Source organism: Chaetodon trifascialis, chromosome 12 (genome assembly GCF_039877785.1).
Source record: "Chaetodon trifascialis isolate fChaTrf1 chromosome 12, fChaTrf1.hap1, whole genome shotgun sequence".
In the NCBI taxonomy this organism is placed as follows: domain Eukaryota; kingdom Metazoa; phylum Chordata; class Actinopteri; order Chaetodontiformes; family Chaetodontidae; genus Chaetodon; species Chaetodon trifascialis.
In genome coordinates this window covers 19,273,419-19,338,222 of record NC_092067.1, presented here as the reverse complement: position 1 = coordinate 19,338,222, position 64,804 = coordinate 19,273,419, and the positions used below count along the sequence as shown (strand labels likewise).

At 41.1% G+C, this 64,804-nt stretch overlaps 2 protein-coding genes and 3 non-coding genes across 5 annotated transcripts; 2 read left to right on the top strand and 3 right to left on the bottom strand.

The window, feature by feature from the left end:
- The first annotated feature begins 11,141 nt into the window (after nt 1-11,141).
- LOC139340193 (alsin-like) lies at nt 11,142-34,908 on the top strand. The gene is made up of 41 exons (XM_070975897.1): nt 11,142-11,297; nt 11,941-12,118; nt 12,662-12,822; nt 13,003-13,227; nt 13,498-13,688; nt 13,861-13,893; nt 13,993-14,184; nt 14,379-14,500; nt 14,611-14,828; nt 15,106-15,193; nt 15,506-15,687; nt 17,421-17,589; nt 18,267-18,363; nt 18,524-18,601; nt 18,913-19,134; nt 19,531-19,702; nt 19,892-20,087; nt 20,352-20,417; nt 20,593-20,752; nt 21,515-21,646; nt 22,101-22,229; nt 22,585-22,608; nt 24,538-24,608; nt 25,081-25,147; nt 25,292-25,470; nt 26,214-26,279; nt 26,478-26,576; nt 26,884-27,048; nt 27,183-27,294; nt 27,897-27,974; nt 28,135-28,271; nt 28,457-28,612; nt 28,742-28,856; nt 29,521-29,678; nt 29,877-29,975; nt 30,220-30,399; nt 30,608-30,653; nt 30,798-30,859; nt 31,077-31,226; nt 31,364-31,460; nt 31,749-34,908. Exons 2-41 carry the CDS (start codon nt 12,099-12,101, stop codon nt 31,785-31,787), a joined length of 4,953 nt encoding a protein of 1,650 aa, XP_070831998.1. The 5' UTR covers nt 11,142-11,297; nt 11,941-12,098; the 3' UTR covers nt 31,788-34,908.
- Nucleotides 34,909-36,139: 1,231 nt separating this feature from the next.
- On the bottom strand, nt 36,140-36,211 carry trnaa-cgc (transfer RNA alanine (anticodon CGC)). The gene has a single exon. It is a non-coding gene; the product is annotated as a tRNA-Ala (tRNA).
- A 266-nt stretch (nt 36,212-36,477) lies between these two features.
- trnaa-ugc (transfer RNA alanine (anticodon UGC)) lies at nt 36,478-36,549 on the bottom strand. Its single transcript has one exon. It is a non-coding gene; the product is annotated as a tRNA-Ala (tRNA).
- A 380-nt stretch (nt 36,550-36,929) lies between these two features.
- Nucleotides 36,930-37,001, bottom strand: trnaa-cgc (transfer RNA alanine (anticodon CGC)). The gene has a single exon. It is a non-coding gene; the product is annotated as a tRNA-Ala (tRNA).
- A 23,172-nt stretch (nt 37,002-60,173) lies between these two features.
- Nucleotides 60,174-64,327, top strand: serp2 (stress-associated endoplasmic reticulum protein family member 2). Its single transcript, XM_070976228.1, has 3 exons — nt 60,174-60,356; nt 63,189-63,261; nt 63,799-64,327. Exons 1-3 carry the CDS (start codon nt 60,273-60,275, stop codon nt 63,837-63,839), a joined length of 198 nt encoding a protein of 65 aa, XP_070832329.1. The 5' UTR covers nt 60,174-60,272; the 3' UTR covers nt 63,840-64,327.
- The last annotated feature ends 477 nt before the right edge of the window (nt 64,328-64,804 follow it).

Genomic DNA, 64,804 nt, shown 5'->3' with positions numbered 1-64,804 from the left:
CTTTGATCTCTCTCGCTCACACGCACGCACGCACGCACACACTCCTCGTTTCTCCCCGTGGTGTAAAACACAGCAGTTAGTGGCCACACCAGGTCAAATGGACGCACTTCATCGTGTTTAACTGTGGCTGTTTGTTTGTGTGTGTATTTATGTAGATAGTGTCTGCAGTGGTCAAGCAGATGTGGGCAGTCCAGCAGGTTTCCAGACAGTCAGTCACTGTTTGGACTGCGGTCTGCTGCAGCTGGACATCTGCTGGAGAGGAAAAAAAAAAAAGTTTTACACAAACAACAAGTAGATTTACAGTAGACCAAGGTGAAATAAACAAAACAAGAAAGATTTTGATGGTTTTAGACTGTGCTTGCTCAGTTTAAGGATGGCCAGAAGCATGACCGCCATGCAAGGTATAGAGCTAACATGTGAAACCCAATACTGAACAACTATTTAGATGCGGAGCAGAGGTGGAAAAACACAAGCCGTTTTGTTTGGTCTGAGGAGCTTTTCAAATTTGAGGACGTCTTACAGGACATGTTGGCTGACCAAGTCGGTCTAACCAGCATTAAGTGTTTTTGAGTGGTGAGCTTAAAACGTTCAGTGCACCGTGTCAAGTTATGTCCACGCTTTAATCCACGTGTATCTGCTTGTAAGTTGTGTGTGTAAGTTGCATGAATTAATCATTTTTATTTATTCACTAGAGTTTTTGTAGTTGTATTTGCATTTTAAAAAACACAGAGAAAACATTCAGGATGTGGTTTGTACTATTTTGTGGTTTCAAGTAAATCCAATGCAGCCCGGCTATGTTTGCATGAAACAACAATTAAACTCCACCATCCGTTATCCATCCGTCCATCCATCCATCCATCCATCCATCCATCCATCCATTGATAATATAGATTTTACACGATTACCCTCAATGTTTTCAGACTTATGTGCTAAAAATCAACATTATACCATGGAAATCAGATTGTGAGCGGGTGTCCTGGAGATTAAGGGGTTCATCAAAGCATTCTTCATAATAATCATGATGCCTGGGTTCATTTCAGGTGAAGTTGTGTTTTTCTTGTGTATTAACAAGTGTGGATTCATTTGAAAAGTATGCAGGGGTGGTGCACATACTTCACTGAAAAGTCAACAAACATCTTAAGGAGTTTTTTGGACATGGTCCTCTCTATGTCACTGTGAAAACCACTGAGACTTATACAGTTACTCCTCAGCTATTTACTGCTTTATTAGAATTGTCTGCTGCACACAGTCTTGCCAAATGTAAGAGTGTGAGAATGGACATTTTGAAAGCTGACTTTGACGTTTAAGTCTAGTTATGTGAGATTAAAGGAGCTGTGATAAATATTTTTATATTAACAGTGATTCACATGGCTAATTGTATGTGAAAGCTGTTGCTCGCAGTGACGAACACACAGAGAAGTTGCATTTCCAAGTCTGCATGTCCTCTCTGCTTGACATAGCTGTATAGAACTGTACTTTCAGCTCATTGTTTAGCCGCAGCTTCTCTGTTTTGGTTCACCCGCCGCTCTCATGGTGCCATTTCCAGCCGCAGCAGACTGCCGTTTTCAGTAAAAAAGCTCTGATGAAGACGCTGCATGCTACCTGCCCTGCACCACAAAGCAGACAGACCAAGTCAGCAAGTAGCTGGTGAACACAGTGGATCATTTAGCAGGTAAAGAGCAAATATGTCCCCCTAGGAAATGATAGAGAACAAAATAGCGAACAGATATAACAGTGGACACAAATGTAACTCCAAATTAATGCTAATGGTAAGTCCAACATGTTCACTATCAGTTTAAAAGGTGACGGCATGTCAATAGTGTGTTCAGAGCCAAAAAAAAATTATTGAAGGTTTAATCCCGAAATAAATGTGCTGTCATTCCCCAACAAAAACCTCAAGGATGATAGAAAGAGGTTTGTTATCAAGGTGAGACTGGCACCCACAGAGCAGGTAGTCATGGCAACAACAATGGAGCAAAGCAGAAATAGACCAGACAACTGAAGCTAACGTGCTGAAACATTAGCGGGAAAAGGCGTTTGATTGGCTGAGGAGGATTATGGGATGTCAGCTACCTCAGACTGAGGATGCATGGCAACACATCACGATGAGTGACTGGTGTTGAACAGGGCAGCTTTAAAATCCATCTGCTGAAGGTGTGCGTGCATGTGTGTGTGTGTGTGGGGGGGGTGGGGGGGGGGTGGGGGGGTGTAGATAGATTGAGATAGATATAGCATTAGCATTATAGAAGTTTGTGTGGGACTCTCGTCTCAATGGGGGGAGGGTAGATCGACCTTAAGAAGTCAGCAGAGAGAGAGAGAGAGAGAGAGAGAGAGAGGAATGCAGGCAGCTGGTTTGTGTCTGTCCATGCAACACAGAGAGCCTACAGTACTGGACTAGTCACACATAGACACGCACACACACACACACACAGTGATGAAAGAACGGTTTATTTGGACCAAACGAGTGCGTGTTCGGCCCCGAGGCAGGCAGCAGGAAGCTCACTGAGTGACATCTCATCTACTCGCACAAAAACGCCATATGAGAGTGTGTGGCCAGAAAAATCCACGCTGTAAATTACAAAACGTTGGATAGAATAGCATTAATAAAACTACAGCCAAAGTTAGCACTGAGTGGGTGTAGGTCAGCCTCACTGTATTTATGCTCCTGTCACACATCAGTGGGCTGCTCAGCTTTCTGAGATCACCTCGCTGTTACTGCACACTACTGGCTGGGAACACCCACATATAGCGCAGTCAAAAAGTATTAGGACGGTGACAGTGTTCTTCATTGTTTGGGTTCTGTTCTCCAGAACTTTGCATTTGAAGCAAGACTTGAAGGTTTAAATGAGCTGGGATTCTTTTTTTTTTTTCCTCAAACATCTGTCCATTCTATAATTACTTGTTACTTATCAGCCAACATGTTTGACAGTATGGATGTGTTTGTGATACACTAATATTGACTGCATGCTACCAGACAATAAACACAACAGTATTGAAGGAATTATATCAAAACATATAAATAGCAAGAGTCTACAGCCAAGCCAGCTGCACTGTGAGGCTGTGCTTTGAGCTAAATGCTAATGTCATTGTGCTAATATACTCACAATGACAATGCTAACATGTGGATGCTAAGCAGATATTATGTTTACTATATATCATATTCACCATCTCAGTTTAGCATATTGCTATTTATTAGCATTAGCTACAAAATAATCATCAGTAGAACATGTTATATTAATATTAATTCACATGGTGTGTTGACATAATGGCACATGGTGAATGAGTAGCAGCGGCACAGAAGTGCTCAAAGTCAGTTAGTATTAAGTGAGTTCAGTTCAGGTCGTAAATGTTGTGTTCCTTTAAGATCTGAGGGTAGAAAACTGTCCTCCAGCCTGTAGGTTCATGCTCTGATATGGTCTGCCGGATGGCAGCAGGGTAAACAGTTTGTGCACTGGGTTGCAATAGACCTTGATGTTCATTTGAGCCTTCAACACAGACGACATGGGTGGTAATTGTCCTGAATGGCAGGAAGCTCCCTGCCAATGGTCTGCTCTGCTGTTGTTACCACCACATCTCTAGGGAATCTTGCGGTTGTGGACACAGAGATGCAACCAGTCAGAATGCTCTCAGTGGTGCGTCTGTAAAAGTCCATGCCAAACTTCTTCAGTTTCCTAGAACGTGGGCAGTTGAAACCACCATTTCAATGTGTACAGTCCAGGGAAGGTCAACCAGAAATGTGCACACCAAAAAACTTGAAACAATGGGCACGTGGTTGCCTCCCACAGCTTCATGTTGTCCAGTATTATCTCTTTGGTCTTGTTGATGTTGAGGTTGTTGTCATAACACCAACTCACTGGGACTTTGACTTCCTGCCTATATGCTGACTCATTGCCGTCACTGCTGAGGTCGAGGACGTTTGTGCCAGTTTGGATTCAAGCAGGTAGCGGGCAGCCCAAGGGGACACCAGTTCTTTGGGTCAACGAGGAGGGGTTGTTGTTGCCAACCCTCAGGTCAAGCACCCAGCTGCAGAGAGAGGCGTCCAGTCCCAGGTCCATGTCAGTAGAACTTAATCTAGTGGATCGCACTCTACTAGATTAAGGTGGACTTTACCATTAATGGGTGTTTTTTGGCTAAAGGGTGACCACACATTTATTTTGGCATAGTGTCATCAATGCACTTTGTGATGAGTTTCTAAACTGTGGTCTCAACAGTCCTGGAGAGTGACAACTGTGTCTGCTCGCTCAGCACTGAACAGTTATGTCGAACAGTTTTGTCCTGTTTGAGTCTTTGTTTGCATGTTTGGAGCAGAAGAATGGAGATATGATCTGCTTTCCCAAAAGGTGAGGTCGGGGGAGTTTGTACAGCAGTAGTCCAATCTGCATTCACCTCTGGTGGGCACGTGAGCATGCTGTTAATATTTTGGCTGAACCCTTTTAATGTTGGCCCTGTTGAAACTGAAAGCTGCCTCGGCATGGGCGCCCTCCAAACGCTTGATAATATCATACAGTTCATCCATGGCGTGGAATGTAAACTGTAGTTAGAATAACAGAGCTGAACTCTCACGTCTTACATTTCAGCTTATGAACGATTAAAGTAGGACCTTATTTCATTTTCATTCTAATTTTCTTTTTCATTATGGATTAATCTGCTCGTTGCTCTGATTATTTTCTTGATGTAATCGATTAATTGCCTGTTTCGTGAAAATTCAGTGAGAAATGCCACAGAGCTCAAAGTGACACCTTCACAGTCTTTGTTTTGTCGGCTGGAACCATTAAATGTTTTTGGATGAAAAATGATTTAAAGGATTATAAAACTAGTTGCCAATTTTCTGTTGTCGGCAGATTGATTAACCCACTAATCATTTCAGCTGTACGGTAATTTATCATAGAGCATGATTTTATGAGCTCTTTGTATGATTTGTGCAAAAATCTCAATTTTTAAAGGATTACTCACTGAAACAGTCAAATAATTGTTGTGAAGTAAAAAAAGAAATCTGAAATGTAGAGGAGAAAGAAAACACTCAAGTCCAAATACACAGTACCTGACTAGATGTTTAAACTACTTTGTTTTATGCAAAGAGCTGTAAACTAATGGAAATTCATGATTGGTGCCTGTTGTGTGATTGCTAACGAAAGGAGTGTCTCTCAATCGCAACCTGGGGCTCCTGACCCCTAGAGAGGGTCCAAAGCTTCACAGGGTTCATGAGGGGATTCCTTCATTTTAAGGGCTGTAAGAAACATTTTTTTCAAATCGACAGTAGGCCTTTATCTCAGCATTTCATTCATTTGTGTGAAGAAAACAGTTTAGATTATTATCTAAGACATAAAGTTAAAAGAAACTCTTCCAGGATAAGAGCACAGTGAAGACAGAGAATTGTATAAAATAAATAAAAATATCAGGAAAACTCATCTGTTTCACTGGAAATAATCTGCCAAGAATGAATCCAAATTGCTCATTTTACACAAACTCCCAGCAGTCACTATCGTTCACTATCAGGGTTAATTGTGCACTTTATCAGCTGTTCTGTACTGTTACCGTTATGCTTTGAATATAATATGAAATATCCATCAAACATGTCACTTAGACTGGAGTCGCTAGTTTACTCCGTGATAGTAAAGGGTCCCTTAAGGAAAACACTGCTGCACACGAGCCTCAGACACTGCGTTTAACAGATTTTCTTGACAACACACAATAGTCCTTCATCTCCCCTCCCCCACAACACACACACACCCACACCAGTCTTGGAGGTGATGTGCTAATTGATGCAAAGTAATAGAGGAGCTGAAGCCACAATGGCTGCCCGCCAAGTTTTCAACAGAGCTTTTCTTTGCTTGTGTGTCTTATGTTCAGTAAAGCTTGCTCCTCCTAAAGGTGTGTTTTTGATTGAGACTTGATGGATTGATTGGAAGAAACAAAACAGAGGAGAGGAGGAAGAGAAAGATAAAGAATAGGAGCAGAGGAAGGGAAAAGGGGAACATGGGGAAGGAAGAGGATTTTGGGGGGGTGGAGGTTTCCTGCAGCTTTGAGGTCAAACGCACAGCTGTGGTCATCACCTTTCACTGCAGGGGACACACACACACTCTACTGTGATCATCACTCTCTGTGGGAGTTTGACCTGAGCCAGATGGCCACCGCTGTCTCATTTTATGACTCTCTTTTTCTGTCATGTCCGCACTAAGCCGGTGTTTTTCGCACCTAAAAGCTTTTTTTTTTTTTTTTTTTTTCGAATACGCTCAATGTGATGAACCTCTAAGCTGCTGCTGTAAAAACTAATGACAGGCTATGAAAACTAGGACACGGAAAAATTATAAAAGAGTTTTATTGATTTAAATCAAAGCAATATGAAACCCAAATACACCCAAAACTATGGATGAAGCTCTTTCCAGTTGATGCAGTATGATGTGCTTTTTTCCATCTGAAATAATTAAATAAGTGAATAAATATCATCTCTTTTACATCTTTAATAAGTACCTCCACATGCTGCCTGACTTCACGGGTGTAGTTTTCTTATGCATAATCACAACATTGTGCTTGTGTACACAGTGTTATATACTGTGTGTCCTGTATATATCTATGCAGGACATACATTTAATGGTTTTATGCTCAAAATGGATTCTTTATGAGATCATGGGAATATTTTTCATGTGATCTTGTATTGTACACAGGTGGCTGTACACTATTTATGATGATGACAATGATTCTTCTTCTTCTTAGTATTATTATTATAATTAATGTTGTTATTGTATAACTCTTTTAAATGAAGCTTGATTGAGTGTTTTATCTAAAAAGATAAAATAAGACATAACTTATATCGAATATAAATTACAAAAAAAAACAACTATCTATATGTACATTCAAATCTAGTGCAGTACATTTAGTTTTATTAATCAAAATCCACAAATAAGCATATTTAAGCAGTTTTAATGTGTTTCAGATCAGGAAAGCAGCAAATGAATCTGGTCCACATATTTAATGCATGTACATGTTGTTTCCCAGAAGGTCAAACTTCCTCCATTCAAGGAAGAATGCTTGTGTGTGTGTGTGTGTGTGTGTGTGTGTGTGTGTGTGTGTGTGTGTGTGTGTGTGTGTGTGTGTGTGTATAAAGATTGTGCCAAATTACCCTGCGCCTAAAATGTTTTTATCAGGCTCCAGACATGTGTTTTCAATGTTCTTTAAATACGCTGCCTACACACACACACACACACACACACACACACACACACACACACACACACACACACACACAGGACTTCCAGTGCCAGATAGTTAAAATTAGACCCCTCCCTTGTTGTCTCTGAGACAAAGTTTAATTTTTCTTCCTTTGGCATCAGACTGCATAAATGAATAAAAAAAACTGATAAACTGATGAAAACTGATGTAAAGATGACTGTGGGTGTTTATCAAATACCAAGAACATCACGTCGGATCTTACGCACATTACACAAGTTAACTTTGGAAGATTCACCTGTTGAGATCACACCAGTGGTCCACTGATAAAATATGTTGCATCCATTGGAAGTGATCTGGGCTGGATTGTATCCTGGAGGCGGCTGCACTGTTTCCTCCAACAGAAGATGGAACAATATTAGATCATTTCTAATATTAACAAGGTAGAATCATGAGAAACCTTTTGATGAAGCCACATTCTTCAAAGGAAAACATTGACAGTGAACGTGCAGAACTGTTGTCACTGAATGTAAAACTGGATTTGTAGAAACAAACAAACATCAACAGCAAGTGGAGTGAATCTGTATTACAGAAGTGGATGAAGCAGCTGCATACATTACAAGCTCTGAGGCAGGGTTAAAGAGTGCTCTGTGTGTGTGTGTGTGTGTGTGTGTGTGTGTGTGTGTGTGTGTGTGTGTGTGTGTGTGTGTGTGTGTGTGTGTGTGTGTTACCTACTTCTCAACACTCACGGCATTGTGGCCAATCAAACCGCTCTCTCAGGCTTGATGTGTCTCTGTGGCCTGGCTGCAACCCTGTACGGGTTTACATACACACACACACACACACACACACACACACACACACACACACACACACACACACACTGCCTCTGCAGTCTTGTAAATCCAGGTTGTGTTGTTTCCAGCAGCAGCAGAAGTTTATGAGGGTTTGGATGGGAGAATACTTGCTGCTCAGGTCACGACATGAGGTTATCCTGTGTGTGTGTGTGTGTGTGTGTGTGTGTGTGTGTGTGTGTGTGTGTGCAAGGGTGGGTGGGGTACAGGAAGATTGGAAGTGGTATTTTTTTTTTTGAAAATAGAAAATACTCTCAATTCTATAATGTCTGATTCTGCATGAGCTGCAATCATCGTGGCGTTTGTGAGTCTAACTTGCCATCAAAAGCTTTTTGCGGCCCAAATTTTTATTCAAACAACTGCACCAGATTTATTTCCCCGTTTAAAGCCGTTTACTACGAATTCTATTCATCTTACGTTACTTTTAACCCTGCTCCAAGCCCTGCCATGTGTCTTAAATTTCTCCTCATTAGCTGTAGGTTCTTCTCTTTGTCTGCAAAGACTTAGCTTTTAAAAATGCAGACTGTGACAGTCATCGCCACGTTATTGCCGCGCAGTAATACGGCTGAAAGCACACAAGCTAATTTTAAAAGTCTGGGTTCAAGCTCTGGTGAGAAGTCTGATTGAGCGTAACCTTTTTAATGTAAGAAGGTCCCCAGTTCGAATTACCATGTTTGATTATTGCTTGTTTCTTTTTTGAGTTTCCTGACACCAAAGCTCAGGAACAAGGCCCTCAGATCTTGGGAGCAAACACCTATGTTGTTGTTGTTGTTGTTGTTCTTAAAGCGTCTTTTTGTTGTTTCCTGCATCACTGAACCTCCAGACAAACACACACATTAGGCTGCTTTTAGATTTTTTTAAACTCATGAGGCTTATGACTTGAAAAGAGAGCATGAACAACAATGGCATCAACAGTGTATCTCTTAAGAAGACAGAGCTGAACCTCACGGCGCTGAGATGTTTCTCTGACAAATGAATATTAGATTAGCGAGAAAAGGAGCACACGCTGCATGTAAGACCCCAGAAGCTAACGCCAGCAGCTGTGATCCTTTGATATGTTGTGCTCAGCTCCAAGAAGGCAACAATATTAGACTCTCTTTCTCTGGATTCCCCACCCTGGTTCCCTTTTTTTCATTTTTCCCCTGCTTTACTGCAGGCAGTAAAAGTCGGAGCCAAAACCTGCTGGACACTTTTATATAGAAAACACTAAAACGGCAAACAAGAGCTGATCACGAACATGGGTGAAAGGAAGGGTAAGTCAAGGAAAAGGGGGAAAGGATGAAGCAGTGGAGGACACATAGACACAGTGTATATATCTATACATGTTTATTTGTAATGTAAGAGCATGATGAGACACGTGGCTCCATTTGAACCAAAAAATATAATTGGTATTAACAACGAAAAATCAGGTCTTCTCCCGTATGTTGTCTATCCTAGGACACAGTATACAAGCTTACATTGTACGCTGTACATTTCAAACCCTGGTGACTGAAAATGTGTCTTATTTGTCTTATAGTGTTTTTGTACTCAACATCTAAGAGTCAGTCTGAGCCTGAGCGAGGCTCTGAGGAGAGAGACCTCTGCTGTTCCAACAGCAGAGCTGGAAGAAGTACTTGACTTAAGTAAATGTACCAATAATGTAAACATACTCCATTACAAATAAAAGGTTGGGACGGCTAAAAACTCAGAGACATCTGAAACATAACGTAGACACAAAATGATGATGAAAGAGGTCACAAGCCAAAAAGTTTGGGAACCATTGGTTTCATCTTCAACAAGCGATTTTCAAGGTTTAACGAGTAAATACAGCCACAGTTAAATAAATATAGTGCAGTGGAAACTGCAATATTTCCCTCTAGAGGAGTACATGTGTAAGATGGAAAGACTTACAAGTACCCTGCACTCACACACATACATCTTGTCTTTAAGGATAACAGCCAAGTCGGCTCATGAGCAGACCAACTTTTACAGTTTTCTTCTTGATGTAATTTACGCTGTAACATAAAATGAAACTCAGCGTCCGAGGAGAGGCCAAAACAGGCCAAGATAAAATGGCCTGAGCTGCTCTGAGAGGCTGTGTGGATTATTTTTAGCTGTAATCTCATGTCATTGTGTTTTACTGATTATTTGTGGGCTACAGTTTTGAAGACTTTAATTACTTCTCTTCAAATATGTTTTACACCTCTGCAAGTAGCAAGCGGTTAGTGTCCCACTCAGTGTCCAAGAAGAGGACATGACAGGGCAAGATAAGATGGCCTGAGCTGCTGTTTTCATACCGGTTCAAGATAATGTGTAACTCACGCCCCCTCCCTGTGCATTAATCTCCTGTCCTCATTCATTTGACTGTGCTGATGATTTAAAGCAGAATTAAACTTACAGAAAGACAAAATTTGACTTGGTGTTTTACTTACCAGAAATTGCCACTACCATATATATATATTATGACTTAATATTTAGTTTTTATTTCCATTTGAGAGAAGCGTTACAATTTTGCTGCAGCAAAAGTGAAACAGTATGGCAGGTGGAGGAAGCATTAATGTATGTTAACAGCAGTGGTGAAATGTAGATATTTATTGTATTGTACTTAAGTATAATTTTGATTTGCTTGTACTTTACTTGGGTAATTTCTTTTTTCTTTTTCTTTGCTGATTGCTGTACTTTCACTTCTTTACATTTCACAGGGAAAAATTGTACTTTTCTCCTTCACAGAAGTTGTTCAATAGCGTTTAGTTACTAGATACTTTACAACTGAAAATTATGAATGTAAAGCATTAGGACAAAATTGTAAATACGGATGGTTTAATCTATAATAATATAGCATATTTTATTCATTATTATTTTTTCTTTTCTTTTCTTTTCTTTTCTTTTCTTTTCTTTTCTTTTCTTTTCTTTTCTTTTCTTTTCTTTTCTTTTTTGTTACTGTGGTTAACTTTGAACGCAGGAGTTTGCTGTCCTTGAGGAAGACACTCTGGCAGCCAGATTCCAGCGCTGGAAACAGAGACAGAGTGAGACCTCACTTTTACACTATCGCCTTTGCCATAGCAGCAACAGGTGTGGCACCGCCGTCGTGTTTGTCCCTGCCCGGCTGCCATCGGAGAGCTGGCTCCCTGAAAACAACACAGAACTGTCAGAGACAACTTCTGCTTTCTCTGCGTTGTGCTGATTTGAATTTAAAAAATGTCGTAACACAGTGTTTCTGCCGTGACAGCTACACACAGATATCCGGACCCATTCACAAATCCCCGCGGCGGTCTCTCGAGTTCAAACTGGCCGTTGGTAAGTTTAGTTAGCTTCTTTAGCGGTTGTAACGTTAGCACGGAGCTAGCCAAATTCAGTTTTAACGCTTTAGCCTCACTTATATTGTCAATACACGACCTTCGTGCTTTATTTCAAGGGGAAGTAAAATCCGTTACATGGGAAAATGTATATTTGGCAGGGCAGTTGCAGTTGTCTCTATTTTCACTCGGTGACGTTCACTCGTGAGACGTTTGCTGTTTAGCGTAATAAACTAATCTCTGTGTGTTTAAACGGATTTAACGTTTAAGTGATTATGGCCTCTGGTAAGTAATGATTGCCTGAGGTTTTTTATATAGTGTCAAGCACAGAATTTAACTGGGTACATCTTTTTTTCCAGGACTGTACTTATAGTTGAACTTGAGTATTACAATTTAATTTTACGTTTCTTTACTTCTGCTCCACTACGTCGTGGAAGCACATAATGTTCATTTTACTCCTTTACATAAAAAGCTGTTTTTGAGCCGGAGTTCAAATTATTATGTCAAACTAGGACAATAATATCACAATAAGCACACGTTTCCAGTACACATGTTATGCATGCTATGATATGGTAAACTGAGGCAAATGAATACACATAAATGTTAGTCAAGTAAAACATTTATTTTATTTTTGTGACAAACAGGTATTTTATAGACAACAAGCACTCGAAGCCAGATGAATCAAAGGTGTCAAAACAGGACAGAGGATCGTCTTTGTTCCTGTGAAGTGATTTATTTTTGGGAGTGAACATAAGACAATAAAGATGCCTTCACTGTCCTGTGGAATGGAGAGTCTGAAGTGATGGAGAACAGAGAGAAGAGGTAACAACTTGTTTTGAGTTTTGAGTTGTCCGTGTCCTGCTTATATCTAACCAGTAACCAGTGGTGGAAAGATGTTGAAAAGCAAAGCAAGATGCCACTGAAGTGCTGTTTCCTTTAGATGTGAGATTAGATTGACCACTGATGTCTCTCAACACTCTGTCAAAACTAATTATTTGTGTATAACAGCATTATTTCAGTTCAGTTGACAAACTAATTAAGTTAGTTATTCTTTGCTAATGTGCTTCACTTTCAGTAGGTTAAACTAAAGTGTGCACTGCTGCTGTTCAGTCTTTTGCAGATGTTGTACTCTCCCCTTGAAACCTAACCGCATGTCAGGGCCTGCAAGTGCTGAACAAGCAATTATTGGTTGATGGATGAACGACCTGGAATTTAATCCAACTTTCAGAGAACTCGCGTTTGTGTCACTAAACCACAACTAGCCTCACGATGAAAGCATGGCCTGGTTCAAATTTTGTTACTGGTGTTTCAATTCAATGCCCAATTCAAGCCATAATGGTGATATAATTATATGTGTTATTGCAGGCCTGCAGATGAGCAGGCCCCAACACATCCTGAGCGAGGGCTGCTCCACATCTGGCAGTCAGGGGGCTCCTCTGCACAGCTCCATCCAGAGAGAGTGTTGCTGTCCAGGCCTGTTCTGCAGACTGCCCTGGGAGAACACCATGGACTACTGCTGACACAGGGTGAGTCTGGTAAAATAAGGTTATTCTCTACCAATAGGATTGTTCAACTAATTAAATGATAATTGAATATCTTGGTATTACTACTATGGTATGAAAATGCTAAACGAAACAGTCATGAGTCATAGTTAGTTTAAGTTTCATGCGAAAACGTGCTGTTACTCAGCTATCGTCGTCTTACAGGTGGTCTGGTGTATTCATTCGGGGAGCTGTTTTGGAGGAATCTCAGTGTATCAGTGTCTGCTCCGGTGCTGGAGGTCTCTCTGCTGGAGAAAACGGTGGTCTGTGTGGCCGCGGGTGGCTTTCACTGCGGAGCGCTGAGCGAGCAGGGCAGCGTCTACGTGTGGGGGGAGAACACTGCAGGACAGTGTGGGCTGACTGAGAGGGACACAACTGTAAACTGCACAGGTTGGTCACACCTTACCTCCATCCTTCCTTCCTTGCTTCCTTCTGTCTTTTCTTCACACGCTCATGTCTCATGTCAAACTCATGTCTTTCTGTCCGTCCTACCCACTGCTTGCCCTCCTTATGTTTTTCCTCCCTCACTGCCTCCATCCTTTCCTTTATTCTTTCTTTAAAGTTTCCTTTCTCTTATTCAGTCAATTCGTAAATGTATTTATCAGTTAACACACATTGGGACAAAACAAAACTTGCGCTATGTGAAGTATCCTGTGTCAGTTTCAGAGCCGTGCCTGCTCACTGTGGTGGACAGTGATGTCGTTCCTCCAGCAGCGGTTCGGGTTGTTGATCTGGCCTTTGGGCGGGAGCACAGTCTGGCTCTGTCGGCCCAGAATGAGCTGTGGGCGTGGGGCAGTGGCTGCCAGCTTGGCCTGGTCACGAACACCTTCCCTGTGTGGAGGCCACAGAAGGTAAACTAAAAAAATGAAAAGTATTGACTCAACCTTGTTGTGTACATTGAAGCTCTGTTAAATATTGAATGTCTTCACCTTTCAACTGTTGCATGTGTGTGCTTGTGAGCCCACAAAAACTGTATATTCTAATTCAATAGTCACATTTGTATTATTTATATCTTTGGCACAGGTGGAGCACTTGTCAGGCAGACATGTAATTCAGGTACTTTCTCTTCCTGATCTCTCCATTGCTGTATTTAGACTTGCACAAAAAATACAATGTTATGGGTCTAGAAATACCATCCCTGTTTATTTCTCACAGGTGGCTTGTGGTGCCTACCACAGCCTGGCACTGGTTCGTAGTTTACCTCCACAGAACTACAATACCCAGAAGCCTCCTGAAAAGAGGGAGCGGGGCCAGTCTCCTCACTACACAGTGACAGAGAGGGAGGAGCCGTTTGCAGTTGATGGTGGTCACTACTGTCCACTAGGGGTGGAGCTGACTGATGTCGAGGTAAATGTACTCCAGAGGCTATAAAAATATTTTAAGATGATTTTTAAACCACTCATTCCTGTGATCGGGTATCACAGATTTTTCAGCAGCTAGATCATTATTTCATTCTGCTCTTTTCTGTAAATATCAATGCTTGTTGAAGAGGTTCAGCTTTTGACCGGTGGTTGCTGCCCCTCTTTGGTTTGCATTCGCAGACCTCTCCCAGAAGAAGAGGTCCCAGACGGAGGCTCCAACCAGGTGGACGGTCAGCTGGCAGCAGCCCCGGCTCTGTAGCTGGTTCATGTCCTTTTGAAGATGGCAAATCTGACGCTAAACAGTACAGTATTCCATAACTTAATGGTCTCTTTTTTATCCCTTAGTTTTTAAAGTTTTTCCATTTATTTCAGTTTTTCCTCTACTTCTCTTCCCTCCATTGTCAAACTTCAGGAAGAATCTTCCAGCTGGCGCAAAGCTTGACCCTCTGACCCAGATGGACGGCACCCCCAGGTCCCGCCCACTGCCAGGCTGGAGGTCCAATAAAAACTCAGCTTTCCATGATGAACTGGAGCTTCAGAACCTCCTCCAGAAATTCGCTAGTCACTCATTGGAGATGCACCAGTCCTCTGGGCCTGGAGATACAGACTCACTGAGCAGTTACACTTCAGGTAGGTAATTCAGTTCTGTTCCTTCTTCCTTTGTTTTGACATTTGCGCTTTTGTTCTTTTATGTATTACCTCATTCATATCTTTAGCCTGGCAGTCTTTTGAATTTTTACTAATTCCTTGATTTGTCTGTAGCTGTTTTTGCCTCTTTAATTTTGCCATTCTTTGTTTGCTTCATAATTTCTTTGATCTTTATAGATTTAGTGTTTAATAAATGTTGTTTCTCCTTCGCTCGCTCACATCCTTCTTCCCTCCCTCTCACCACCTCTGCTCTCTCCAGATGACAGCTATGTTTCCTCCACTCCTTCCACTGATCTGTTGACGTCCAGTTACAAGGAAGACTTTCCAATTAAGAGTCAAACCAACAAGTAAGTTGACAGTGAAATACTTTGTTCGGTCAAGAATTTAGTCAATTAATCAGTGTTTCAGTGATGTTGTCACTCGAATAGCAGAAAGAACATTTTTATTGATATTTTTTCTTTGCTCTTCATTTTACTCAAATGTTTCCACTTCACCTCTCTGTTCAATCAACCAAAAGTCAAGCTTAACTAAAAAATGTAGAATATTAAAGGGGACAGTCTACTAATGCAGATATACACTCTGGAAACTCAATTACACTGTAGCATCCACGTACACTTACAGTGTATTTGCTCCCTGATCTTTGACCTTCTTTCCTACAGTAACAGTGGAGTGGCTGTGCCGCTCTCCTCCTCCCCAGTGTGTTTGGAAGACGTTCGGCTTTGCCTTGAGGCAGAGGAGCGGGCACTGCAGGGGAAGAAGAGCTCCAGTCTAACTAATATAAACCAGAGAGGGAATGCAGCAGCGAACAGGAGACGCTCCCTGCCTGGAACACCCACCCGTGGTAGGAGTGGTGGGGTGTGAACTAACTTGACAACACTTTTGGGAGATCCGCTTATTTACTTTCTTGCCAAGAGTTAGATGAGAAGATTGATACCCTGAACCAAGAGGCTGTTGCTTAGCTCTGGATAAAGACTGGAAGAAGCTGTTCACGAAGAAATACTTAAAGCATGTAGTTCCTGGTACATTTCTGTGTGTGTTTGAAGTAAACAAACAAGATATGCAGCCGTAGTTAACCAATAGCCAATTAAAATGCTTTAGTGAGCTTTAGGGGTGCTGGTGGAAATATTGCCAAGCTAGTTCAAATTCCCTCTGCTTTCAGTCTTTATGCTGAGGAAAGCTAACTGTCTACTGGCTCCAGCTTCATATTGAACGTACATATGAGATTAGTATCAATCATCTGAGGCAGAAATAGAGAGAGCAGCTCAACCAAATATTTAGAAATTCAAAGAATGCAACATTATCTGTTTGCTTTTCACTTTGACACACGAAACAATAATGGGTTCTCCTGTATCTGATGTCATCTGCTCAAACCATCAGATATGTAAGTCAGGATCACAGCATGCACATGCTCACATGGTTAAGTTTTTATCTTGAGATAGCAGTATTTGCTTTGTTCAGGTAAGGTGAGATAAAATTGTTTTATTAAGATAACTTGAGATAAAGTCCTTTTGTCACAGCGTAGCTTGTATGATAGGAGCCAAATGAGACAAACGTTGTGATGTATGGGCCCTTCTCATAGCTCAGGTATTCATTTAAAGCCTCTTTATGTGTCATACAACCCCAATTCCAGAAAAGTTAGGACATTGTGTGAAACTCAAATAAAAACAGAATGCAATCATTTGCAAACAAGCTGTGATGCAATCATATGTTTCACAACCCCGCCTCATCCTTGCTTGTGAGCCTTTGTGCTGTTTTCGGTTGAGTATATGTCAAAAAGGATTAGCGAATTATCTCATTCTGTTTTCTTTATGTTTTTTGTGCAGCCTTTTTGGAATTGGGGTTGTATATCCACAGGAGAGTGTGTGCAGTGTATCAATGGTACAGACAGAGTGTGACACTTTTGGGGAAATTGATGATTAGCAGATGCAGCAGACCAACTTCTCATTTTCTGGTTTTCCCAGAGTTCCAGGAGTGTCATAATGAAAGTGTCTCATCTGTCGGCACAGATCTGAAAACCATCCAGCATACAGACTTTCAGTTTTAATAGTCACACAAATCTTAAAGTATTTATTAGATAATGAAAAACAGTAAACAATTTATAACATTTGTTACACTGCGATGCTGAACAGCAGGGTTTAAAACAGCTTTCATACAACTCACCTCTTTTTTTCTTTATTTTTACATTAAGTGTCAGTGTTTGTTCTGTTAGTTGTTCCAGCTTTTCCTCAGTTGTTTCAGTTTACTGCTTCACCTTGACAGACTCACGCAGCTCTCAGCATGCAGAGTTTTACATGTAGTCTTTAGGGTGTGTTCATACCAAACCTGTTGGGTGCAGTTTATGTGCTTGCCCATGTGTAAGGTTTATTTAGGTGAGAAAATTGCGTGTGAACTGCTGTTTCCTGGGGATGCATTGTCTCTTTCTCTGCTTGCAGCTGTTGCTGTGTATGACAGATGAAATGAATTTGCAGTCTTGACAGATGCTCAAATGCATGCTAACTAGTAGGTGATGGTTCAGTTGGTTGAAACAACAATGTTTCCACAACTTTTCCATTAGATCATGTGTTTTTCTTTTAGGGTCTCCACGGCGACGGCGGCCTTGTGCCCACAGGCCATCTCCTGCTGGTCGAACCCAGGCTCCAGCGCCAGAGGAGGATGACGACGGACTGCCGTCTCTGGACACAGAAGTGTGGAGCTGGGGTCGTGGTTCTGAGGGCCAACTGGGCCACGGAGATCAGCTTGCCAGGTCTGGACACACAGACACACACTCATAATGGATTCCAGCTTGTGTAAACATATTGTTATACATTAACAGAAATCATCAACATTAAACATTAAAGAAAATGATTTCTCCTGGCTCCAGGTGGAAACTTTATGCAGGCACTTTGGATGTATCAGCTAATGAAAGACACAGATGAGATTTGAACATTGACGTTAGAATCACAATGGAAATTATGTCGTTAACTCAACTCATTAAGGAGACCTTTTCCCACACTACAAACCTCTGCAAACTTACTTTAAGTACATAGAAATAGTGTTTATAAATTTCTCTAAAGCATCTAATTACATATTTGTATTTATTCTGTATTGCTGAAGTATTATAACACAGTAATTATGTGATTTTCTTAGTGTGCATGGGATAAGTTACTAAAATAAATTACCTGAAATGCAGTTTAACTTTGAATGTCACAAGAAAATTAGATACCCAAGACTAGACTTAACTCTTCCACATTGTCTACACAACCTACGTAGCAGCATGTAAACACAATCAAACACATGTTTATTGTAGTTACCTGCATAAAAAGGAATAAAGTAGATTTACACAGTATGGTGACGGACATGTGTGAGACGGGTGAGTGAAAACGGCTGAAACTCCTCCTGTGTTCATGAGCTGTTAGGATGTTTGTGTGTGTGTGTCTTCAGACTCCAGCCTCTGTGTATCAAGCCTTTGACAGGCGAGGAGGTGATCCAAGTCGCCGCAGGGTCCCACCATTCTTTGGCTCTCACTGCTCACTGCCAGGTAGCACAAACGTACATCCTGTCCTAAACCAAAGTCTAAACCTTGCACTTTGATCCAATTCACAGACAACACTCCAAAGTGAGGACTGACCAAACTTTCAGTTTCTTCAAGTCAACTTGGTACAAGAGTGCACACACATCAGCTAACTCATGTTTTGCAGGTGTACTCGTGGGGCAGCAACATGTGTGGACAGCTCGGTCATGTCAACAGTCCAGTCACTGTACCTCAACAGACAAAGGTGCAGCAGCCTGCCAGCCACGGCTCTTCTTTCGTTCATTCAGCCATTAGTCCTCAATTAATTTACAGGATTTCATGTTTAGTCATATTTATCTATTTCTTGAAATGCTTATTTCTTCTTTTCTGATTCACTGAGATAAATTCATTCAATCACAAAGTCAGTCAATAAATCAATACATTTATGCTGCACCCTGACAACACATTATGCGGAGGATGTATAGCTGAAAAAATTCGACATATACCATGAAACATGCTGTAGTCACACTGACAGCTTTACATTTTCTGTAATTTGTCCCTGGTGGGTCACCGTAGCTGTCTGATGGTCTTCGGGTTTGGGACGTGTCGGCCGGTCAGAGCCACTCCCTCCTCCTGGCTGATGGAGAATGTGTCCAGCCAGTCCTGTTGTACTGCGGCCAGCAGCAAGAGCCAGTACAGAGTGAGAGGTCAAACCAGAACCAAAGGTCATCCCAGAGGTCACCCAACAGAGCAGAGAGTTACACAGTCAGACCCACCCTGCTGCCCTTCTGCATGGAGGTTTGCACGTCCAAAAAAACAACTGTTTGTGGTTTATCTTCAATAGGACTGACAGTAAGGAAGATGATGGGTGGAGCACTTTTCCAACTGCAACACTGGAGTCTATTTTCTACATATTGCTCATAGTTTGGAATGGTTTAAGTACAGTCATTATGTGTGGTAGTGGCAGGAACCTTTTGATCAGACAGCGGAGACATGCATCACACAGAGCAGTCATTTATAGCTGCCATGTTTCAAATCTGACACTGAACAAAGAGAGAAAGTCAGAGCAAGCCAAAAGAGACATAAAACAATAAAAGTAATGGAGAGAAACTACAAAATATTGCCATGAAAGAAAACTTAAAACATTCTGATACTGTTAATCAATGACAGACATTTGTTTCTTTGTGTGTGCAGATGGGTTACGCCAGCAGTGTGTCCAGCGGCGGTCAGAAGTGTGCGGTGCTGGCAGACCAGAACGTCATGGGTTTCATCTCAGCCATCCATGAGATGGCCTCCAGAGAGAGAGAGTTCTACTGCTGGCTGAGCAGCGTCAGGAAGCTCCTCCTCACACCGCTACGTAACAGAGGTGAGAGGGTTACCTCTGACCCTGTTTCATGTGGTAATCTGTATATGTTCTTCTTAAATGAAAACGCAAATGCAGAGAACTCTACAACAAAGTTATCAGTGAAATAATCATACATGCATGATTTGAGCATCTCGTAAGGGTGACATCAGCGAATGCATCGTCTTAGCATGTGTGTGATGTCCTCCACAGAGAGCGCGTGTCCGTCGTTAGGCGAGCCGTGCACCCATCTCTTCTTCTCTCTCTGCGAGAGTTTTGTTCATCTGAGCGTCCTGATCGGCCGACACTCGACATCACTCACCTACTTCCAGCATGACATGCAGGGCTGTGATGTCACTTCCCTCCCCCTGGTGACCCAAACTGAGCACTTTTTGGACATGTATAAAGAGTAAGGTCCACCGCTTTGTTTCAGCACACGATCCACGCTGCATTCATCAATACAGACATCATTTTTTTTAGTCCAGCTTTTGTGGTTTTTTAATTCTCTTATCATTCACTTAATTCCCATTATCACTCTTTTATTGTGCTTTGTTGTTTCTCTTTGTATTTCACCACACTTCATTTCTTGTAGTAGAATGAGAATATGATATTTGTCTCAATGTTAAAATTCAAATTAAAAGCTCTCCTTCTCTCCGTGTCCATCTCTCTCCAGGTATTGTTCTTCTGTGGGTGACTTCCAGGTGATGGGTGGGTTCCAGTCGCTCCACAAACTCTCACTGTAAGCTCCTTTATTTTTTCCTGATGTTTTCACTTGTGGAGTGCTGCAAGTGCAAAGGTCTAAACACAGCCTTAATGTCAGCATTAGCTTCGGTTGACTGAAAACAGACACACAATTAGATTAAAATACAGACGATAACTGAGCGTCTCATTTCTCTTTGTGTCTCTGTGTCCAGTGATTGCTTAGGCTCTCAGCAGACTGTGCTCGCTCAGCTGTGTGTGTCAGACCGGTCTGTCGGTGGCGATGTCGATCTGGTTTCGCTGTTGTACTGGCCTCTGCAGCAGCTTCACCAGTACAGCCGAGTCCTGCTCAAACTGGCGGCCTGTTACGATGTGGTGAGGGGGACGCTGCTCTCTCTTCATGCTTCTTCTTTCTTTTCACTCAAGCACTCTTTTCATGTTCCTTCTTTTCTTTCTCTCTGTTTCACTTTCTGTGTCTCCAAATGTCTTCATTTCCCATGATTGAGTAACTTTGGATATATTGTTACTTATTACTGTCATTGTATTGACCTGATTATGAGATTGCCTCCATTTTGTAATACCTGTTCCTAGTTTAAGACTTTACAAAGATATGAAGTCTATAAAGTTGGTCAAGAAGACGACTTATAATAAATGTAAATGTATCATCACATTTAAGTGAAGATAATTTAATATTAGTATTAATATTAGTTATTTAATAGTAAATAAAATATATGTAACATGAAAGACTAAGGCGTAATGGTCAAAATCTGGAGTGAATTGAGCAGTTTGGTGATTTCTGAAGCGTTTTGCTGTTTTCGGGCTCTTTCACACTCCTGTCAAACTCTTGGAAGTTGGTTAATTTGTAAGTTAATTGGGTTCATTGTTGTCATTTTGATGAAGTCAGTCATGTTTACCACAGAGGAGTAGAAAATATTTCACTTCATCCTCTTCTTTTCATGGGCAGAAATAAAATGCCCAAATCTGTCCCAGAGGTCAGTCAGTCTGCTTGGGTGTCCATTTTGAACCGTGATTTGTTAATGAAGCTATATTGTTTGTAAGAGCTGTCCAAGTCAACCTTTTCTGTTTGTTCTAAAATTAAACAAAACAAATCTTTCTCTTTTTCATTCTCTCCCCCAGTTAGCGACGGAGTATCAGTCCCTCCATCAGGGCTGTAGTCAATTTGAGTCCCTGTCTTTGTCCCTGCAAAGGAGGAAGAAGGAGGCTGAAACCACCCTCCTCTTCTGGAAGACCCACTCTGGAAAAACTACTGTGAGCACAACTGGACTGCAAACGATTGCATTGAAATGATTTAACACAGGGTACTATTATGTTATTAGTCCACTAGCTGTATTATTGGAAGGGCAAGTAGATATGTTGAATATTGAGAGTGTCGGTCAACGTCAGTGCTCACATTGAAACCATGTCAACCAAATTGTAATTTCTGTAACATAAGTTAAAGGTCACCAAAAGCAGTGATAAGCAGATAAAAGCTAACTAAGTCATTAAGTCATAGATGTGAATGTGCGAATTTGTCTTTATTGGGTAGTTTTCTACAGAAAGTCTCCAGGGGATCATTTGTAAATGCAGCATGTCCCTCTGCTGAGTCATCTCACCGGGTTAAGGGCAGGCTGAGGCAGGATTTCTGGTAAAGTGTGATGCATAGCTGTTTTCAGCAGTTTCTCAGATTTTAATCAGGAAATGTACATGTGTGTTTCTTCATCAGGAGGTTCTGCGTCTCCCACGCCGTCGTGTGGTGTGTGAAAGCAGCAACAGATCTCTGACTCTGCAGAACGCCGGGCGGTTCTCCAACCACTGGTTCATGCTGTTCAATGATGTGCTGGTGCACACACAGGTACACACACATACAAACACACAGGAAATCTGTATACAGTTAGCCAAATGATGGTATTTTCCTTCTGTTTGTAGGTAGTATAAATCCATGGTGGGCACCATAATTCTCCACAGACAGAAGCTGATATGTAAATAAGATTTGTTAATGCTGAAAACTTTTCAAGTTAACTTCAAATTGTCTCCCAGTGAACACTGGTTGTTTAAACCTCAAAGAAAATGCACAAGATCTTTGTCAGTCTTGTTCATATCAGATGAAGCTTCATCTTGATCTGTGTGTGCGCCTCTGTCATCTGGTCTTTGTTCCATGTTCTGCAGAAAAAGGTTATATTTGTACATTGTATTTTTTAATCACTCAGGGTGCCATTCCCTCTCAAAGCCTTGTAAGTATTCTTCACCTGCAACCAACCAGTTTAACCACACTGAGCTTTGTGATGCAGCAGCATGGGTGTGCTGGCCTCTGTTCAGTGCTTACACTCTGACAGGTTCACAAAGCAAATAAATATTTGTTAACACAGGACTCTATGTAATGTTAAAGGATCTGTTCACACGAAACCCAGTATGTTTTTACTCCTCTGCCCAGTTAAATGTGCAGAGGTATGAGCTGTACACTCTTAAGTCAGCACGTCTAGCTCAAACTAATGTAGTTCAGGCCAAGAGCCCTGCAGTAAATTCCACTGTCCACCTGAATGAGGGCAGACTTAGTTCTGGTTCAGACTACACGCTTTTTTTTTTTTTTTGTCTTAAACGATCATCACCGTGTCAGATTTAACAATCAGGCTGCAATAAACTCTTGCTGTGTCTTGGTCGGGTGACCCCGATTGATCAAGGCACATCTTATCTCATGGTCACACACGACATCAGATGTCATCACAGAGGCGGGTGAAGCAGCTGTCAGTCAAACTGACAGAAGTGTTGTGTGTGATGCTGTCGTGTGTACAGAAAAAAAAGAAAAGACACAGAAAATGTCTGTGAATGCGCCACAACAGTAAAAGCAAATGCAAGAAGTGGTGTGAACTGCGTCAGGGTGTTTTGGAGTTTCCCAGATAATGCACAACGGGTTGTTTAGCACGTCACACTACACAAGTACAGATATCCGATTGACGTTCACGATTGGCCACGACAGATTGTCTCAAAATCAGGGCTAAAATCGTGTAGTCTGAAGCAGGCAAACATAACGTTAGACTTTGTAATTTTGTGGCTCTTAGCATTGCAGATGTCCTGTGTTAAAATTTATTTTGTACATGTTCATTTCCTGGTGGCTGATTCTGAGCTTTAGCCGCTACCAAACAGGCTGCTGTGTGTGTGGATTTGGGTTTCAAACATGTTTGCAACAGTGACATTATCCAGTTAATAACCAGTTAAAGAAGGTGAAGGATGCAACCCACCACTTTATTCTGATCCAAGAGACAACATCACCAGCTCTATACAAGACAGTGTGTCTGTCACATTAGCCGGGATGGCAGCATATGTACTGCTGCCTTGTCCTGCGTGTCTCTTCTACTGAACCCTGACTAGTACTTTGCTTTCCTCTCTGTTTGGTGTATGGTGGTGTCTTAACAGACTGCAGTTAGCGGTGAAACCTGCCCTGTTTCTCTCTGTGGTTGTGGGTTCATGTCCTGTGTTGTGCAGTAGATCTTTGACATAGTCCTAATCCTGAATTGTATACGTATGTAAATTTAGATGTAATAGTTACACTCTGAAGTTACATTGGAAAAACCTAAAATGAAAGGAGTATATCAGAGGGCTTGCATGTTGATCACATACTTTGCATTGTTGCTTATCCTCTAAAGCATACTGTAGACTTTCTACCTTCAAGGCAGCCTTGTTTTTAGTTCATTCCAGCCTATAATGAAAATCAACTTGCAGGGACTTTAAACAAACTTGAGACAAGTCACTCAGTTTAAAAACCTAATGTTTGCTTTGCTAAATATTCGTTACTTTTGTCAAGTGTGTTCTGGTTTAGTTTCACTTTCTACCAATAATGAAATAGATGTGGTGTGGAAACACTCGTGAGATACCACAAAGGTCAGAACTCCACGGAGGAAACTATTGACAAATATATGATTTTCGTAGAGGAAGTGGTGTACAGTGACATCTCGATCAGCATTTCTTACATGCACAAACCAGAATACTGAGATTACATTGCCGATGTTTTGTGTAACTTCCCTCATTCACCAGAATATTAGACTACAGTGAGATTGAGCATCAGTCAAATATCATTAAGTATCAATGACTTATGCAGAAAGATGGTACTTAAAATACATGAACTGCTGCTCTCTCTCTCTCTCTCTCTCTCTCTCTCTCTGCAGTTCTCCACACATCACGTCTATCCTCTGAGCTGTCTGTGGGTGAAACCAGTCACTGAAGACAGCAGCCGACTGTGAGTTTGTTGTTTCTAAAACTATGAATGTCAATGCTAAAACTGTTAATGCTAATAAAAAGTCATAGATGCAACAGTAGAATCCAGTGTTTATGATGATGAGTAATAAACACAAGATGTCTCACTCACTCCAACATGTTCAGTAATATAATGCTGCAGCCTCAGCCTAGATTGCTGATACCAAAAACATGGATTAATTCTCTTCATTGCCTTTTTATTGACTCCATTTTTTGTGACCCAGCGTGCTGTGGCTGGTGGATGAGCTGTGTTTAAAGCACCTCAGGACTGATGAATAATCAGTCATGGACAATGTCAACCACTGCTGAATATTAAATTCTAAAACCAAACCACCAATTTTGTCAGATTAGTAGTATTAAGTCTCTATCTGACACCCAATTTAATCTGCAAAATGTTTTGCATCATTTTTGTAAAAGCAGTTAAAACAAGTCAAGTTCTCTTTGTGTGTCTTCAGCTATGCCATCAAAATTACATGTCCAGAGGAGAGTTTCACCCTGGTGGCCTCAACACCACAAGAGAAGGTACATTTATGGTTTATGAACTTATATATGCACTCATTGCAGCTTCATTCAAGATGATCAGTAGAAGAATGACAGTCAGTGGTTTGGCATTGTTGCTAAACAGCAAGTACGAGTTTTGTCTTTAAAAAAACACTCTCTCTCCAGAACAAGTGGCTACGATCTATTAACCAGGCGGTAGATCAGGTGCTGGGTGGTGGGGGTCAGGGGTCGTCGCCAGGGGTGATGGGAATGTCTCGCACGGCCTCCTACATGTTCACTGGAGAAGGACGGTTTAAAGATGCTCAGTACACCGGGGGCTGGCTGGCAGGACGAGTTCATGGCAGGTCAGAGATAGTGTTTGTTTGTGTGTTTCCGCATGTCCCACCCCTAACTCTTCAGCTACAGTTTGTCTTCCAGTTTGGAAGCCTGGGAATTGCAGTTGTTTCTAAGATATAGATTCAGCTACAGCCAGAAAATCTAACCACAAACAGTGATTCCAGGTTCAAAGATTTTTTTTCACTCAACAGAAGGAAGCAGCTCAGTGGGCCAAAAATAAAGAAACGTTAGAATGATCACTCAGAGTTAAAAAGCTAAGCCCTCAAAAAGCTCACTGACTTGGATTTAAAATAGTTTCTTTTGGAGATTATGGCTGTCTTTCTTCAGAGCTGCCCTGCTCATACCTTTAGCGCCACACAACACTGACACAAGCATCAATTAGTTAAAGCAAGCACAATGCCAGAGATGGGCGTACCACATGCAGGATTATGAGAGTGACATTAGTTTGCTTAGTGCACTCAAATCAAAGACCTGTGCGACGAAGAGGAACAGTATGCAAGTAAAAGAATAAGCAGTCAAAGGATGTGCAACAGTGAACAGTGAACAGACGTCATTGAATCCAGTCTTTGTTAGAATGAAGGCTGAAGTTGATTCTACCTGTTGGAGCTAATTAAATGGCTACACAGTCTAAAACTGGATATATGCAAATAGTTGGATTGTGTGTGTGTGTGTGTGTGTGTGTGTGTGTGTGTGTGTGTGTGTGTGTGTGTGTGTGTGTGTGTGTGTGTGTATATCTCATTGCCTTTTACAGAGGCACCATGAAGTGGCCTGATGGACGGACGTACAGCGGGAACTTTAAGAGTGGATTGGAGGATGGGTAAGTACATTAATGTGCTGCAGGTCTAATGAGCTGCTGCTTAAACAGAAACAGAAATTTTCATTTTCAGTGCTGTTGTGTTTAATGCCTGAAAGAGATAAAACCAGCTTTTTGGTATTTACAAATGTGCGATTAAGTTGGAAAAATTAAACTGTTGTCTGTACAATGTTTCTGTACAATTGTTATTTGTCTTCTCAGCTATGGAGAGTGTATAATACCCAACAAAGAGCTGAATAAGACAGACATCTACCAAGGACACTGGAGAGAGGGCAAGATCCATGGTTTCGGCAAGTACAAGTCAGTACACTGTTTTCTACTGACTTATAAGTGAGGTACAGAGTAGCAGAGGATATAAATTGTACATAACTGAGTCACAGAGGTCATGTCTTCATCACCTGACACAAAGGTAAAGGCAGTATTCAGTCTTTAGTCATTGTGTCTCACTCAGCAGTGGTTTAGATAGACACCAAAATTGGGACTGGAGGATGACATAACTTCTGTGTACCATTTTATTTTCAATCAGTGGCCTGAGTGGCGGTCTCACTGCTTTGCTCTGCCACCATCTGTGTACACCTGTATTCATGTCTCTGTGGGATCTACTCAGGTATGCCAGTGGCGAGGTGTACGAGGGCTGTTTCAGTGATGGGCAGCGGCACGGTTATGGCATGCTGAGCTCCGGTAAGATGGCCAAGAAGTCCTCAAGCGTTTTCATTGGTCACTGGGTCCACGACAGGAAGACAGGATATGGAGTCTACGATGACATCACCAGGTAGATAACATGTAATTTGTAATGATAGTTGATGGTTTTGTTATCCCAGCAGTATTGAATGTGCACTGAGTTAATTTAAACGTCATTCACGTAACTGTCATTAGTCACTCACTGCTCTCATGTGTCCTTTCCAGAGGTGAGAAGTACATGGGAATGTGGCTGGACGAGCAGCGACATGGCAACGCTGTGGTTGTCACCCAGTACGGTGTGTACTATGAAGGGACCTTCAGAGACAACAAGATGAGTGTAAGTTCACCCAGATAAGAAGTACTGTATTCACTTCTTCATGCTGAGATTCAATTACGCACCTGTAATCAACAGTCTGAGGAAGTACAGGCATCAGCTTTGTTGATGAGTTATTGATGTGTGTGTGGAGGAAATTAAAAACATAGTTAATGTCAGTGCATATGGGGGTTTTGTCGAGGAGCTATAAACCTGGATCACCCAGTAGAATTTGGACCAGTAAATAGTGCTAATGACCTCATCTAGCTAAACTTGTTATCATTGATCATGTTGTATTTCTTATCATTCATTATATTTAAGACACAGACCTATTGAACATATTAGGATATAAACAAAAGTGTGTGATAGCAGCTGGTATGGGGATGCCCTGATGTGTAATGCCACTTAAAGACAGGAGGTGGTGCCACTGAGCTTTGGTTTTTCTCTTATCAACTGCAGGTAACACTTCAAATGATGTTTTGCAGGGAGCAAACCAAAAATTTGTTTGCGTAATTGTTTATTTACAGTGTATACTTCTGTTTTCTAAAAAACAAATCAAAGCCCTAATCATTGTACATCTGTGATATGACTTTATAAATCTTGATGCAGGTTGTGTTTTATATCAGGGGCCCGGTCTGTTGATGTCAGATGACGACACAGCTCTCCACGGGGAGTTTTCTGATGACTGGACTGTCAACGGAAAGGTAGAAAACATCTGTCTCCATTTATCTGTGTGCTCTGGCTTTAAGTTTGTCAGGCTCTCCAGTTACGAGATTATGGAACCCCTCAGTAAAATTAATGCAAAATGAATACTAATAAATACATTTGATACAAATTCATCCCTCCCCCGGCCTTCTTCCTCAGGGTGTGTTATCCCTGGCTAATGGTGACTGCCTGGAGGGCCAGTTCAGTGGCGAGTGGACTGCAGGGCTGAAGGTGGTTGGAACGTACACCAAACCAGTCGCTGATGAACCAGAAAACAAAGAGAGAAACAGCCAGTTGTGAGTTTTACTTGAACTGCTTTTCAACACAAACGCCATGAGTGAATTCACTTCTGTTGAGCAGCCTGTTCTGAAGTCTACAAGCCTTTTATCTCTTTGTGTCACTGAACTGACTTATTATGAATGATCAGGTGTGTGCTGTTGGTGTTCTGTGTAGTGACATGTTTAAATGTGTGTGTGTGCAGCAGGTTGGGTCAGTACGCGGTGCCTGCGGGTCAGAGGTGGGTCTGTGTGTTTGATGAATGTTGGAGTCGACTGGGCTGTGACGCTCCTGGGAGAGGAGAGAGGACTGCAGCCTGGGAGAACATAGCGGTCACTATAACAACTGCACGACGACACAGGTAGATACGTACAGCAACTCACACATACACACACACACACACACACACACACACAGACAAATGGTATCATTCCTTTATTACATATACAGCTGTATATCAAAGTGATTATGTTTGTGCGTGTGTTTGTAGCCCAGACCTCAGTAAGTCTCAGAGTAAAGTGTTGGAGTGTTTGGAGTTCATTCCTCAGTACGGAGAAGCAGTCACCACCGCAAACTATGACAACATACGACGATACCTCATGAAGGTAGAAGTGGGAGGCTCCGTGTTTGTGTCAAACTCTGTCTCTCTGTCTCTGTCTTTAGAAGAATCTGTGCTTTGATTCGTAAAGTATAAAGAATGAGATGTAGAATAAGAAATAATAGATCGTACCCAGTTTCCAGCTAATGAACTCATGCAGTCTGATACAGCGGCCCTGCAATAAATTAGTTATACTGACTGAGAGGTGCTCATGTTTTACCATTCATTTTTTTCCATTAGCAGTAATATTTTCAGTAAAGTTATGTATTATCTTAGTCCGCTCTTCTTGTTGTAATCTGATCTGACAAAATATTAGAAACACCTCGGCAGCACCACAGACTACATCCTCCATAAAGCTGAATATACGTCTCTGAAACAATAGTACAACTTTGATGAAGGTTTATTGCAGGATGGTTCCATTAGACTGCACTAATTGTAGCTAGATGTACTAAATAAAGTGGTAAATGAGTGTACATATAGGTAGAGAATCAGGCTCTTGTCAATGAGAATGATACTTTTGTCAGAAGTAGCCAATGTTACCTTAACAAGTGTTGCCACTGCCATCGTCTTGCAGAAGTGTGGCAACACCGTCTCTTCCTTTATTGGTGGTTTTGATAGTGTAACACTTAAGTGTCCATGTCTGTGTTTATGTGACCTTGTTTGTATGTCAGGCGTGTGAAACCCCCCTCCACCCTCTGGGCTGGCTGGTGGAGACGTTGGTGACTGTCTACAGGATGACTTACGTTGGTGTGGGATCCAACCGCAGGCTGCTCAGGCAGGCCGTCCAGGAAGTTCAGGCCTACCTCACACACTTCTACAGCATCGTCCGGTACGTTCAAGCTCTGAATTCTGAGCTTTGTGAAAACACTAGTTCATACTTGTAATTCATACAATCTACACAGCACATTGTCACAATGCAGAAATCAGTTGCAAAAAAAAAGAAAGAGCACATTGATAAATAAAATATAGATGAGTATAAATATTAATTTTAGCCCCTTTACTTAAGAACATAACTTGTTGCCTGCAGGTTTCTGTTTCCGGGGTTACCAGATGACGGTGGCATCATCCCAGACCCCCCTGCCTCTCCAGGCAAAGGCAGACACAACTCTGACATGGCAGAGCAGGCGTGAGTGTCCACACATACACGCACGCACACACACACACACACACACACACACACACACACACACACACACACACCAGCAGCTTACAAGATGAATCCCAGCAGGACTGTTCAGATGCATCACAGTTGTAATGTGAAGCTCTTCATCAGCTTGTGCATCTCAGTGCTATTAAAATAGGCGGGTTGTATTGTATGTAGAACCTTCATCTCTCTTCCTCTCCTCCTCCTCCACCTTGTCGTCCAGCAGTGTTGTGGTGGTGAGCTGCTCCTCTCTGCTCCTTCCTCTGCTGCTCCCTCGACTCTACCCTCCTCTCTTTACCCTGTACTGCCTGCAGGAGGAGCGGGAGGAGGACCAGTACTGGAAGTGTATCCTCCGACTCAACAAGCAGCCCGACTTGTCACTGCTCAGCTTCCTGGGAGTGCAGGAGTGAGTGTGTGCATGCAACATACACACACACACACACACACACACACACACACACACACACACACGTTTGTTTGTACAATGACTAAAACTGTCTGTAAATGGCGCTGACTTTAAATATGTAGTTCTGGTTGTTGGTAACCAATATTTTAAATAGCTTTAAGTGCAAGGAGCTCACACTCACTTTCTTTTTGTTGTTTTTCTCTTGTAGGAAGTTCCGTCCTGTGTCGGTATCAATTCTGGGAGAGACACAGCAGGTCAGTGGTGAACTTCGCTCCATCCTCGCGTGTGAATGACTCACACACATAATTGATCATCTGTGATTCCAACATAAGGTTTAAGTGGGCTGTTGCATCTTTTGTGTTGTTGCCTGTAACTGGTTTCCTTTACTTTTTCCACAGATTACGTCTAGCAGTAAAGATGCCTGCTTTGTTTCTGCTGTAGAGACACTCCAACAAATCAGGTAAATGCCATGTGACCTGACTTCAATTGACAAAATTAATAACACCAGTAAATATGATGTGACCTGATGCAGTGTGATCCCGTCCAGACTCTCCTGGAGCTTGTGTTCATGTACAAGTTCCCGCTTCATTCCCAACTTAACACAGCTCAATTTACTTGAGATTGACAGTGCATTATTATGAGTATAAATGCGAGTGTATGTCTCTGTTCACATGCAGCACCACCTTCACTCCGTCAGACAAACTGCTCGTCATCCAGAAGACGTTTGAGGAGTTGACACAGGAAGTAAAACCTCTGTTGCATGGTGACTTCCTGTGGTGCATGGATGACCTGCTCCCCCTCTTCCTCTATGTGGTGCTCAGGGCGAGGTATGTTACCACACTTACTTACTGTCTAATGTCATTCACTTATTATTTACATACAGCTAACGTAGCTAGCTGTATGGTGAGCAGGCGCTGCAGGCTGCTGACTGGACATATTGTGTTTCTGCCATTCTGCCCTCCAGGATCAGGAACCTGGGAGCTGAGGTTAATATGGTAGAAGATTTAATGGATCCCAACATTCAGCATGGAGAGCAGGGACTGATGTTCACCACACTGAAGGTGGGACCTGCCCAACACACACAGATATTGGAACAAAGTTTAGAAACAGCTCAACAGCCTTTTAAAACCTGATGTCTATAGTTGGTGGTAAAACAACATGATGATTGAAGAACCTTCACTCAGTGCACATGGATCAAACTGTACACAATTCATCCTTGTACCACAGTCAAATTACAAAAAAATAATGAATTTAGAGAATCTTGCAATCTTTGATGCTTTTTAGTTTGTAAAACGAATCATAATCATCTGTTTGTCCGTAATCACTGAATCATCCTTCCTCTGCTGCAGGCCTGTTACATACAGATCCAGCTGGAGTCAACTGTGTAGGAGCAGACAGGAAGATGTCACACAGTCAACAAAAAGTTAACACACGGGGGCTGCCTGAACAAAACCAGTCAAACCAGCAGCTTTCTACTGAATGCCACTGGAAAGTTGCACAGAGGCTGCACAGACAGACATCAGAGGAAGGGAGAGATACTCATCTGTCAGACAGGAAAATGATGTCACTTGATCCTTTTAGTGTTTATGCCAACATTTTTGAGGACAGTTCTCACAGGAGGGTAACACGGGACTCAGGACGTGTTAGAAAACTGCATCATCATCGCTACAACATCTGGAAATATGTTGTTACTGTAGATATTCAGTCATACTGTGTAATAATACATCTGCTCAGTTTCCATTTCTGAGTCCAGTAATATTCATCATAAAACAGTGCAGTATTTTTATTTTACAGTGTGCGCAATATACAGTCAGGCACCTGTGAGGTGTTGTCTTATCTGTTTCTATCAGGATTTACAAGCACTCAAGACATAAGCAAGTCTGAAATACGATCACATTTTAAAAGCGAACATGAGGGGCGAATAACCACAGAGCTAAAGTAATGTAAATATGTTGTTAGCGGCCAAGCTCTCCTCAGAGGGAACTTAAAGGCTTCCAAGTTGTCATTTCTTTTATTTCACAGAACTTAAGTGCAATGAAACCAAGGAGTTTTAGCAGATTATGGAGGAAAATCTCCAACTACAGTAAATTCACTGTTGAAAATAGCAAAATGTACTGAAGCCACCTATAGGCACCTATGAAAAATGCAGGAAATGAAAAGGAAAAAAAGCTTATGTAAATGTAAATTATATTCATTTCATTTGTATATGACAAAAAACTAACTTTCCCCTAACTAATGTAGACCCTTCTACATCTTTTGAATGAAGGAGAGGTAGATCAGAACATCACACTAAACAGACTCTCAGTTTCTGGAGACTGTAAAATTATTTCTATTTATTTATTTTTAACACTTGTACTCTCCTGTGCTACAAACCCAACCTGTGTGTGCTCCAGCATGTTGAAACTAGCCATGAAGCAGTTCGTCTCAGGTCTGAACTTTTGATATTTATGACTAACATAGAGTAAACTGACCAGTAGGGCAGTAACGTCACTACGGAGGGGAATGATTATGTTCTTAAAATACTTCATGAGGGAACACTGATGAGCTAAATGTAAAGGAAATGTCCATTCCTCTGCTGATATTTCAGGCGGTTTGTTTTTGTGTGGAGTGTGTTTGTGTGTGAACGAGCATCTATGAACAAGCCTGAGGATCAACACTTAATGTTGCACTGAGAGTTTTTTTTTTTTTTAAGTTTAGTTCACCAACTAGTCAGGAGAGTGTGTCATAAAAAGGAAATATTCTAGGATTTTTCCCCTCCTCCATCAAGGACATTATGCTTTCAGTCCTTGTTTGTTTGTGGGCAGGAGTTATTAAAAATGTGGCCAGAGATTTTATATGTGGTGGAGGGTTGACCCTGATGGTGTGCAGAGATTGATTTATTTAAAGGATTCGTTCACATTGTGAGACAGGACATTTAAAATATTTTCACTCTTTTCTTAGCAGCTACTGCACTCACTTACATGAATGTATGCCATGATTGTCTATCACTGTGTGTTTTAACTCTGATCCAGATGCAGTTTTGTTTTTTTTTAATGACATTTATATAGCTAGTTAACAAGCTAGTTTAAAAAGCATCAAGGTACTTTAAATTTTCATCAGTTTTGATCCTTTGAATCCATCTGCATGGATTATAAATGACTGCATTTTCCAATCCAGATGTTTTTAGGACAGAGTTCGTTATTTTCATTATCCAGAATCATTTTTACATTTTCCTTGTTCTCAGTATCTGACATGACTCCCATTTTTTACTCCCAGACAATTGTCATGTGAGTACTTTTTTAAAGAACCTGGGCTTCAGATGACTTTAAAATGAATTATATTAATTTATTTATCAGTAGGATATAATTTAAACTTTTAGAGATTTATTAAAAGTAAAGCTGGATCTTAAGCATCTCCATGGAGTCACACTTAAATTCTATCCGAAAACCCACCAGCAGTGACTGTTATTAAGGAAGTTTAAAAAAATCCACTGAGAACTATCGTGTTACAAAACAGACCCAATGCTTTAGTATTTTTGGAGCAGGTGCAAACACAGTACAGTATGTACTGCTGCTATATTACTTACTGTTAATGAACTGGTCTTGTTTTTATGTTGTCAGGAGTAAAATGGACAAAAAAACTTGCCAAAATGTCAGAAAAGCAGCTGTTTGATTCAGCTGTTTGATTCAAAATCAGATTCTGTTCTCTCATAATTTCTGCCATTTCAGAGTTGCTGAGTTATGTTTGTACTGTATTTATTGTCAGTCAAGTTCTCAGTACCTCTCAGTAACTGTATGTGAAGAGTCATTAAATGTTTGTTTTTCGCTTTGCTGTTAACACCACTGCAGTGAAGGTAATGTACCACAAGTGTAACAACGAAGGGTGGAGGAGACAAGAGCATTCAGCTGACCTCTCTCTGGCCTCCTTTAATACTAGGTTAAAGGACGTTTTGCATGTCTTAGCCCAGTATCAACAAATCTCCTGTTTTTTTTTTTGTTTTTTTTTTTCAAGTACTGCTGATCATTTTCCATCACATACAGGATCCTTTTTGTAAATTTACAGAATAACCTTTCAGGCAGCCACTGGTTTGACATCATTTCAGAGCTGCATTCAAACTTTAAATCAGCTCATTTTAAATTTGATAGTCTGTCACAGTGAATATTCGTATTTTCTTACTGGACGCATTTTGACTCTTTTGTGATGTTATTGTACTGAAATAAGCTGAAACCAATCACTCAAAAATATAGTTATGATTTCTAAAATGGTCAGAAATAATATAAAGTGCAATTTCTACCAAATGGGCTAAAACATGTAAGACTAGCCATGATGTTTGCAGACTGAGGCTCTAACCTGACTGAATTAATGACTTCCATTTATTATTTTTCTAACTAAGTCTATTTTTGTAACTTCATACATTTGTAGAACGATGATCAGGGGAACTGATTGCAAAATGTTAATTAGTGTTTAAATTAATTGAGAAAGGAAATGAAGGAAGTGTTTTCTCAAAAAAGGGCAATAAATCTGGTTTGATCCGGGAATTGTCTCTTGGTGAATGTTGTTCATTTTATTTCTTAATTAACTGTTGTGACCAGTTTTCCCAGCAGAGGAAATGTTCATGTAAGCTGTTCAGACCATGTAACAGACTTTTTGAACAGCAGTAATTGTAGGGAAAGCGTAGACATTTACAAATAACATTAATAATGGCTCAGTTTTAGTCAAGACAGTGAGCCAGGATGTTCAATAACTGGACTTTGAAACTCAAGCTGCTAAATAAGTTTATTACACATTTCACTCACTCATTTTACATCCAAACTTGAGTCTGTTTCTCTTATTTTGTCAAAACTCACTATCCAAAAAAAAGAATTTGAGTTTTTTTCATGTTTTTTTCAGACTTGAATTTTTGGCGCTAGCAGATGACGTAAACACCGTAATTTTAAATATTAGAATGAACCAATCGCGGGCGTTTAGTGGTTACGTCATTTCAAACTGCCAGGTCGGAGGAGTAAGTTCGTTAGTGAACAGAAAAATGGCGGGCTCTAAAAATAACTAGCTAGTTTCCCTGTCTGAGTGCTCTAAAATAAGAGTTAATGCATGAAAGCCAGCCTGTGGACGTCCAAACTAAAGCAAGATGGTTGAAGGTTTAAACGTCTCCAATTTGTTAGGTAACAAGCAAAGAGGAGAGACGAGTGGCGGCCATCAGCGGTGAAGTGAGCCACTGGCGAGGTGTGTTTTCAAAATACTGGTAGCTATTTTTAGTTACTGGTAGCAGTGGCTTTTCCCAGAGCACCTAAATTAAAGTCTTTCCTCTGTGCACTAAGTTATTCTCCATTGGTTGAAAGCTCTGGAAAAGCCTACTCCAACATTAGCTGGTTGGCACTTAGCTAGCTTGATATATCTTGATATCACCTTGTCCAACACACATCAGCTGTGCTAGCTTAAGTAAGATTTGAACATTTCTGTTGTATAAACCCACATTTCTGCAAATTGTGATGTTTTTTAAACACCAAATGCAGAGATCTTGGAGTTGCTGATTGCATTTAGCTACAAAGCCACCAAAGACCAATGCTGGCTCAGGCAGGATTTGTCTTAGCGTCATTTAATTAATAAACATGTGTTTCCATGTGTAACCTTCACACTAGTTGTTTTGTTAAATTGTTCAATTGAATATAAATACACAGTTTTAAGAGCCTTGAATGTTACCATGTAAATGTAGTATTTGGTAGAGCAAGATGTGTGTCAAACATTAAAGAAGCTTGACCGATGGAGATGCTGGGGATTGATCCCAGGACCTTGTACATGCGAAGCACACGCTCTACCACTGAGCTACATCCCCTATATGTTGTGGTTTGATAGATTAATCAATTAAAATGTAAGCCTCTGTTGGTTTTTGGGATGCTGCTGCTGTTTTACTGGCTTAAATAAACGAATATATCTTGCGCTGCTAACTTGGCGGCTAGGAAAAAATGCCATTGATTTTAAGTTTTATATTTCTCACTCTGACCATGAGTCCTTCCTCTTTAAAATACAGTAATGACAGGATCAGTCAAGTCTATATGTTATTAATGGAGATGCTGTCAAGTATGAAAGAAGCTTGACAGATGGAGATGCTGGGGATTGATCCCAGGACCTTGTACATGCAAAGCACACGCTCTTCCACTGAGCTACATCCCCCCTTGCTCAAGCTGCAGGCTGTCTCACAGTTCAGCAATTCCTCTTCTCTATTTCAGTGACATCAGATGATATGGTCATCTGCTGCCGTACTTCGTCCACTTCAAAGCTCAATGTGTTGTACGTTCAGAGATGTTCCTCTGCATGGCATTGTTATAATGCATGGTTATTTGAGTTGTCTGGCCATTCTCCTGTGATCTGGACTGACAAAATGAGTTTGAACCCTTGTACATGCAAAACTTACTGTATCACATCCTCCTGTCCCAGTGTAACCAAATTAATGATGGATTAATTCATAGCGTGTTATATTGTCCCTTTTGTGCCTCTATGTAAATGAAACAGCTGTGTATTAACTAAATGTTAATGAAGGTTGGCAGATATGATGGAGATGCTGGGGATTGAACCCAGGACCTTGTACATGCGAAGCACACGCTCTACCACTGAGCTACATCCCCTCTGAATGCCTTAGATATGAGCATAGGTACTAACATCATATCAGGAGGCTTCATGGTTAATCTACAGTGTGATATCTTTAATTCATTTTTATTGCATGTGTCTGCAGGTTTCCTTTGAGTTCCTCAGCTGTGTGTTGGGTCAACTCTTGAGCAGCATCAACTTAGACAGCTGTGCTCAGGCTCACATCGCCTCTCAGATGTCAAGCATCACGGGCCTCCAAGAGATAAAACTTCACTGCAGGACAGAGACATGTTTCCACTTTGGGGGCTTCTCCAACAGCTGGAGAAACACCTGACGGTTAGTGAGACAATTGTTCATCACAAATTGCCTAATGTATCACCACCGTCTTTTGTCATTGTATTAACTAACCCTTACCGATCAAATTCAAACATTACATCCAGTTGGATGGAAAGACATCTTCAACATATTGATGATGAGGTTCTGGACTCATTGAACTTACTGTGTCTTTTTTTATCATTTCACTTCCTGTCAGGCTGTTATTCCTCTCTACATTTCCCTTTCCCATTTACTTCTTTTTCTTTTCTTTTAAAGCAATATACTGATCATGCAGCTGAAATGTTTCAGGCTCACACCATCCTTCAGCTTGAACAAGGTTGACAGGCCTCTTATTTTGTGAAGGAAGCTACCTGTGAAAGCTAACCCTCAAGTCCTCTGATGGGGCAAGGTAATGCAGGTTGGGTAATGGCACAAAATGGACACAAGAGGGAACTATTTGCCTTTATTAGGTTGAAACACAGCGATTGCAATGGTACAGTATCCAGAGAGATAGAAGGACAGCGTGGATGTTCAAAAATGTGGATAAAGAAAGCTGAGCATGGCCAAGATCCCCCAGCTGCTCCACTGAGTATTCATTCTCCCATATTTATTCTCCTTTTCACTTTAGGCACAGTCACTGGATTCAAAGTTAATATAAGTCACACTGATTAATATAAGTTGAATAAAACTCATAACTAAATACACTTAGTTCTCTTCCACCACTGAACATGTTCCTGAAAGTATGACATTGTGTTAAAGTAACAGATACAGGTGAGGAAACTAGTATCATGACTGGCTGAAATATGTGTGTGTTATCACTTGGCCCTGACTGAGAACAACAGTACTCGCAGCCTCATTGCTGATCTACAGGATGAAGTCCCACAGTTTTCGTGTGTTACAATAATACTAATAATGTAAGTATTGAATACATTAGGTAAGTTATTTCCCCTTCATGAGCTGACTGTCAGGTCCACTTAAAAACGTAAATATGACACCATTACCCGAGTCTCACAGACGGTCATCAGGACCATCTGCAGTGTTCCTGTCGTAAATATCTGTGTTTGACTGCAGATGTAACCAGTGTTGATTCAGATCTGTTCCAGATGTTGGCACCGAAACCCAGAGTGTTTCCTGGAAGATGTTACGTCACACCTGTCTGTGGAGTGGGATCACGGATCAGTGCCTGTGTTGTAACAAGAGCAGGTATCTTTTTCATTATTAATTTATGCTGTAGTTACTTAATGGCATGACTTGCATGGGTGTGACAAAGACATTGTCTGTCTGTCTGTCTGTCTGTCTGTCTGTCTGTCTGTCTGTCTGTCTGTCTGTCTGTCTGTCTGTCTCTGTGTGTGTGTGTGTGTGTGTGTGTGTGTGTGTGTGTGTGTGTGTGAGTGTGAGAGAGAGAGAGAGAGAGAGAGAGAGAGAGAGAGAGACAAGTATATTTAATTTCAGTGTCTGTCTGAGCAGCATATGAAGTGAATTAAATCTAGCACCGTACATTTCAGTTTTAGGTCAGAAGTTTCTGTGTCTATGCCAGCCAGCCAGTGAGGGAACATTAAGTTAGAAGCTCACAGTTTTTTTTCTCCATAGCCTCAGCTCATTGCCCGCTGCACACAGAGAACCAGTAATATTGATTATCCTGAGAGTAAGATTTAATTTGGGCAGCTGAGTGCTGTGTGTCAGTAATGAGAAGAAGCTGTTCTCTCTTGTCATTTAGGATAAAATGCATGTATTTTACGATTAAAATCTTGTGATGTTCCAATGACACAAACACACTCTGAAATGTTAGTTGACCATCACAAGACAGAGCAGGCGAATAACAGCTGCACTTCTGTCTATGCTCCACCATCCTTTTATGTTTATACGTTGCTTTATTTTCATGCATTTACTGTCCGGTTGAAACATGCAGGGAGATTATTCCTGTGAGTGCAGTGATGTCAAAGTGGCACATGAATAAAACAGCTGTATGTGGTGAAGTCGATCACCATCATTCAGTGCTGAAAGTGTGACACAACGTGTGATTTTGGATTCCAAACGTTTTCATTTCAGTGACCACCTGTGATCACAAACTTCCAAACAGCCGAAGTTTGTCTTCAAACCCAATGACAAACTGTGCCCTTACATATATACCTAGATACTATATAGTTTAAGTGGAGTATACAAATAAACAATGAAGTTCTTGTTTTTTGTGAACATCAGTGACTGTTATTTGCTTACGTATTCCTTCTTTCTGGGCTCAGTGGCCTTCAACCAGGTGTCAAAGCCAGCCGTTGTTTAGGGAAAAACGGGAACTGCAGAGTGTTTAAAAAACATCAAATCTGCTGGCTTTTGTTTTGGAAAGACAGAAGCTAAAGAGACAGTGGAAGCTGTTTTTAGTCCATGTGGAAACAGTCTTGAGCGCGTGACCTTTAAACGCGAAGGCAAACCTGCAGCAGAATACACAGTCAGAGCTTCTGGCTACTGCAGATTTAGGCGTTTCATCTGCATCAGTGACTGAAGGATACGTACGGATACTGAAGAATTACCCTGGTGCTGTGTTTCAAGGTAGCAGCTTCTACAGCTTCTGTCATCCAGTGTTGGTTTGTAGGTCAGCTACAATTTTCAGGTGTTATACTATAAATCATAATTGTATTTGCACATTTTTTCTCCATCTTACATTTGGCTCAAGGAACTCATCCCTTACTAGAGACATTTGGATGTTGTACCTGGTGTAATCAGTCAATCAGACCGGCATAGTTTATCTCATGTTTCCATGAATTAAATAAATTAATTCTTTATTGATCTACAGAGGGGAAGTACAAGTGTTCAAAATAAGAATAGAATTAAATAGAAAGTGTACAAGAGCAATTAGACTCAAAGCTCAAAAGTGCAGGCAGCAGCAGTGTAGAGATGAGGTGCGCTTATATATTTCTGTCTGTATCCTACAGCGAGTGCTGACATTCAACTCATCTGCAGAGAGCTGAGGACCAGTCACAGCTGCAGTTCAGCAGGTTCAGGTTGGCACAGCCTCTAATACACACACACACACACACACACACACACACACACACACACACACACACACACACACACACACACACACACACACACACACACACACACACACTGCCCATAACTCAGCTGTGATGGTCTGCAGAGAGGATGAGAGAAAGTGAGGCAGAGGGGAGACAGACAGGGAGAGCTGAGGAGAGAATACAAAGTAAGAGGAGAAGGAAGGGAGAAAGACAGAGATATCAAGTCTCATCACGTTAATCCTCTTCTCCTCCTGAAAATCTTCCTATTAGCAAACTACTGCCAGCTCCAAGAGGAGAGCAGAGAATGCCTGTGTGTGTGGATTCATTTACTTGAAAGATTAAAAACCATATATAAACATCCTCGAGCGGTACGATATGAGTGATAAAAAGGTTTGACAGTACGGGGGATGGAAATCAGTAATGGAGGAAGCAAACAAAGAGGGAGACCTCTGCAGCTGAAGCGCTGAGTTATTGCTGCTGCAGAGGAGTCACCTTGTACACAAACGCTGTGTTTTCTCTGTCCCTCCTCCTGTCCTCCAGCTCCTCTAACAGTAAATGAATGGAGGAGGGGTCGAAGGAGGACACAGGGGATTACAGGTTATTGACCCATTTACCTGCTGTGACCAAACGCAGGCACGGCTGATGCACTGGCCTCACCGAGTCACTCTGCCCTCACCATTCATTCACCAGTAAGCACCTTCCATCTTAGTGAAATAAGTGGAGACTAATGATGTGCCATGGTGGTAAATCAGCATTAATTTTTTAAGCAGTTGCCAGTGAGGTCAGTTCTGTTCAAATGTCTGCTCTGTGCACTGAATATTTGCAGTTTGTTTCACTGTCCATCTGGATAAGAACTATGTTGCAGTGATTTTCAGAGAGACTGGATAAGCATACAACAGTAACTGCTCAAACTGGGTTGATATTTGGGGATGCTCTTTGTGAACGTCGTCACTGCATGCTCGTCATTTCCAGATTAGATTCAGTCTCTCTGTCCCACATCTGAAGTCAGAAAGTAAAACACGACACTGGATGAGAAATGAAAGTGAAAACATTCTCTGTTCGGGGAGGGTGAAGGTTTCATTTTAAAAAGTCTTAGTTGTAGTTTTTTTATGCCCTCTGTTCAGCATTTGGTCTTCAAAAAGACTACTGAATAACTGATAATTAACTTTTTGTGTAAGATATTTTGATATCCACTGCTTTCAGGTGCTAGTTTTTTGTTGGTGTTGCATCCAGTGGTTGTTACATCTTTTCAAAACAATCTGTTATCTGTACTTTACATGGCGACCGACCAGGTGAGCAGACATCTGAAAACCAGGCAGGGTGTGACCCCCTCTCTCATGTTCTCTTTTTCATGTTTCACACAGTAGAGACTGACACTGACATTTGTACAATTCATTGTGTCGAGACTACAAAGACACAGAGCTCTTGGCAAGACATCAGTGTGCTGTATGTCTTCAGGAGGAGGTTGTGACAGCTGCTTTAGAGTATGGCCATTTGAAACAGGTATAAACTCTTTTGCCCTCAGACATGTATCCCTGAAATTTGACCTAGTTTCTTTCAAGCATACAAAACCCCTCACTCCGTACTCCTTATAGAGTGCTGCCCGTGAACCATCAATGATAGTAGGGCCAAATGCACATCATAATATTTCGTCTGAAGCCCAGATCCTGTGTAAGAGACGAGGACATGAAATCTTACCCTCATACGAGTCATGTGAGAGGTAGAGGACGCTGCTAACAGGCTAATTTTCTAAGTTAGATTTATGATTGTAAGACTGATGTATACACAAATACATTCTGCAGTCGTCACAGTGGGATGTTTGCTGTAAGGACACTTCATGCAACGTTTTCCATGTGGGTGGAAATGGGCTATTGTCTGGGCTTCCATAGTTTGAACTGTAAACATTCCCTTACAGCAAAGTTACTGTAATCTTTCACCCTTCACCAAGATTTTTAGTGCATATCAACTTGAATTTGGGGCTGTCGCTTTTTTCCCTCTTCTCCTCTGAGCATTGTGTCACTGTCACCATTAATCTGCTGGGCATGTTGTATTTCCGTGTACACACATCCTGTGTATGACAAGTGTGTTGGTACTGTATGTTTGAAAGTGGTCTGAAGCAATGTAGGTTGGTGCTCGTGAAAGGTGAAAGGAATGTATACACAGATCCCAGAGTGTGTGTGTGTCTGTGTGTGTCTCTGTTATATCAAGTAAAAGTTCAGGCTTTAGTGTCAACTGAACAGAAACCACCAGGAATCAATGTAACGAAATCCCTGAAGGAGCTCTCAGTTTAAAACAACAAGTCAACAAGACTGAGTGTCTCTAGCCACGCTTGCTGCTCTGTGAGCTAAATGTGAGCTAAATGTCAGCATGCTAATATTTACTAATTAGTACGACATGCAAAATACAGCTGAGACTGATGGCAGTTTCATTAGTTTGAGAGGTGTTTGGTCGGAAACAAAAGTGTCTGACAAAGTGGATTTTTAATCTGATTATGGTGCTAGAGGAAAAGTTATTGTATCCATCTAATAGACAGACATCTCCGTCCCTAGAGCTGCTAGTGTGTAGTGTATAATATTCAGTGTATACAGTAAGTAATCTATAGTGTGTACTTAAAGATGACTTGGCAGTTGTGTGTCCTGTAACATTAGAAGGTGGCATTAGAGCCACTGTCAAACAATAATGACTCCTGCCAAGCCCCTCACTGTAATATAACACTGTCCCTGCCATGTTTTAGTAATGCTATTGATAAAACAAAATGTATATGTTCAACATATCAGCATCTGCTCGTGACTGCTAAAGGATCCTAAATGTTTTTACTGGTCTCCATGCAGCTCAAACATGTGGCTGAGGGACGCGATCATGGTCTGGGGAACATTTTAGAAAGAAAAAAAGGCACTGATTTGAAGCATGAGATTGGACATGAGTCACACACTTTGTATAAATCAGGTTTAGATTAGGGATTGCAATTTCATTTAAATTAAGCTTGTAACCTCTGTAGCAGCCAAAGTGGAAGAGACAGACAAACAAAATAAAAGGGACGTTATGGAGTACAATATTTGGAGCCTGTGGTTTACTAGAGGGCCATACAGTGTGTAAACACGTATAGTTGAGATCAATACAGAACAGAAAAGATGATTAGAGAAAAATGCCACTGAAACTTTGGTTGATAAAGTCTGGAGTTAGTTCAGGGTTAAAGTTCTACACATTAAGTGCCCATAAATGTAGATATCACACAGGTATTGTGTTAAACGTTTGTGATTTTGGTTTTGAAGCTCATTCTAAATGTATTTCATTGATTATTAGTTAATTTGTTGAGTTAATATTTGGCTATTTTTACTGACAACTGTGTTTGCTTTTTGTCAGACTTGAGTAATTTGAAGAAAGCGAGAAACAAAGAAGAACTTTGGTTAGCTGGTCGGTGTACATTAATTAGCTCTTCTCACGCCATGTGCTCACCCCTGCTACTTTCAGTGATCACTCTGGGTGTCATTTATCACTCCCAAAAGATACACACACACACACACACACACACACACACACACACACACACACACACACACACACACACACACACACACACACCTCTGCCATTTGAGCTTATGGCTAACAGTTTGTGAGCAGTGTCATCTACATGTTAGTCGGCAGCCACAATAGCTCTTTGTCTGCCCTAGTGAAACCGAAGCGCCTAAAGCGCCATCACACGAAGGAAAGCTCGTGTATGTCTGCAGGCAGCCTGATTGGTCTGTGCTGCATGTTAGGGTCAAGTTGTAGACTTCTCAAGTTTTTACAGTAGCTTTACAAACAGAAGAGATTAAAGGTAAAGGCCTTTTTATATAGAGCACATGACGATTTGATGGACTGAAATCGTAGAAAATTTTGGTGGCGAAGTTGTATTGACAATATTTACATCTTCTGTGGCAGGAGACAGCACCTGTGCACCTTCACACCTTCTGTTTAGAAAAACACCTTCATTTTCCTACTAACTACGTGCATTGATCCACAATATCAAGTTGACATGTGCAACAGATAACTGGCTTCCTCCAAGTCTTATCCAGGTTTGGAGTACAGCTGTAGCATGTCGACACCTGATCCAGGTTTCTGAACATGCTTTGTTGGTAAAGAACATAGTGACTGAGGTGGTGAGAAATCAAGACACACCTGCAGGCAGACAGAAACCTGGTTATGATCGTGTATACAGCGAATCCTGAAAACAAGATAAGACTCATTACCAGGATACCCATGAGCATGTAAACGCAATCACTGTCATAACATTGTCAGGTTGCCACATACAACATGCCACATGTGTGGTTTTGGGAGTTTTAGTTGGGTCAAAGCAAAACAGGTTATTAGTGATTCAAATCAGAAATTGTAACATTGACGCTAGGCTGTGGACGGGGGCTTAGCGGCAGACCTCACCATGATTCACAACCGACATTTAAACTCACAGATTATATCTGAGACTGCTGTTCAACAGCTGATATCCAGCTTTCAGAGTGTCCCTGAACACATCAGGCATAAGAATATATAAAACAGTTCAGGCTCATTACACAGTTTTAATGAAATTTACAAAAAACTCTCCAAACTGATTACCCTCAAACCAAGTTTCAAATCTGTGAGGTAACCAACAGGTGGTTCCATTAAAGTACGTTTCATCTGGGTAAAACTGATGTTGCAGTTTACTGTGACAACATGTTGTGTTGTCACAGTAAACTGTGAGTTCGTATGTTTTCATGCAACCTCTGACTTTCTCATTCCATCTCAATGCACCGTTAGACATCTGGCTCGGTTCGTCTGTTCATGCCGCTTATACGTCCTCACCTGACTTATGTCTCCGGTGCTGCCTGGGATGTCCTTTTGATTTAGGTGGTCACACAAGTGCGACATTAAGTTTCTCATCTTGTTTATTCTGCAACACAAAAATTAATGTAGGTCTTGGAACGACACTTCAGGGCAAAGGTGGAGACTTTAAACATGAAAACAGCTAGGAGAGAACAAGGGAATTTCCAATGGCTGCAATTTCTCATTTGTTTTGCAACTACAGGCAGTAATCAGTGGTGGAAAATAACTAAGTACATTTGGTCATGTACTGTATGTAAGTACAGTTCTGAGGTACCTGTACTTTGCCTGAGTATTTCTATTTTCTTCTTCTTTGTACTTTTACTCCTCTACATTTCAGAGGGAAATATTGTACTTTTTACTATCCTGTATTTATATATTATATAATATAATATATTACTTTTTCATCCTTTCAGATTATTAATACAAAACATGATCAACAGATAAATGATGACATACTCTCAGTGCTGAGGATAAGGTAACCAGCGGTGTTTAATTAAAATGAACTCTAGTTACTCACTGCAACATTGAAGTGATGAACACATTAATGCATCAGTAAGTATAATCCATTATTATGATATACATTATTCTGAAATATACCATTCTGCATGGTGGGTGGGTGGGTGTACTTCAAGTATATTTTCTGAACTAATTGTGAGCCTGATGTGAGGCTGTTTCTTAAAACATCCACAGCACGACAAGAAGAGATGCAGTGTCGCTCCCTCAACCCACACACACACACACACACGCACTTGCATATCATTCATGGAGGTCCTCTTTCACATCCAGATGAGGAATGTTTCATTTCACTATTGCCCCCCAAACACACACACATGCACACAAATAACCAAGCTAAATATTACCTCAGAGGTGCCACAGTTATCAACAGGTTGCTGAGGAAGGGGGGGGGGCATGGATTTCTAGGTGTGATTGGTTGTCCTCATGCACCCAAACAGGAGGACAACGATGTAATCAGGACAAACACTGTCCTCTGTGTGTCCAGAGCGGTTTGTGAACAACTGCTGAACTTTCAGAATACACCAGGTGAACTTGCCTTCACCTCACCCACCCCTCTGAGGTTCTTACCACTGTCCTCACTTGACTGTTTTCCATCGTATCTCCCCTGAAACTGGATGTGGATTCTGTTCCCACAGAGTGTCAGTGTTGTGGCTGTTGGTGTCAATCAAGATACAAACTTCATACAGACCTTGTTGTTTGCTGGCAAGGGAAATAACGAGCAGACAATGCACAGTGTGGTATTTATCCGTAGTTTCCAGGAAGAGGTGATTTTCTTGACCGTCTACCACAAACCCTTGGATGAAGCCTATAGGTGAACTTTGGTCAAAGCCTGTCTGGAGGGTTCCTAATGAGACCGTTTCCGAGAGATTTCCAAGAATTTCAGTGTGGATTTTCCGTAAGATACCAAACAGATCACTGTAGTGCCATTGTCAAAGCAAAATGTTCAGTTATAACTTATATTGTTGATTAGCATGAGATGGTTCAGTATACCCAGATTAAAAGAAGACGCAGTATTTTTACCTGTGCAGCATGAAGAGCGATTTAAGAGAATTTGTGGCATTCAGCACTTTTCATACAACCAATTCCAAAAAAGCTGAAGTGTAAAACATAAATAAAACAGAATGTGATAACTTGCTAATTCTTTTTGACAAATGCTCAATATATTCAATGTTTTATCTCATCAGCTTCATTGATGTGTTCATTATATAGATATTTTGTGCATGTGTGTACACTCTTGCACCTCCTCCTTGTGGAGACCAGTTAGGGTTTTAGACATGAGAGTGATGATGTTTTTGGAAAGGGAGGACATTCCGGTTGGTCCTCAGTTCCTCAAAGGGCTCTGTAAGGGTTAGGACTAGAGTTAGACTCAGGTAAAGGTCAGAGTAAAGGTTAGGCCTGGAAGTGTTACGGTTCAGGTTCTGGGCCAAGAGAGGGCGTTATGTCAGTGTTCAGATAAACAAACAGTCCCTTCCTTTCGTGAATCATTGCCTGAGCTCTGACACCATCTGAACGGAGGATGAAACAGGATCAAAAGGTCTGTGTGTGTGTGTGTGTGTGTGTGTGTGTGTGTGTGTGTGTGTGTGTGTGTGTGTGTGTGTGTCTGTGCGCGTCTGTGTGTCCTCGGCTTGCCAAGTGCTGACCCAGTTTCTCTGCTGTGGGTTGGCATCACCTGCGAGCGCCACCACAGGTGCACAGAGAGTCATTCACACAGCTGCAAACACACAAACCAGAAAGCAGCAATGTGATTGTGTTTGAACGTGTGTGTGTGTGTGTGTGTGTGTGTGTGTGTGTGTGTGTGTGTGTGTGTGTGTGTGTGTGTGTGTGTGTGTGTGTGTGTGTGTGTGTGTTTGACCTTGGCAGTCTGAAAGAGAGACTCAGCAGTCTTCAAACAGTTTTGGGCTTTTCTGTGGCAGGTCTAGTTGGCCAAAAAGAAACCATTTTCCAGCATGTTTATCCCAAACACACACACATAAAAATAAGTATAATTGGAGCTCTTTAGTCGTTGATGATGATTCAGTCTGGCTCTTATTGACACGTCCCACGCATATACATTTTCTGACTAATGGTCGCAAAACAGATTCAAGGCTAAGTACAAACATGAATATATACACACATACACAAACATAACCAGCTGTAGTGAGGAACAACATAATTGATCTACACAGATATTCCTTCATCATGTGTTTGTGTCTGCCGAGCTTTTGGATATTCATGATGGAATTCCTTAAGGAAGAATATTCAAATGATGCAGAAGATCAAGAAATTAAAGTTTTTTGTTTGTTTGTTTTTTTTACATTAAAATGCTAAATCCATTCAGGTTAAAAACATCCCAGCCGATAGGTAAAGCTCAGACTTTTTACATACCTGTTCATCTCTACTGCAGTCATCTTATTTTGAAGCTTACGTGGAGCTTTGAAAACCCCTCGAATTCCTTTACAGTTACCTTTAATCAGCCTTAAAGATGCACTAAGTGATATTTTCATATTAACACTCAATGTATGTGAAGAGCTTGTAAGTACTGACAATCCCGCTGAGAATCAACAACCGCCTTTGCAGCTACGCTCAGCTTTTAGCTGCTTTCAGCTAATTGTTTGAGTGCTCCAGACTCAGAAAACAAAAATGGAGCTGCACGTATTACAATGCAAAAACACGTCACGTCTGGATCTGTCACGGTTATCGGATAAGGTCGTGTTAGCAAAGGATGGAGGGAGAGACAGCAACACTGAGGCCACCTAAGGTTATTTCAAGTCTAACTGAAATTAAAATTTACATTTGCTAAGAAAAGTGCTAGTATCTTGGTTTGTTTTTGCTTGTGTACTTATTTGGTCAAGTTGTATTTATCAAAAAGAAGAAGAAGTGAATTTTCTTAAGTGACAGCAGAAAATTTCAGCGTCGTAAAGGGATTCGTTTAAATGGCTAACTGTTGACAGCTAACACCATGTGGGCTTGCTGAAAAAGGTGGGTTTCCTAGCAACGCTGGCTCTCAAATATCAGTCAAACACCCCCACAGAGCCTGAATTTCAGACACCGTTTCCAATAGCATGTCAAAAACTGTTAAATCCTCGGCTGAAAAATGGCTGAATGTGGTCGAAGCTGCAGTGTCATTTTATTTGAGTCAACATTTAAGTGTAAAATCATCCAAAGATGCTTGATCTCTGGAATTGAAAATAAAGTTGATTTTAACAATGCCTGTACTGTCCGTGGATAGCCTCCCACTTAACGTAACCTAGCTGCAAATTTATTTTACGTAGCTGCTGATGTAGCTCTAATATGCCCTGAAAATGTGTAGGAACCCTGGAAAGAGGAGATACTCTGGAAGTGAGGAATGTTGTTATTGTAGAGAAGAAGGCTGGACCTCGGCTACCACAGAGACCCTCATCAAAGCAGCTTCTGTCACACAAACACATTCATCTTGCCGGCCTGAGTCTTTTTATTGTCTACATTAATTCACTAACAATGTGGGGCCAGACACACACACACTCACACACTTGAAGAGAAAAAAGTGTGTGCATGACTTTCTGTGGCTTATTTTTGCTGCTTCTGCATGTACACTTTGGGCTTTTCCCCACGTGTGAGTGCATGTGATGTGTGTGTGTGTGTGTGTGTGTGTGTATCTTTGCCTTCACACATACTGTAAGTGTGTGTGTGTGCCCTTTGCCCTTCGTTCTTGCGTTCTCTCGGGGTTTCAGGCTTGCCTTCATTGTGCTGCTTTTGTCTGCGGCTGCTTTGTTTAACTAGTGGTTGGTCAGTAAAACAGCGGCGGTTAGCTGCTAAACCAGCCCTCTGGTTTTGTGTCTCAACACTGCAGCACAATATGAAGCGAGCTGGAGCTACGTAACCACCACAAGACCAAAACAAAGAAGTGCTGGGAGCACAAATCGTCAGGACAAAGCAAAGATGAGCTGCCACTTTATCGCCCAAAACCCAAACCCAACTCCTGACCCCTGCAGGCTTTCCCAAAATGAGATGTTTTGGATTGACGGACTTATGACAGCTTCACTTTTAAACCATTTTTATAACTGATGTAGTTCAGTTAATGATATTGTTGAATCCCTTATTTCTATTAGGTTCTGCGTTGTTAGACTTAAAATGCCTTGGCCTCAGTCTTCTGTCCCTGCACTTGATCCTGGGACTCTCTAATGTGGACCTGTCAACCCTCAGATTTTTCCGGGACACTCACGTATTTTCAACCTTTGTAAATAAAAAGAAGGTTGGTCATAATGTTGATGGGAGGTATAAGTGCCTGTTTGATGCGACACATTCCCCTCCAGTACAGCAGGTGGCAGTATGTAGAACATTAGTTGTACCATCTACTGATGAGCAGTCATTCACTCAGATGGCACCTGCCAATAAAACAAGAAAAACAAGAGCAAGTTTGAACCTGGGGAATGGAGTACCTGCCAAACAGGCAAAAGTTAATGTTTTTCATAAAGTTTCTCACCAAATGGGAGGAGGCAACTTAATGATGAGCAACCACACAGAGAGAAAAACAATGCGAGCCAGCATGCCAAGCCTGCTAAGCATGAGCTTTGCATCAAAATAAGCACAGCAGTTTTAAGGGTTTTTTTTTTTTTAAGTGAAAAGATTCAAGGCACTGCGATATTGTGAGAAATAGAGTGCAATTTCTTCATTTTTGAGTTGAACGAGCAGGTCGATACATATGTCTGAGTCCTCAACATGGAGCTAGAATCAGGAGCAATTGTAATTAGTGAGTTTAGCTCAGCTAATTATCGCCTGGCTTCATTGTACTAAATAAGCATATGTCAAACTTTTCCTTTAATATGAAAAATGTAACCTCTGTTTCTGTCCATCTCCATGACAGCTTCACAAACTCCCACCGCTGATCATGACATGCAGTTGAAAGCTCTGGAGAACGAAGTGAGTGAGAGGACTTTGAATTAAGATTCTTCTGAAGTGAAAACAGACAGAGGATCAGCTCCCCGACTGCAGAGCTTGAACTTTCAGTTGTTTTAACAACACATTTCGACACCTACACCTGATGAGTCGCTGTTGTTGAAAGTTGGATGAGTGAGGGGAAGTTATACTGAATCTGACTCATCGCGGTGTCTGTCGTTGGCTGCATTGCGTGTGAGGTCACAGTGAGAACAGATTAACGTCTTGCAGGGCAAACCGTCGATGTCAGATAGATGTCACGTTTGAAAAAGCAGAGTGCAAATCAGGGTCACAAGTTACTCCTCGCTCTGGCATGAGTCCAGTCCGTGTGTGTGTGGTTGTGTATTGATCTGGTTTCTGGTCGCCCCCTGTGGTCCACAGAAACTTCCAGGAATCCAGGAAACATTCTAGGAACTCAGGAACTTTATCTGCATTTCAGCTGCAGGAGTTTGGTTCAGGTTTGGCTCCTGGACTGCATTTAAACATTGCTGCTTATTCAGATCATTGCTTATAGCCAGAGGAGCTTTGTAAATAAGTACATTTACTCAAGTACTCTACCTAAGTACACATTTTAGATATTTGTACATCACTTGAGAATTTTGTTTCTCATGCCACTTTCTACTTCTACTCCACTGGAAATCAGAGGGAAACGATGTGCTTTTTACTGCACTACACCTGTTTTTACATAGAAAACACAATGAGAAGAAAAGAAAGTTAGCTGAAATAATTAGGCCATAATTGGCAATTGGCAATTAACTTCTTTAATAATGGTTTGATAATTGGAATTTTAAGGTTTCAGCTTCTTAGGGTACGGATCTGCTGTTTTTGTCATAATCTTGAGGTTCGGGCTGTTGCTCTGACAACACAAGCATTACGAAATAATCATTAGCTGCAGTCTTATACAAAACTATTTAAAAAGAAAACATCTGTTTTCATGTTAGAGCTACAACACCCGTTTTCTCTTCGACACACACTGATAGATTTCTGCTGTCTGCAAACATTATTTATTCATTTTCTCTGATTTATTAAATTTCATGAATTTCCACTGTTGTGTTTTGTATCTTAGAATATTCTTCTTATTTATATGTATTATTTAATTTTGATTTCGAGTTATTCTTTTTCTGTATTTTTACAGATTGATATCTTTTGTGTTTTGTGGTGGCACACTTTAGGCTCTTCATTATGCATTTAAGGGTGGAGAGACTGCACACACAAACACACACTCACACTCATATCTTTCAGCAGTCCTTGAGTCTGGCAGTCAAAGTGGGTCACATAGCTGGAGAGGGTGGGGGCTGGGTGCACAGCACTGCTACACCTCATTTCTCAGGAAACAATTGAACCAGTTTAGGTAAATGTGGCTCCAGGATTCGTTGGTTTTGTTGAAATGTCTGCCATCATCTGAAAGGTGCACCACTCGTATGGAAATGCTTTGGTTTTGGACAAAAATGTAAAAAAAAATAGATATGAGGTGAAATGATTATCACCTCCTGTCAATGAAAACTACTTTGAGGTCCTTGACTCTCTTATACACTCTCTTCTTATAATCCACTACATGTCAGAGGGAAATATTCATCTTTACTTCACTACATTTATTTGACTCCTTCCAAACATCCAAACTTATAAAATATGATATTTTGTTTTTAAATTAAACTACCCAACAGTAAGTACAAGTTGAACTGAATACATGAATACATTGATTAAATAATTAGTTTATCGAGAGAAAATGAATTGGCAGCTACATTGATAAGTAAAAACATGTTATGCTTCCAGCTTCTCAAAATTGTGGATTTACTGCTTTTGCTTTGAATTATTTCTATTTACTTTTAATAGTTTTAAAGTTTGGACTGTCCGTTGGACTAAACGAGCATTGTGAAGTGTCACTTTGAGTGCTGGGTAATTGTGACAGCATTCTAACTATTTCTGAATTTGTACAAACCAAACAATCGATCAGTTAATGGAGAAAATAAAAATCTGATAATGGAAATAGTCATTAGTTGCAGAAATATGAAATGAAAATGAAATATAATAGTATAAATGTCCCAGGGGCCATTTTTCTGCCTACTTTTAGTACCGTGGTACTTGCAGGACTTGTATTTTTATAGTGTGGTGTCAGTGCTTTTTCTTCAGTAAAGGGTCTGAATGCCTCCTCCACCGCTGCTGCATATATGTTGATCCCTCTGGAGCTGAACCCTCATATTGACATATTTTATTTTAAACCTTTTTCTGTTCTGCTTCCTGCTTTCTCCCCCTCCTCATTCTGTATGATTCATGCTTCTTATTTTGTGCCTTCCTGTGACGTACTGTGAACTCCTGCTTTTTGAGAAACACAATATTGATTCAAGTTTGTAACGTGTTCCGAGTGTCTATAAAATGCAGCCAATCATTGACCAGGTAATAAGTGACTCAGTTCACCAAAGGACCACCCGCTGAATTAATCATTTTTCCCCCGCCTGTCCTCCACTGTCTCGTATCCAGGGTCACACTGTTATATGAAGCCAACACAAGTCTTTCATTAGAAATCAGATGTCAGTGTCATCCTCGTCTCATAAAGCTGTGTGCAGCAGTTTGATTAGATTACTGTTGTAAAACTGATCAAAAACAGATTTTATTAATGGAGAATATGTTGCAGAGTCGTGACAGAAATGACACAACTCCCAAAGTAAAGAGAAATAAACTGATTAAAGCACAAAAGACAAAACTGTGTTCAACCTACTGTAGCATAAAGCATGTTTTCAATATTGTGACATAGATAAAACATTTCTCTAACTTCTGCCTGATGAATGCTAATGCTAACTTTTAACTGGTAATGCTGTTTGTAATTACCAGAAATGGTAAAAAAAAAACAAAAAACATGATGCTTACTGTTCCACATTGTGATTTGTGCGTCCAGTGTCAATAAAAAGCACATCAGGACTCACAGATGGTAACTGCAAATTGCAGGTCTGTCTACAACCAGCACATAGTTAGCACAGCTTAACATAAAGTCTATAAAGAGGGGAAAACGGCAAGCTGGGCTATGTCCAAAAGTAACAAAATCCCCATAAAGCTCAATAATTAACAGTGTTTGCTGAATATGTACAAAACACAAAGTGTAAAAACAGTCATTTGTGGTTTTACAGGGTGTTATGTGTCGCGGTATTTGTCACGAGCAGCGACTTCCTGGAGTCTTTTTGTCACCATTAAGTCGCTGAATTCACAAGATGCCTCCATTCTTTTATCGGCTTTCATTTGGTCTCTAGTGTAGAGCGATGTCTGAATGAGTAGAAATAGCAGCAAATCTTTCAGTTGAGTTGAAAAAACGCTCATCTTCACAACATAAGAGTCACATCCAACATATGATCTGATTTTCTGTTCTATCAAAGTAAGAACTTTCCTCCATCTCGTCTGTTGCGTTTTTCACTTCCGGCCTTCTGTCTAAATTTTACGTCACATGACTGCAAACAACCTATGAAACAACATCAACCCAAACACATTTATGAGCCTCGACTACCAGCGGTTAATTCGACATAGATAACTGGTACATGCCCAGTGAGCATGAACAGTCACGTTGCCCAAATAGGCCATAATGAATCAAAAAATACTACCACCTCTGTGTTTTCACTCACGTGTTGTTTTCAGTTGTGAAAAATGATCAAACGTTGAAGCTTTTAAACGCGCAGGCCTGACCCATCTGGACTGTACTCTGAGAAAATGGATACGTTATTTCCATGGCGTGCACATTTCCGATGGGCCAAATGCGTTGTGTATTTTGGAACTCACTGGAGAATCTGGGTTGCAGTTAATAGTAAATATTTTCTCAGGCGGGTTTTTCTTCTTTGGGAGTGGAAGCTCTGCACATGTATTTGACTGTTTTTGAAAAAACACACAGCCTACAGCCTGTTTGGCTTCTCCTGAGAACTGCTGGAAACCTGTGCTGATGTGGCAGGATGAGCGTCGGTGATGTTTCCCTGTCATGGCAGCAATGAGATTGAACATCACCGTTTGCTGACTTCAAATAAACTGAACACAGCAGAGCTGCTGGTGTGTTGGAGTGTGTGGCCGGGGTGTGTGCGAGTTACTGTATGAAATCACAGATGCAGCTCTGTCTGGCTCTGCAGCATCAAGGCCAGTGGGAGCGGATCAGCGGGGACCGAGGCGAGCAAATGAGCCTGGCGATCAAAAGAAAAGAGGGGGGCTTGTTTGGGGTGTAATGAGCCTAAACCCTGCAACCCGCCTATATGTTTTCATACAGAGCTTATTTTGTTCATGTGGCACCCTCACATGCAGACATCAAACATTTCCTTCCCCCCTCCACCTCTCCACCCTCGTCTCTCTTTACCTGAATTCATCTCTCACGTTTCTGGTTTATTTTGCAGTCGTTAACTACTGTTTACCCTCCTCTCGTGCCATGGTTGAACTGCATGTTTCTGCTCTACAGGGTGTGTTTCGACTATAATTAGGAGAGCAGGTTTGAGGTAAACAAGCCAGAATTTAGGTCATATACTCTCAGCGTAGCAGTCTGGAAACAGATTCCAAACAGGCCCGCTGTGGGCGGGGTTTTCCTACAATGGAGATGCTTTGAAGTGACAATGAAGGATGGGTAGCTTTGCACTGCAGTGCAGGGGAAATATTCTTTGAATTATGTCTATTTTTGTATCTGCTGTGTGTGTATTAGACTTAAGCGCTTGTCGTAAATGTCCTTCCCTGATACAAGAATGGCATCTGAGACACTTCCCTGTTAAAACCTGCTGCAGCTGCCGCGTCGCACGTGCATGTGTGTTCACGTTTCTGCCTGCCGTCCTGCAGACTTCTTTTTGCATAATTGTCCTGCAGAGCAGCTGTAAACAACCTCCCCACCTCTGCCTGCATTTTGTTTGGTCTATGAGAGAAAACATATAGGTCAGTCTGTATTTACTCAGTGTTACTCCTGGCACGCTCTGTTATCTTCATGTTTAAGGTTAAAACACAGTGTGTGAACAGATGGAAAACTTCTGCACGTCTGGCCTGTAAACTAAAATGTTATGCATTTAGCATTTTTTCTGTGCTGTCAAGCCAGTGTTTTCCCCTCATGTTTTTGCCTCATTTCTAGTCATAACTTGCTGAATTCATTTAATTTCAAGGTCATTTTGACAGGAATTGTTGGTGCATACTGAAAAAAAAAGATGTCCTTGACCCTGATGGAAAACATCACGAGTTTGAGTAGTAAAGCATCACTTAGAAGGAGACGGAAAATGGGACTGAATTTAGACCAGGCAACATAAACGTGACACTGGTTGTAAATCTTTTATATACAGCACACATAAGTCTTTATTCATCAAAACTTAATGGGCAAACAGTAAAACCAAGCATCAAAGTATTTCCAAAGCACTTCTGCACTGAGCAGCCACATATCTGCCAGGAGAATGTAACCTAATTATAATTAATAAGTTGTAACTAATAAGACGAAATACACAAACACAAACGGAGGTTGTCAACGACTGTAAATACTGACATTCATGACTGTAAGAGCAACACCTTTTGAAAGCTTCTTAATTAAAAATGTTGCAACAATTATTTGAATGTTTTGATTATCTGACGGGTACAAATTTCTCAGGTGTAGTTTTGAAGCAAGATGTGATGAGTTTTTTCATTCATGTGTGTTTGCAGAAATGGTCACATTTTGAGTTCTTTCACCAAAGAGAAGCAGCCAATTTTATTAATTTAGTCCAGTATCACAAACAACAAATTTGCCTTTCCGTACAGCATACGACACCTTGTATCCTCAAACCTTCGCATTTATAAGAAAAACTCCCCAACAGACACTTTCACAGGCGAAAAACATAGAATTACATAATGGACAATCAGCATGACAAAATTATACATTTAGGTGTCGCCAAACAGACCTGAGCCACACGACCTCCTTCCCAGCAAGGAGTCCTGGAGGAGGACAGACTACACAAACACACAAGCTCAAGTCCTCCATTCACACACAGTAACACACTAACAGGAGAATGTGTGTGTGAGATTTGAACATTTCGTTTCAGCTAAATACAGAAAAAAGCAGTCTTTTCTGACTGTCATAGCCCCACTCTCTCTCTCTCTCTCTCTCTCTCTCTCTCTCTCTCATTCTTGTCCATTGTGTTCTTGGTTTACTGATACTCTTCTTTCCTACAGTACAACTTGAGTCCCTCCCTCTCTCTCTCACACACACACACACACACACACACAGAGGCAATGAAGACCCCAGGGATGGAAAAGAAAGCGAGAAGCTTGAAATCCAGGTCATGCATTGATGGTGACTTTGAACACACAGGGACATTTGATCTGCAGCCAGAACCTGTGTTTACTTCCTCACAGCACTTCTGCTGTTTCTCTCACGCCGTACAAATTACAAGAGTTTCCCAGGAGAAACAACACGACGGGAGGTGCAGGGAGACGGCCCTGAAATGCAGGAGAAACCCGGGAAAAATGGGAGTGTTGGCAGGTCGGATCTATATTCAGCATCGCTTACCCTGTTTAGTGTTGTGGGAAGCAGGAGCCTGTCCCAGCATGCACCAGGATAAAGCAGATAAGCACAAATAGCAGAAAATGACTGTAGAAATTAAACATGATGAGGGTAGAGGTGCCTCATGAACGATTGTATTTGATGTATCCACACATTCAAACACACACCAAGACTCTGAGGACCACAAAGGAAATAAATGATCAGGTTTTATTATGTGTTCGGCACAAAATTTAATCATTGCATCAGTTGGTCCGTAAACTGCTTGTCAATCCACACCTCGTTAGACTATTGTTTGACCGTCTCTTCTCTCTCCATTGGTGGAGTTTGTGTCTCCCTCCCCAAGCGAACCTTTTGATGCAGTTGCTAGGCAACCTCTGCTCTCTCTCTGCCCTCCTTTCCCTCTGAGCAGCCAGCTCGCTCGTCTTGTCAGATGGAGTGAATGATGTAAGTCAGCTGTAACAGATTCAGAAACACGTGCGCCTCATTCTGAGTCAAGCTGAGCTGTCGTTTACTGTGTTAGCCGGAGTTTAAGATGTACATTGGTCCTTTCTGTGCACTCTTACTGGGATAATGTTGCCGGACGAGGTTGCTATTTGCAAGCAGCATGTAAAAGAAGTGGCAGCTCATCATGCTGACCTTAAAAGATCTTGCCAGCAGGCAGTTATCGTGCTTCAGAGGCTTCAGTCTCTCGGTGTGAAAGTGCCTGACTGCAGGTAAAGCGTAGCGTCTCACCAGAAATATGGGTTGGAATAATTCATTCCCTCTAATCTTTCTGTTTCATTTAAAATATTACACCAGGGCTGCAGTTTCCTACTAGAAGCTTATTTACATGGTGTCATTTTCTGCAAGAGCGATACACTTCTACAAGATCAATTTCTTACAATGTTGGCAAAGAAAGTGATAGTAAATGCACTCTGCTGCCAGTTTATTAGATACACCTACCTTAAACCAATGCAGTCTAATACAGCAGTCCTGCAATAACTCCTGCCTACATGAAGATTATAATGTTTTGTTGGTTTTTGTTGGTTTCAGGTTTTGTTGGTGAAACTTTAGAGGTGTTGATTTAACTTTAACCTTGTGAAGTCAAGAATAATATGCTTGGTGAACCTAATTAACTGGCAACTGAGAGTATATTTAATTAAGATGTTAGATTGTGTGGTAACCTCACTATGTCTGCTTCTAGTACGATTACCTTCCGTAAACTCAGCTCTGTTTCTCCTACTTCACTCTCATCCTCCCTCTCTGAAAAAATGTCCACTTCTCCCTTCGCCTCCACCACATCTGCTCCCCCTCAAACCACCTGCCCCCCTTTATCCTGCCAACACCTGTCTCAGTTCTCCCCAGTTTCCCCTACAGACCTCTCCATACTCATTACTGGAATGAATCCCCTCCTGCTTTGTCAAGGCCTGCTTTCCCACTCTTTCCCCACTGATCACCCAACAATAAACCCCTCCTTGTCTACTGGCATTATCCCACCATCCCCAAAAATTGCTGCTATCAACCCCATTCTAAAAAAATACATCAGACCAATCTCCATCCTACCTTTTCTGTCCAAAGTACTGGAACATGCTGTAGCCTCTCAACTAAAAGACCACCTCTCCACCGAAACATTTCAATCCAGATTCCGCTCAAATCACAGTACTGAAACTGCCCTCCTTAAAATCACCAATGACCTCCTCCTCCCGTCTGACGCTGGAAACATTCTCATCCTCCTCGACCTCAGTACCGCCTTGACACCATCAATCACGCCATCCTTCTTTCCGCACTGGAAACTACCTTTCATATCACCAGCTCTGCCCTCAACTGGTTCAGATCATGTCTCTCTGACAGACTTCAATTCATCTCCATCATTAACTGCCAATCCCCTACTGCTCCCCTTCCCCAAGGCATCCCCCAAGGTTCAGTTCTCGGCCCTCTCCTCTTCATCATGTACCTGTTTCCTCTTGGTCACATAATTCACCAATATTATCTCCAGTTCCACTGCTTCACCGATGACATCCAGCCCCTCATCTCCACCAAGACAGTGTCCGCTGCCGCTCTAAGTCCACTCACAACATCACCCTAAATATCGACGTCTCCACAGTATCCACCTCCCATCACATCCGAAATCTTGGCATCATCGTCAGCCAAACCTTCTCCTTCGACCAGCACGTGAAACACATCACCAAAACAGCCTTCTTTCACCTCAAAAACATTGCACGCCTCCATCCATCCCTCTCCTCCACAGCTGCAGAAATCCTCATCCACGCCTTCATCACCTCTCGTCTGGACTACTGCAACAGTGTCCTCTATGGTTCATCTTCAAAAATTCTGAATAAGCTCCAATACATCCAAGTCAAAATGTCTTATCTTAGCCACACCACATGACAGAAACCCAATATAATACAATAAACAAATAGACACAAGCCACCCAAACATTTTCCAACAAGTTCCTGAATAGTCGAGCATCAGCCAGACCCTAAAGTTCAATCAGAGAGAAGGGAAAGAAAAACAAGCAACAATAACAATCGACAATGAAAAAAAAAAAATAATTCAAGGAATTTAATTATTGAATTGTGCAATGAGGAGGAGACGCCACTAATAGACAGAAACATAAAACACTTTATTGCCTGTCTCAATGTGCCCTCCTGGACTCGTTTGGCATGTATATGTATATATGTCAAACTAATATTTTCAGTGTAATTTATTCTATTAATTAATATAAATATATCAGTATTATCAGTCTTTTTTAAATATTTCTCCAGACTCCAGTGTTTTTCTCTGCTGTCTTTGGAAAATGTTTAATAGTGACAAAACAGATTCATCATCCTTTTTTTTTCTGCTAATCAATTCAAATCCATTATTGATTACTGGAGCGCGCCTCTGGCCACGCGCCCCTCTCCCCCAGGTGCGGGGAACAGCTGTGTGAAGACAACCAAAAAGAGGCATGCAAGTTCCTGTGATGACCTTCAGATTAAAGGTTTGGATGATCGCTTTACGTCGAGGTTGGTGTGAAATGATGGAAAACACGTCAGAAATAATGCGGAGAATAGAAATTCACTTGCGGCTGTTGTTAAAGTATAAAATTGGTGTCCGTACATTCTCTTGATATGCCTCACTGTCCGCGCTAATATTTCATGCTCGTATTTTGAAAGACGAATTCAGCGCGTTTCCGGTGTCGTCGTGTCAGAGGTCTCCTAGCTTGATGCAGGGGTGCTGTCGACAGCCTGCAGCCTCTCAAGATAAAGCAGAGTCATTTATCCCGGCTTTTCTAATCGTTCCGGAAGATGGTGGCTAAGCAGAGGATCCGCATGGCCAACGAGAAACACAGCAAGAACATCACGCAGAGAGGAAACGTGGCCAAGACGCTGGTGAGCCGTGAAATGACAGCGAGTCCCAGCATGACATTAGCCCAGATAGGTGACGTTCACTCCGGCATGAATACAGCAGCGTGATGATGATGATGATGATGATGATGATGGTGGTGATGATGGTGGTGGTGGTGCCAGCTGGTCGTCAAGCGCGTGCTGCTCATCACTGACATGTCACACAGCAGCATCTTGAAAGCACCGTGTGGTGGATGTCATCAATAAAGCGTTGTGATCAATAACATGTCACGTATTCAGGCTGGATGCGCGTTACAGCCCCGCAGGGTAACTTCACGTTACTTTGGAGTACAACAGTAAAATGAGCAGTGCATTACAGCTGCAACCATTAATTGATTAGTTGTTATTAATTGATTAACCGAGTATTTTCAAAAGAAAAAAATCAAAATTCTCTGATTTTAGCTTCTTAAATGGGAGTATTTTCGGATTTTATTTACTCTAACGTAATATCTTTGGGTTGTGGTCAAAAAAAGATATTTGGGGACGTATTTTGGGCTTTGGAAACACTGATCAACATTTTCATTTTATAGACCAAACAGCTAATTAATCCAGAAAATAATCGACAGATTAATCAAGAATGAAATTTATTGTTACTAAATAGGAAATAAGTAATATCTTACAGAATATGTAAAAAAAAAATGTGCACGATACTACAATATCAATCAACCATAAATAATACACAATCTGGAAATTGTTGATGAAAATATATAAACTGTAAAGTTCGGAAACTATTTTGATAATCAGTTGTTTTATCAAAAATGCAACGACAACAAAAAAATCAGCCTCTCAGATTTGAGTATTTGATTCTTCTATCAAATATTTTTATGATATCAAATTGGATTCATGGCTTTTAGACAAAAACAGTGGTGTAGCAATAACACACTTTGAAAATACTCCACTGCAAGTAAAAATACTGCATTCAAAACCTTACTTAAGTCAAAGTATGTGAGTTAAAAGTTACTTTATATATCAAAAATAAATGTTAAAAGATGTTCCCTGTCAGTGTTTTGCTACTATATCTGATGTTTTTAGATTAATATTACTGCTGCTTGTGTGTTTTGCTGTCGATGTTTAGGGTTGAGCTTGTTTTAACTGCTTTATATCTACAGTCATGCATCATATTCTGTCAGATCATCTTATGTTTGTGTCACAGCTGCTCTGTATCAGTCAGCTCCTCCTGAGCTCAGACAAGCAGCTGTTTGCAGCTTTGTGACTGTGTGTTCCAGCGAATCCAAGAGGGTTTTTAAAGGCTTTATCTTAAGAAGGAGGAGAGTTTTCTCCACCCATGAAGGAACATTTTGTCCTTCAGTTTATCGTCACGTTTAGAGATACGTGGTTTTCACTGCACAGGGAGGGTGTGAAAAAATGTAATCTGAAAAGTAACTAAAGCTGTCAGACACATCGTGAAGTAAAAAGTATATTTGCCTCTGAGATGTCGTGAAGTAGATAAATACATTTGCGTAAAATGGGAATACTCACGTACAAGTGCAGCCAGTGCTGAAGCATTTGGCCGATTGATGGTCTCTCTGTGGAACATGAGAACCATCTTCCTTCTGACTATTTTTAATTTATGCACTTTTAAAGCTGACATCATTGAGTTAAATCATAACTCCTCTTAATGTGCGACTGGAAAGAGCTTTTGCACTCACTCTGCTGTAATATTTCATCACCACACACTCAGTATCCTTTTTTTTTTTTGCTATAAAAAACTCTAAAACTGCCTCATAGTACAAGCAATTAGCTTTAAGAGTAATGAATTAGCAAGACTTTAATAAGCTTTTCAGTCCTTCGAAACTCACCAACAACCCAAAAATCCCAGTGTGACAGTTTATTCATGATACATTTAAAACAAATAATCAACAGACTAAATGATTATGGAAAAAATGATTCATTGAACCCCTGGTCTTAGCCCTGTCGTCATATAAATGCTCGATAGTGTTTTCTTTTAAACAAAAACTGTATATTTATTCAAATATTTCTCTTAAATGTAGTAAAGATCATTTTTCTCTCATGTTTTATGCCACTGGCCCTCCAACACACACACATGCACTCAGTAAAGATCTTTGTAATTAGGGCCCCACAGGGGACGGCTGAAGTGGACTTTGGAGATAATATTGACGTGAATGAGACTTATGGCCAGAGTAGTACGTAACAAGCTTACGCTGCAGTGTTTCACCACAGAGATATGAGTCCAGCTTTGTCATGTATGTTGTGGTGCAGTGACTTTGCACAGTGTTTCCCTCCTCACCGTCCTCTGTATGGCTTCAGTAGTAGCATGAAGGTCGAATATGGAGGCTGCTCAGGCTCCTTTTTCACTCTTTGCATGAAGAAAACAACCGCAGCAACCATCAGTGGATCGCTGATGTGACGGCCTCATGTCACATGACCTGAGCTGCTGATGGGTTCTCCCCAAATCAGTCTAGACTGATGACTCGTGCTCTTCCACTGATCTTTTCCACACGAGCCACAATCTGAAAAACACCAACTCAGCAACTCTCAGTGTGTAATGACACACTTGGGTTTGTTCAGGGCAGCCACAGAGTTGTTATTGTGTACACTTTGACGAGCAACATCACCGTCTCGTCTCACGAACTATGATAAACAAGATCATCTGTGGTGGCAGGTTTAAGGCGAAAGAGTAACAGAGCAAAAACAACACGTCCTGAGCGCTGTTAGAAAAGAGAAACCTCTTTGTAAGTTTAACCACGTTCAACCAGTTTTACTTTCACCCTGCAGCATCTGTCACTTTTCTGTTGTAGCAGCAATGCTAATGTACTGTGTGTGTGTATGTGTGTATGTGTGTTTGTCTTCCCATAGCGACCACAAGAGGAGAAGTATCCTGTGGGTCCCTGGCTGCTCGCCCTCTTTGTATTTGTTGTGTGTGGATCAGGTACACACCTTTTATACCGACACAAGAAAGTCTGTGTTTGCATGATGTTTTTGTCTTTGTTGACGGCAAAGGACTGTAGCTAATATAAGTAGTCAAATACAATAATAAGCTAATGTAGCTAATTTGATACTTTATTACACTAATGTGGCAGCATGCTAATTGTTTATATACTCAATTATATTACATACATATATATATATTACTATTACAGCACTATACACTTAGTTATATTTGCTAACAGTTGCTGTTATTCTGTTTATACACTTGGTTATACTAACTGAGTTATATTTTATATACTTTATATAGTTATATTTTTTAAAAACATTCTTTTCTCTTAGTTTTATTCTTCTTTATTGTATATATTTTAGGTTATGTTTATGTTAAACCTGCTGCTGCAACAAAAGAATTTCCCAAATTGGGATCAATAAAGTCTTAGTCTAATGTAACAATAAATAATACACCTTATGCATTTTTAAAGTCATGAGTTTATTTTTTTCACGAAACAAAAATTAAACAGACGTGGTCTGTTGCTCTCAGCCATATTTCAGATCATCCAGAGTATCCGTATGGGGATGTGATCCAGAAAGAGCCTTCGGACTCCCCCCACCCCCACCCTCACCCCCAATGCCCTCACTGAGCCTGGCTAGCCTGCACACCCCCGACCCCTTCCAGAGGCCCAGAGACTGACGCCAAAGCTTTGGATCCAGCAGATCTCAGAGAGGAAACCTTCCCCAGCCTCCACCTCCTCCTCCACCAGCCCCTCCTCGGGACACCCCCCCTCGATCAGCGTTTACAGTGTTGCAGTCTGTGGTACTGACAGCTTTTCTATGAACAGTCTAAAACCACGCTGGCTGGAGAACATGTGTGTCTCATTACTCACTTGGCACCTCTGTGTGTGTGTGTGTGTGTGTGCGTGTGTGTATGTGTGTGTGTGAAGTGTTAATCTATGAGTGTGTGCGACCAGTGATTCCTGCTGACAATGTGCCATATCTGTCTGTTCAAGTATTTGTCTGTGTTATGTGAGAAGAATCTTTTTTCAAATAAATGTCAAGCATTTAGAAGCGCCAAGTTTTACTTGTGCTTTTGTAGACTCCCTGTGTATCAGCTGGGCTTTGGTCCCCTTGTCAGAGGGCCTCAGGTGGGGAGGGGACGCTCTAACCTGACAAGAAACAAAGCGATTTTCTACATTTCAACCATGTGCTCCACTGTCATTAATGGAAAGTCTTAAAATGAATGTTTCCTGTCATCTGTCCAGAATACTATTCTGGAAAATGTACTAAATTGCTTAGGTTGAACTTCTGAAGCTCTGGTCCAGCATTTCCAAATAATTTCATGTAAATTGGTATTTGTTAAGTACAAAATAGGTGATCTACTGGACCAATTTAAAAACTTTTTGAACCTATTATTACTCATTTAGACCCAGAATACATAAAAAATAGGGCCACTCCATTTAAACACAATATACATTCATCAATTATTTATTATTCTTCTTATGTCTTTAATTCAAAAATGATTGCAAAAATTCAATATTGCCCAAATTTCA

Coding starts and splice junctions, on each gene's coding strand:
- LOC139340193 (XM_070975897.1), top strand. CDS start 12,099: ATGGAGAACAGAGAGAAGAG. Junction 30,400..30,607: donor AGCTTCCTGGGAGTGCAGGA/GTGAGTGTGTGC, acceptor TTTCTCTTGTAG/GAAGTTCCGTCCTGTGTCGG. Junction 30,654..30,797: donor TTCTGGGAGAGACACAGCAG/GTCAGTGGTGAA, acceptor CTTTTTCCACAG/ATTACGTCTAGCAGTAAAGA.
- serp2 (XM_070976228.1), top strand. CDS start 60,273: ATGGTGGCTAAGCAGAGGATCCGCATGGCCAACGAGAAACACAGCAAG. Junction 60,357..63,188: donor GAAACGTGGCCAAGACGCTG/GTGAGCCGTGAA, acceptor GTCTTCCCATAG/CGACCACAAGAGGAGAAGTA. Junction 63,262..63,798: donor ATTTGTTGTGTGTGGATCAG/GTACACACCTTT, acceptor TGTTGCTCTCAG/CCATATTTCAGATCATCCAG.